The 70,914-nt window shown below is 40.8% G+C and overlaps 3 protein-coding genes across 7 annotated transcripts; all 3 read left to right on the top strand.

Annotated features, from left to right (window-relative positions):
• The first annotated feature begins 1,823 nt into the window (after positions 1 to 1,823).
• On the top strand, positions 1,824 to 17,026 carry LOC126053016 (arylsulfatase D-like). The gene is made up of 12 exons (XM_049834499.1): positions 1,824 to 2,345; positions 3,660 to 3,999; positions 4,285 to 4,334; positions 4,888 to 5,037; positions 5,989 to 6,110; positions 7,550 to 7,672; positions 10,815 to 11,238; positions 11,978 to 12,114; positions 13,106 to 13,240; positions 13,886 to 14,048; positions 14,342 to 14,463; positions 15,081 to 17,026. Exons 3-12 carry the CDS (start codon positions 4,309 to 4,311, stop codon positions 15,449 to 15,451), a joined length of 1,773 nt encoding a protein of 590 aa, XP_049690456.1. The 5' UTR covers positions 1,824 to 2,345; positions 3,660 to 3,999; positions 4,285 to 4,308; the 3' UTR covers positions 15,452 to 17,026.
• A 10,965-nt stretch (positions 17,027 to 27,991) lies between these two features.
• Positions 27,992 to 44,282, top strand: LOC126053015 (arylsulfatase D-like). 3 transcript variants are annotated; one of them, XM_049834498.1, is made up of 10 exons: positions 27,992 to 31,299; positions 33,960 to 34,109; positions 35,361 to 35,482; positions 36,409 to 36,531; positions 38,027 to 38,450; positions 39,357 to 39,493; positions 39,707 to 39,841; positions 41,694 to 41,856; positions 42,528 to 42,649; positions 43,090 to 43,343. In XM_049834498.1, exons 1-10 carry the CDS (start codon positions 31,253 to 31,255, stop codon positions 43,233 to 43,235), a joined length of 1,569 nt encoding a protein of 522 aa, XP_049690455.1. In that variant the 5' UTR covers positions 27,992 to 31,252; the 3' UTR covers positions 43,236 to 43,343. The 3 variants fall into 3 exon arrangements, with proteins under 3 accessions (XP_049690455.1, XP_049690453.1, XP_049690454.1); XM_049834496.1 differs by having other exon boundaries at positions 27,994 to 31,299; positions 43,106 to 44,282; XM_049834497.1 differs by having other exon boundaries at positions 29,381 to 29,394; positions 43,106 to 44,281.
• A 2,014-nt stretch (positions 44,283 to 46,296) lies between these two features.
• On the top strand, positions 46,297 to 70,040 carry LOC126053014 (arylsulfatase D-like). 3 transcript variants are annotated; one of them, XM_049834494.1, is made up of 13 exons: positions 46,297 to 46,526; positions 46,712 to 46,818; positions 46,902 to 47,191; positions 49,526 to 49,595; positions 50,502 to 50,642; positions 51,457 to 51,578; positions 52,513 to 52,635; positions 54,111 to 54,534; positions 55,558 to 55,694; positions 57,534 to 57,668; positions 60,682 to 60,844; positions 61,866 to 61,987; positions 67,980 to 70,040. In XM_049834494.1, exons 4-13 carry the CDS (start codon positions 49,543 to 49,545, stop codon positions 68,348 to 68,350), a joined length of 1,791 nt encoding a protein of 596 aa, XP_049690451.1. In that variant the 5' UTR covers positions 46,297 to 46,526; positions 46,712 to 46,818; positions 46,902 to 47,191; positions 49,526 to 49,542; the 3' UTR covers positions 68,351 to 70,040. The 3 variants fall into 3 exon arrangements, with proteins under 3 accessions (XP_049690451.1, XP_049690450.1, XP_049690452.1); XM_049834493.1 differs by having other exon boundaries at positions 46,297 to 46,818; XM_049834495.1 differs by lacking the exon at positions 46,902 to 47,191 and having other exon boundaries at positions 46,297 to 46,818.
• The last annotated feature ends 874 nt before the right edge of the window (positions 70,041 to 70,914 follow it).

The raw sequence follows: 70,914 nt of genomic DNA, 5'->3' as shown, positions 1-70,914 counted from the left end.
CCAGACCAGGAGTTCGCTTTTGAAGTAGCTCACCCACTCAACCCTACTTACTGCCCTTTGGCTAACGTTGCAGAGCAGTTCTGGAGTGCACAAACCAGGTTCCTTCTTGGTGTCGCAAACTTGGATTACATGCTCCGGGACAACAGGTGAGACTCTGCGACTGCCTGTGGGCATTCAGGCCTTGAAGACCTAGTGTAAATCAGAGTTCAAAGAAATAACACCATTTTACATCCTTGTGCAATGACTTTTAGAAAGGTAGAGTGTGAATCAAATGTTCTCTGAAACATAACAAGAATTCAAAAATAATTTAGTCGCTAGAGGGAGCCTTTTAATCATCATAACCTAGTATCAAACCACCAATAACGTGGGCCTTCAACTCTTAGATGTTGAAGTACTTTAATAGGGTCAGTGAGTGCTACTTCCTCCAGTACTCGGTTTAAAGAAAATGAGGGTAAAAGACAAGAGTCTGCAAGGCTTCTGCAAAATTCCACACTCATTCCGCATTCTGAACAAATATAGACTTCCTAAAGATTTCCCCACAGAAAAACAGGTAGAGCCAGTAGTGCAGTGGCTGGAAACAGAATTAGCTGGGCCTCGACCTTTTAAAAATGCCATCTTTAAGTGGCACCAGTGAGAGGGCATTCACCTTTCCCTCCTCCAAAGATCAAACACCAAAATAAGCACCAGTTGTCACTGTGAGAGGAAAGTCTTTAGCCCACAAGCACTACTCTACCTCCTAAATCTTCATTACACCGTAGCTGTGCCCAGACGGTAAGTCCCGGCAGCCAGATTTCGATGACTGCTACTTACAGCAGTGATCGGGTCTAGCTCTCTCTCTGTTAGAAGGCGGCTACGCACAAAATCACCAAGACGTGTTCCTGCAGCGTAACTGCAGACATGCATTCAATTTTCTGCTGTACTCTAAATTTAGTAAATAACATAGCAATTATAGTTTGTGGTTCTCCATTATAGATACTATAGAATTTGCAAGAAGTCCTGGAAAAACACCAGGAGAATAGGAGAGCTGTGGAGGAGACCCCAGCTGCAAGAGGGGCTCTCCCAGTCAGCAGGGCCTGGTTGGGACTGGTTGAAACCTGGACAGAAAACCTCAGCACCTCAGAAGGTGCTTTCTTTTTAGAAAATATACAGCAGCAGAGGGCATCAGACAACAAGAAACGCTATATACATTAATGAATCCTGAAGTGCTAAAGGCACAGTGAAGGGGAATGGGAACTGGAAAGGTATGGATTGAGAGGCCGTAACATAGGTTGGGATAAGGAAGCGGGCAGTGGGAGAAGGAAAACTAGACATGTCACTTCTCGAGTGTGTGTTGGCTGTAACCACTCCAGCATGGAAATGTTGGGGTCGGGGAGAGCAGGGGAGGGATCACCTATGGTGCTGTAACTTGCCTCAGAGATGCTCCACTAGCAAACTAACCTGAGCACTGCAATTCCTGATGAACCACCAACTCCTAACAACGTCTCCCTTCTCTTTTAAGATATGAGAATAGGAAACTCTCTGTCAGTAAAGCAAGATTGCTGTTTGAGTGTATATCTCACGCTTTCCAAAAACACTCAGTACAACAGGACTCAAAAAAGAAAAATCAAGAAGACAAGCATTAGCCAGCATGTAACCTTAATTCGTCCCTTTGAGTGATGACTAGAAAACAGGCAGCACCCAGAAGTGAAGCCAAATGACTCATTTTCCGAAAAAGCAAATACAGGCCTGTTGGCGGCATTTCCTCCCCACACCCTAAACGCGTTTCTGACAGCGTGTGCAGAGATGACCTTGGCATGGCTGCACGCACTCGGGGCTGCCATGAAGTGAAGATATTTGCTCAGTTTCTCTTTCTACAGACAAAAAAAATTGCTGCTTTGTAAGTACAGTGATTTTCTGTTTTCCTTGGTGGAAACGAGGAGACAGAACCTGTTATTTATAGTGCCTTTCATGGGAGTGTCTCAGACTTGAAGGAGGTCCTTCCCTTCCCTTGAGAAACCGGTAGCTGGACAGAAAGTACTTCAGCTACATCTGTGGTGCTCCCCAGCCCTCACGCGTTGTATGAATGTCACCGTTGTGCCCACAGCAGTGAGCTGCGCAGCTTAAGGGGCTCCAGGAGAAGTTAGACCATCCAGCCGCTTGCAAGCCCTGGTATAACACAGCTTTCCTGTGGCGAAGTGCGCATGAGCCGCGAGGGCAGATTTAAGGACGGCCTTCAGAAACAGATGTCAGACGCTGTGCTGTAGCAGCAGTCATTGTGCTGAAAAATCTGGAATGCTTTTAAGTCAACTGAAAATAAGCTCACGTTCCAGTCTATCAGCTGCCTGCTTTGAGCATAACTTGACCAGGTACCGTATTCCTCCCTTACTATGTTGGGAAACGCACAGGAAAATTTTAATGGGCATTTGGAATTTTTTTTTTTTTTTTGCTTCTGTAGATAAAAATATCTTGAGAAAGTCTCTAAAAGGAATTCCCCTTTACAACGTTATTCTCATACAAGCCTGTGTATAAAGTGAGAGCTGCTGGCAACTTGTTATCACGAGTCTGGCTTTTATTTTATCTATATCAAGTCTACAAAATAGGAATTTTTAAAAGACATTTTCACACGCTGAACAGTACCAAATTGAATGGAATTACCTGTAAGACCTTTCACTGAGTCACTTTCACTGAGACACTGATGCCACAAACGGGTACTGTTCTTGTGAAAAGTGTATCTGAGTGCATCTAAAAATATGAATATTTTCTCTTATGCAAACTGGCTTGAATTGGGATTTCAGTATCTTGTAAGTGTTTTGATAGAAAAGTAAAGGCAGATCAAAACAGTCCTATCAGTAAAGGAAAGCAGTAAAATGTGAAAGATCTGCAACATATACCTGCCTGGATTATTAAAATGGATGAAGAAAGGGGAGGAACAGGGCAAGCTGCTTTCACGGACCCTCTTGCTCCCACCAGAGCCGCTGAAGTTTCTCTGGCTGGACTCCCATCACCTTTCACTAAGGAAATGGCTTGGCAGGGATAATATCTGTCAGCGTGGTAACTGTTTTCTGTATATTCCCATTCCCTGCTATTTTACAGGCAGCTTCTGAGGAAGCTCAGCCCTCAGCTCCAGGCTGTGCTTTGAATCTGTGTATCTCTACTGTGAAGAACAGGCAGTTAGTGACAATCAATTACACAATTAAATCTGAATAGTTCCAACTCCCTTTTATTTCAGCTGATTTGGAGGCACATAGTATGCGTACATAGAAGATGGCTGAGGCGTCCTCTGGTATCTTTCCTATACCTACTTAGGATGCAGCAAAGGAACAAATCCAAATGCAGGAAATGCAGTCTGTAGATAGCGATGCTGCATCAGCATTGGTGCTTGTACAGAAGTGTTTAGTGCTGTTTGGATGCCAATTTTCTAAGCATAGAAATTTTAATTTTCACATTGAGGCTTGTAGTGTTGATGAATAAAATGTAAGAACTATGGATATTAACCAAGCTGCTAAATATTATCATTTCTGGAAAACAAAATGTGAAAGCAACATAATTTATAAAATAGGGATAGTTCAACCAGACATGGGATAAATTTGAACGGAGTCTATTTTAAAGCCTTTGAACCAAGGTCATTTGGCCCTTACTTCAAAGCCTTTAAACAGTTTCTCTGTTTGCCTCTTTCACAGGCAGTGGAAGAGAAAGTCCCAAAGGAACCTTTGCAGAGAGCTGTGCAGAGGGGGGAGAAAAGAGCATCACACCCCGAAATCTGACATATACAAAGAAGGAAGAGGCTCAGCTCAGAGTCAAACAACAAGAGGACATAAATTCAGTGTCTTCTAAAGAAAATGTCATTGTTGGAAGAGGATGACTAGCATTTCTACAACTAAAGATATCTCTTACAAGCATGAAAGGAAACTTGGCACATTATGTGAGGAAGCAGCAGGCTGCTACTGCCTCTGTGATTACAGAAAAATAAATTATATTGAGGACTGGATTTTAAAAATCTCTTCTCTTCCTTTCTGAACAGTAAGTTTTTTTCATACAGCTGAGTCGTGTAACAAAAGAGAATTTTTTTGCTATTTTAAGATAAACTTCTCTACACAAAAATTCCTCTAAGTAGTGAAGAAGTGCTAGCCATAAAAATAACATTAATGCCTGTACTCTTCTTCATTTAGGGTCTGATCTGAGGTGCACTGAAGTAAATGAAACATAATTTTGATAGGCTTTGATTAAGTTTTTTATCTATTTTTATTGCAATGACTAGTAGGAAGATGCAAACATGACAAGGCTCTCTCTCTCTTGGTTTTGCAGGATCTGAACATTCCAAATGCAGAAATGATTTGGCAGCCAACATCTCATTGGTGAGAAAAAAGTTCATGAATTATTGTTATTTCGTACTTAGATCTAAGTGAAAGAAGTTTAATAATGACGTAATACTGTATTATAAAAAAGCAGCATTGTTGATCTATAAAATATACTCACAATGTGATTTTGTTTGTTTGTTTGTTTTTCTTGTTCTTAACTTTTTCATAACACAAAGGTCCCAGTCGGGGCGAGAAGGATGTCGGAGGAAGCTGATCCCATTCTCAGTTTCCCAGACCAACTTCTAAAAAATATCCCAAGCCCCTAAAGCAAAATCACTTGTATGTCATCTGCCGCATGTAAATTCCCAAGTGAGACTGCTCATAGGAAGTTTGGAAAGAAAGAGAAAATGAGATTTTAAAGTTGTGGTCCTGGCATTTTCCTTTTCCTAACATCTGTTTGGGTCAATGATCAAAATTTAACACACCCTCTATGTCTGGGCAGAGAGTGGTCTGGTCTGCAGCCAAGCTCACGCGGGAGCATCTTCAGCCACGTGCGGTGGGAGTGGTGAATGGCCAGGTCATTGGCTTCTTTCCTTCTTCTGTGTTTCAGGACATCCCTGGTCACACCCCTGATTTTCAGTCTGCTTCTGCAGCCACCACTGACACAGCTCTCCATCATCACACAGCCAAACATTGTCCTGTTGATGGCTGATGATCTCGGCATAGGGGATGTAGGTTGCTACGGGAATGATACTATCAGGTAAGGAAACTGAGCTTAACAGTGAACAGAGCTGCTGTGTTATTTAATGTAAGACTGCAATCCTCTGCCCATCATCAGCTGTTTGAGCTGTCTTCAAGTTCATTTCATAGAGAAATGGGATTATCTCACAGTCTAGAGGGCATTCCCAGGGCCAGCTCTGCTAGCCAGAGCTGCTTTACTGTGGGAGTATTGCAACTCTTCTTGTGTATTCCTTAATTGCCCGACAATGAGAAACAGCTAAGCTCTTGCACATACCCGAAGATAGAAACGTTGTCCCATCTTTCAATATATCAGGCCTCATTACCTCATTTAACTCTATTTTGCCATTCTTTCCCCGTCTCACATCAAAATACAGTATAAACCAGTGCAACAAGCTATGTTACTAGGAAATGCTTCTCTTTTCAGACCCAAGGACATAGAATTTGCCTTCTTTTTGAAAATCACACCACAATATTCCTACCAAGCTGGCTGCCTACCAGCTTGTCACTTCTCTGAACAAAACTACATTTGGTACGATCACTCCTCTCATCCAGCAAAGTTCTCAGAATCTCACCATGATTGGCACCAGCCAGCAAGTTTCTGACAGGTACCTGATGGGGCTCTGCATGGCCCGGCCTCCACTTCAGCATAGCATCATCCCCGAGGCATGAGTTTTCTCCTCAAGAGCAGTGGGGTACATTTCTGCAAGGCCCTTCATAAGACTTGGGAAACAAGAAGGAATGATTGTCTTGAAATTTACCCAGACAGCGATTGTTAATGAAGAAAAAAAAAAAAAATCCCCCAACCCCCCCTCACTTGAGAAAATTAAAATAAAATAAAAAAATTAAATATTTCCCTGGCCATCTTCAAATAGAAGAAACTTCCCAAATTAAAGATAAGTCTATTATTCCTCATCCCCATTCCCTTGAACACTCTCTGAATAATATCTGACAGTTTTGGTTGCATTTTTAGGACCCCGAACATTGATCAGCTGGCAAAGGAAGGAGTAAAACTGACCCAACACATCGCTGCAGCTCCACTTTGCACCCCCAGCAGAGCAGCTTTCCTCACTGGCAGATACCCCATCCGATCAGGTTTGCCTTGCAAAACCAAGCAGCCTTTAAACATTGCTTTATTGCTGAAGGGAACAATGTCATACAACGGGCACAAAAGAAACGAGGGTGTGCAAATAGAAGGGGTGCCACGGACACGTCATCTCTCACTGAGGCACACAAAGACATAGCAGCTAGGCCTAGTACCTTTGAGGTGGCATCTATTTATGGGGTACAATGAAGTGAGCTGGGGAGAAGCAGAGCAGAGAAGCACCAGCTCTGCAGAGCAGCACGCTCCCCCCAGCTCACAACTTCAGTTGCCTTTCGGTGCTCTATTGCACAGGCTGCAGCCAGAATGGAGTTAGTACAAATTGTTATACTCAAAAAAAGTCATTACACAGAACATGAATAATAATAACACATTTCTAAAGCACTAGTTACATTAACTTCTGTCATAGGTGACTCCTCATCAGATACCAGAAACAGCTTAGCGCTGCAGGGAGCAGAGTAGATCTATGCAGATGTGTGTCCATTCCCTCCAGTCGAGGTGCAGAACGAGTCGCTTACAGGAAAGCTTTGTTACCTATGTGTCACGATTCATCCATCCTATGAAATAACAGTTTGACAGCTATATTATTTTTCCCAGTTCTGTTTTTGAAGAAAAAATACTATCCTGTCAAACTGCATCCCTGAGATGAAGAGGTATGAAAAACAAATAGCTCCACATGTTTCTAACAGCAACTCTCTAATGCTTGTTCTATTGCAAATGATCTTCAGTGCCTTCATTCCCGTGGCATTTTGAAGCTGACATGTTGCCCTACTTTTACCATGACAGCTCCCACTGAGATGGATAGCTTGAAAACACACATGAGCTTGTACAGACTCTCTCCCACTATAACAACAGGGCCGGAGACACTCAGCGCTCCCGTGACAGATTGTACTTCACATAACGTTGTATGATGGGGTTATGTCAGTATATAATGCTAAATTACAGGGTGTAAACCTGCAGGTGAAGAGAAGATTGCAGTGCTAGATAGCTGCTCTGTGGGTTTCAGAAGTCGGAGACCAGCCATGCCACTGTGCAGGGAAATCTTGAGTTCCCAGGCAGCCTAATGCGAGCTGGAGTTTGAGGCTGACAGAGGGCTGAGGTCTCCCTGCCCTCACCATCACACTAAGTACTCTTCATACCACCTGGATGTCACTGTGGTATATAAAAGCTCCTATACAACTGTACTGTTCCAAACGAAATAAAATAAAATGTCTCAATATGAGATAAAAAGAAGAATAGGTATTATATAATGGAGAGACTTCATTCTTTCTTAATCTTGTCCAGAGTCCTAGATTCATTTCCCCAAACAAACAGCACTAGGATAAACATTTAACACTATAATACCTATGAAACCAAGAAACAAGAAAGTATGTTTGATAAAAGTACTCTACCGGTTATACTTACTAAGATTGTTTATTACTGTATTTTTTAGGGATGGATGCTATAAACAATTACCGTGTTATTTTTTGGAATGGCGGCTCAGGAGGGCTTCCTCCAAATGAAACCACTTTTGCCAAAATACTGCAGCAGCAAGGCTACAGCACAGGACTGATAGGTACGGGGACACTCCTGAAGATGGCCTAGAACGTGTTTCACCTGCACGGCTCACTCAAACCATTTGTTTAAGTTAGCAACTGCTTATACCTCAGGTGTAATATTTTTATTTCCTGATTTAAGAATATCTTGTAAGAAGAAATCCTGACCAAAACCAATCTCTCTTAAAAGAACAGGCAACTGATAAAGAGAACAATACTGTTGACCTGCTTTCAAGCACAGCTGTGGTTGTTAAAATACATAATGGAAAATATGTTACTATTTCTTGAATACTATTCTACCAGGTATATGATAATTATTCTAATAGTATTTCATAAAATACAAAAACATGAGTGGTGTTTAAACATGGATGATGATGCTATACACAGCTCAGAGCAGATTCACAACAAAAGGGAACAGATGCTACTTAAAACAATACATCCAGTTCATAATATCACAGGATTTGGCCTTTCAAAAACAGAAACAAAGCAATTATTTTTTCTTTAATTATAGCCTGCCACTATAGTTCACCAAGATTTCAGTACAGCCCATAAAACATTGCCTCCTTCAGCATTAATATCAATTCCATTTTACTTTATATTTTATAGGACTTTTTTTTTTTTAATACAGTTGAAACGTTTGGTCATGATCCAGTTTCAAATAATTATTTATCTTAGATATGTCACGTAGTTCCACAGACTGATAAAACACAAATGTTCCTGCACTGATTTTTCAGCTATTTGCCCTACCTCACCTGAGCATCTAAATGCCAATATCCAAAATCTACGTTTGACACGTAAAAATACCGGCTGCACAAATAAACTGAATTTATGAAGAAAAGTGTCTGCAGGAATGGATTTGTATTTATGCAGCAGAATAAATCTAAACCATAAAGGACAATACTAAACAAAGCTCTCCAAGCATTTTAAGTTCTAGATTGCTGAACCTTCTTCTCCTGTTAGCTCTGTAGCAATATTATTTTAGTTATTTTAATCAGCTCATAAAAAAGCCCATACCTATTAGCCACGTGCTTCGGCTTGGTTTCAGTATGTACTCACTAACAAAACAATCAGATTTGTCTCCATTTTGCCAAAGGGAGGCTGTGCTGCATACCTCCTAGAAGCAGCTAGGAAAATGGGCTGGCATTTTCCCCTGTGGGCATCTCAGCTAAAATCACACTATAGACACCAAGAGCATCACTCAGTTTAACCGGACTGACAGAATCTGATTAATTACACTGTAGGGAATGATGGAAAGCACTGGTGATAAGTGACACAAAAAACCCCTGTAAGAACAACTTTACATTCAAGTCATGAAGCAAGAAATGTTGTACAATATCTACCCACATCACCACAGCTGATTGAGCACTAAATAGTCTCACCTGAATGGTTTGTGATTGTTTTGCTCTGAGCACAACCCGTTTAATTGCGAAGTTGAATCCTATTAATAACCTGCAGCTTGATGTGATAATGAGACTTTTCATTGGGAAGCCCTTTGCAGATTCTTTGTAGTCCAAAAACTAATGTTGTCTAACATATGCCCTCAAAGCTTAATTTATCTTAATTACACACTTAGTTTGTCTTCTGGAGATTTGAGTCTTTTGTAGCATGTCAGAAGCCTTTATCGACCTCAGCTGGAGATTTAGGTGTTGGAGTGTATCTGAAGTCCAAAGATACTTTTGCTGCACCTGTATTTATGACCAATGCATCAATGTATTGATTACAAACCCCTTTCATTCTATAGCTGGCTCTAAATATGCCAAGAGGTAAACTGAGTAGAGATTTTAGCTGAAAGCAATTCATCCACCTAGAACAGAACTTTCACTCTTTCTTTATATTTATGTCCAAAAAGCAGCATTTTTTTTTTTTTTTTCCTCTGAAGCAGTTTTTTCTGCTCCTATTGTAATACAGAGCAATTCTATTGAAACCTGCTCGGGGTTGGCTGCCAGTACATGTATTGGTAACATAGTGAACCACTTGTTTAGGGTAATACCCTTCTGTAAGTACACAGTTCCTTACTCCACAATAAGAATTAGTTGCAAATTAGTTTTCAAGTAAAATTCTAAAAGTTTATTTTGATCTATAGATCTAGTATCCAAGGGCTGCGTTACATCAGAGATCATAAAATGCAATTAAACTGCATCTCTCTGATGAGACGTAGATTTTGGTTGCTTGATTCAGATACTCACAAGCCTCAGTGTTTAAGCCAAATCAGCCAACTTTTTATGTCTCTGTGTAAGTGCCTAACCAGTCTGTTTGAATAGTCTGGAGGGGAAGCAAGTGCATAGTTTGATGTGCCATTCATCATAATAGAGGACATATGTTCGTAATGAAGAACAAATTGTATTGCAAAAGGTCAGGAGATCTTCCTTTTCATACTGAAGACTTCAGAATTTAAAAGAAGAAGGGTTTGACTTATTAAATTTGATGAAATACGAATAAATGGCAAAAATACTTATAAAACAAGCCTTTTATTCTCAGCCAGTACACAGAGATACTATTATCAGCAAAGTTATTTACATATGTACAGCTTCATGAGAAATCCTGAGCTCAAGTTCTTCTGGATCTGGTGGTTTGTCTACCAAACCCACTGTTGAGCTGCAAGTTACTTGTCTACACTATCCATAGTCTCCCTTATCTGTCTGGCACCAACGCATCGCTGAGCATTCCCATAGTCCTGACATCAAGCTGTTCAAAACTTTCCAGAAACAAGTCTGCATAGCACCTTGAAGATAAAGAGACAACAGGACAACAGAACAATGGTATTTTGCCCTGAGCTTACAAAAGGACTTTTTCCTCTTATTTCATTACTTGACAGGTCTTCAGGAAGGCCATACATTTTTGCTTGGTTCTGAAAATTTGAATTTTTCTTCATTTCTAGTTCCCTTTATAGTCCAGTTTTTTACATTTGATCAAAGCTACAGGACGTGAATATGTATACAGAGTACCAATAACTCTGTTGGAAATTTATCATTTGAGGAGGTTTGCTTTCATCAGTCATAAGATATATCCCATTATATTAGTACATACTTGGTATATATGTGTAGGATGAAGAAGTTATCACAAGTAGGAAAAAAACCAACCATTTTTTGAGAAATGTTTTGTATGAGGAAAAGTCCATTTTTAAATATTATCTCTTTACATTCTAATAATCTGTATTTTCAGGGAAGTGGCATCAAGGTGTTAACTGTGAATCCCGCAATGACCATTGTCATCACCCTTTAAACCATGGGTTTGACTATTTTTATGGGATGCCTTTTACACTAATAAGTGACTGCCAACCAAATGAAACACCAGAGATGGACAGAGCCTTTAGAAGGAAACTCTGGCTTTCCACTCAGATGATTGGCCTCGTTACGCTCACCGCTGCCCTGGGAAGACTGACCGGCTTGATTTCAGTCCGCTGGAAAATGCTGATCTGCCTTGCTGGGTTTAGTCTCCTGTTCTTCATATCCTGGTTCTCAAGTTACGGGTTTGTACGATACTGGAACTGCATTATGATGAGAAACCATGAAGTTACTGAGCAGCCAATGGTGACAGACAGGACTACATCCCTTATCTTGAGAGAGTCCATTTCATTTATTGAAAGGTAAAGTGTGTTTCCTTTGATCACAATTTTTCTGGTTCTTGCATGTCTTGCAACTTTTAAACAGCACTTTCCCATGTGAAGTTTTTATTATTTTTTATAGTATTATATAAGATTATAAGTACTATTATGTCTATTAATTATTAATAACATTAATAATGTGATCATATGATTAAACCAAAAATTAGCTGCTGCTTAAGGATGTCTGTTATTCCCAACTTCACTAAAGCTGATAATGTTTCCAAATTTCCATGCATTGAATTGAATATTTCTAGGCTATTTTGAGGAAATACATATTTCAATCGATGAGATCAACATTGTAGCTTTAAGGGAGAGCAGCTGATGGCAGAAATGTGTGTGGGGACTGGGGAAGGAGAAGTAGAGCTGTGAGGAGAGCCTTATCTATGGACTGACACATGGGCAACAGCTGGCAGGAGATGAACCTACTGCCTTCGTTTCAGTAGCACTGTGGGGGTTTGCAACAGCACAAAGTGGAGCTTCAATCTGGAACTCTTCAATGTGTGATTCAGGAAATAACGAGGGTCATTGTATAGACACCAAACATTATTTCGTCACACAGATCCTAATCACTGGGTTTTAATACCTTACAAAGTAAGATGTTTCTGAAGTGATTGTTGAAATATGTATATATGCAAATCATACCATTTTCCATTATGACTGACCTCTGTATGTATTGAGAACCTTCCTCCCTAACAACAAAGTGTTGATTTCTGTTTTTTAGAAATAAGCACAAGCCATTCCTCCTCTTTCTTTCTTTTTTGCATTCCCACACCCCTCTTCTCACCACAGAGAAGTTTCTTGGGAGGAGCCGTCATGGTTTATATGGAGACAATGTAGAGGAGATGGACTGGATGGTGGGTAAGTCACGATAGCAAATTACAGTGTCTCCAACTACCTAATACCTAGGTCTGAATATATAATAAAAATTCAGTTGTTATTGAAAGAATAAGAGTATTAAAAACAAGAAGAAAAAAGTCCTAAGCTTTTAGTGAACATCTGTCGATCTTGTATGAGCACTGTTGTCTTACAGTGTTGCCTCTTTATTTTCTGTAGTCTTGGACCAAAGGAGTCTCTGTTCACTCGGTGTTTTTTATCCAGTGTTTACTAGTTTTAACCATTCCTCTTGACTTCTGTCAAGGACCTCTCCTGCTCTTCTTACTAAATAAGTGAGAATTATTTTGTTTTCTGTGATTATTGAAGATCAGGTAATTTGAACCCCTTATGGTCATGTAGCCACATTTGCAAAAGGGATAAGAATCAGGTGCACATACAGAAAGAACTGGTTTTCAAACCTACCTGTCAAACACTTACACACCACAAATATAATTAAGTATCAGAAACAGCCGAAGAACAACTTTTAAATAGAAAAGAACTATGTTATTAATGCATGTTATATGCAGCCAGTAATTTAATGCAAATACTAACTGCGGTGTAGAAAATATAAGATAAGAGTACATGACATTTTTTTCCTCATTTCTCATGATGTCCATCACTGATCCAGAATCTAACTTTTTAGGGGCTTTGGATCATACTTTCATTCCATATTTTTACAGCACACAGCACTTCTGCACTTTAAAATACAGGCTTCTGGTCTGTGACTGTGGTTCTTGCGCTCCTTTGTTATAATACTACTAATAAAGCAGTTACAGCACATCACAAATCTGTGCTTTTACAGGCAGTGAAATCACAACTACAAATCTTGATGCTAAAAAACTCTTCTTTTAAACAATGAGCAGTACTACATAGATAAAAAATTACATGGATGAAATTTTACAAGTCAGAGGCTAAAATTTATGTAGCATAAGTGATATTTTTACTTTTTAATACAAAGATATTCCTGTGTTTACAGGCCAGGTTCTAGATGTTATTGACAAGGAAGGCTTGAAAAATACTACACTAGTTTACTTTGCCTCTGATCATGGTGGATGGCTGGAAAGACAAGAAGGCAAAAGGCAGCTGGGTGGTTGGAACGGAATATACAGAGGTAAGAGCTGGCAGGGAAGGTGACAACCCAGCAACAACTAGTAAAGTACTCAGGATACTGCTAAAGCTTAGGTAAGATTGTACACTCAAGCAGTAACAGTGATTTATCATTGGGAAGAAAATTTGTCTCATTCTAATCAGGCATTAAAAAAATTAGACAATTCTAGCATGTGCAGGTGTTCTTTATAAGCATGAATTCTTCAATTGGCATTTCCTCATGAGGCAACTGATCACAGGTAATTTTGATTAAGCATGTGTAACTTCTCATTAAATATTAGTTGCATCTTGCATCTGAACCCTTGCCTTACCTATAACAGGTATGTTACAGGTTTGTAAAAGAGAGAGGAGAACTAAGCTGGGAAAGCACTTTATGCCTGAAAATTTTATTGACGCTGAGTTCTGATGGGACAATGTGTTTGTTATACAACAGAAGGAAGTAAGTGTGTAAGGTCACTCAAGGGGTCTGATATAGTGAACACACTTTTACTGATGCTGAGGACAAGGAGCTTAGAAGTAAAAACAAAAGGGTAAGGAAGGCTCATAAAGATAGAATTATCTCATGATAACACAATAACATTTGTCTAAAATTTATCTTTATTTTAAATAAAACTTTTTTTTTTTTTTTTTTTTTTTTTTTTAATGAAAGGTGGAAAAGCTATGGGAGGCTGGGAAGGAGGAATCCGTGTCCCAGGGATATTTAGATGGCCAGGAGTGTTACCTGCAGGCATAGTTATTGATGAACCTACAAGCCTTATGGACATTTATCCTACAGTAGTTCATCTGGCTGGAGGGGCACTACCCCAGGACAGGTACAAACACAAGTGTCTTTATTGCTCCTTCTCTCCCAAAACAATGGAAAATCTAGTTTGGAAACACATTTGCAGAGTCTGACATTTTCTTTTTCACTCCTGCTCCTTTTCTAGACACATAAACGTTACCACAGCTCAGTCACCTCTTCTCTACTTTGAGATTCACCATTTACCTGCAATCTTCTACAAGCACCTTCCTCGTTCAGAGTTGCCAGCTCCAGCAAGAGATGTGCGGAAGGAACGCAGTCCTGTACAGCTTCCCCCACTCTGATGGTCTCTGTTTTTTCTGCTAGGGTAATTGATGGCCGGGATCTGATGCCTTTACTGCGAGGAACAGTTGAGCACTCGGAGCACGAGCTCCTGTTTCATTACTGTGGCATTCACTTACACGCCGTGCGGTGGCACCAGAAGGACAGTGAGTACAGAACTTCTCTGCCAAGAATTAGGCTCAATCTATGGGAGGGCATATTTGTCTGACACATTTTTTTCTGGGATTGCAGCTTTCCAAGTAGTTCCAAGTGTAAGGTGGTAAACAACTTACTAGCATTGCCTATATTGTATGGCACAAAGAGATTGTTCAGGGCTTCAAGGCACGTGGCATGCCAGGCAGGCTACTGGAGCTCAGGATGCGTCTCACCCACCTCTCTGTCTGAATGCAAGGCCTGGGGAGTCCATGCCCTCCTTGTCTCATGGAGAAGTCTTTGCCTCAGCCCTTTGTCTGTCCTGCTACCGTACCGTGGAAGCAAGCCATGGAAACCCCAGATTTGTTTTTCATGTCTTCATAAAAACTAAAGTGAGAGATAACTGATACTTGCTGAAAATTTTGGAGACATTTCAAAATGTTGGAAATCATTTTACATTATTGGTTTAATTCTGTGACACTTTTAATTTTAAATGAAATTACAATACTATATGAACTAGTAAGTGTAGAGCTGAAGTGCAACCAGAAATGAACTCTAGAAGAACATTCACTCTTCTAATGCCTTGTGGTAACCACCAGTGTCATTGCAAGCCTTCTTTCTTTCCTGCCAGGTGGAGCCATCTGGAAAGCTCATTACGTGACCCCTGTCTTCCGTCCTCTCGGAGCTGGGGCTTGTTATGATAGAGGATTTTGCCCATGTTTTGGGGAAGGCGTGACCCATCACGACCCTCCGTTGCTCTTTGATCTCTCGCGAGACCCTTCTGAAGCCAAACCTCTGTCGCCTGACACCGAGCCCCTCTTTGACACTGTAATAAGGAAGATGGGAAGAGCCATCGAAGAGCATCGCAGGACACTGACTCCAGTCCCGGAGCAGCTCTCCGTGTACAACGTGGTGTGGAAGCCGTGGCTGCAGCCGTGCTGTGGGACGTTCCCATTCTGTTGGTGTGATAAGGAAGGTGATAATAAACTTGCCGACCTCTAAAGGAAAGAACCAAAGTTGCTTCGTCCGAAGTGTTTTTAGATCAAGAGTGCTTTCTTTGAGGGTGTTGATTGATGGGTTGGTTGGTTGTTTTAATGGAGACTTTATCTGAGAATTGTTCCAGTGAATGGCACCATATTTGGTAAAGTTGGATTTAGGCTGGACACTGTCAGGGAGGGATCAAGACAGAAAGATCTGAAGAGCATGTTTTAACTTGCATCTGCTGACAACTGAATGAATATTTCAAAGGCAATGAAGCAGGCCAAGATTAGAGCTGTACAAGTAGTGATATAACTTATGTTTTGTTGTTTATGAATGTATATTTCGAAGCTTTGCTTTGTGGGTTTTTTTTCTGAATTTCTAAGTGATTCCTGGACTGAGGTCTCCCTTCATTTTGTTATCCTTACTGGCAATGCATAAGATGCCCCTATAATAAATTTTTGTAGACTACTGCTTCCAAAAGAATTCAACAATAATTTTGCCCACAGTTCCTCACCGAATCTCCTTTAAAAGTAGCTTCCTTCTTTCCTTGTAGCTAGTCCCTCCAACAGCAGTGATGATGGCAGCTGGTTAGCCTGTGGCTTCTGGATCAGGAGAAATTGCCTGGGTGAGGCATAAAGCTTGGAAACATGACAAGCTGGGTAAGAGCCGTCTGTGCTTTCTGAGAAGGATGGGAGTCCTCTGATTGGAGTCAGCCTCTTTTGATGGAGAACACAAAAGGGAAAGGATTTTTCCTTTCCAAAGCTCCCATTGCACCCAGCTGCCCAAGCAGCACTGGCAAGGGCGTAGCAGCATTGATGGTCACAGAAGTGCCAACTGATAACCAATTTAGTCATTTGGGCACAGGACTGCACAAGTTACCTTGTTGCCTGTATCTCAGCCGTAACTGGTTCCTGCTAACAAGTAGTAGGTTCGGAAAAGTCTCTTTGAAAGATGCCCAATATTAATTATAAAAACAAACAAACTCTAATTTACGGTTAAAAAAAGAAATGCAGAATTAAGGTATTTTTTGCTTCACAAGTTAAATTTTCATCTCAGCAAACAGCTAGATTTACTTAGATCTAGCTCCTTTGCTGCTGTAAATTCAGTTCTTTCCTTCTTCATGTTAAAATAGTTGTTCCTATTAAAGTAGCCTTGCAGGTAATTCTTTTATTTGTAGGGTACGGTATATATCTGTTCACATGGACATGTTTACACTGGTATATCTGAATATGTAGGCATCTGAGAACATAATTTGCCCATTCTATTTATTTCACATGTTTTTTACTATTTTTCCAACTATCATGCTAGGACCCATTTTTCTTGTTCATCTCCTTTGATAAACGTTTGATTTATTTTGGTTTCATTTCACTCCCTTGTTTCCCACAATTCAGGCACCAGGAAATCTGCAGGTAAGCAAAGTCCTACAGCTTAAAAGCAAAGTTCTATTGTATGCCATGACCTCATGCATTTCAGACTGTTATAATTCACCCTGATGCTCCATCAGTGCTATTGATGAGAAAGGCACTCAGTCTTACTTTGAAAACTTCAAGAGATGAAGTGAATCCATCACTTCACATATACTGGATTGTTGCTCAGTTTCCTCCATTGTTAAGAGTGTGTGCTTTATTTCTCATTTGAATGTATGCTATTTCATGGATTCTTTCTTGGCTAGATTTAAAGGTCTTTTCGTATTCAATGTGCAGTGTTTTCTTTACATGAAATTACTGTAATCAGACTGGCATTTTTCAATTTTCTCAGTCATTTTCCAAGATCTCGCTTCCATTCTCAAGCCAGTTTAATATCTGAGATTTTACATCCTCTCAATTTTTTCACACCTTTAAAAATATGTGGTTATAATACCTGTTCATATGATTGAACCAGTTTTTCTGGCACAGAAACACTTCATAGCACTGTAGGATATCCATTTGGAGATAGAGAGTAAAGGAAGACCTCTGAGCTAGAATTTGTCCTGGACACTGGTGTTTTCCCATGTAATCACAGTTATGAGGCCCTGCCGACATGCAAAGTGCCATGGGATCAGAAAATGTTCGGGGCTTGGTTAACATGGACATTACTCACGGCACGGTCATGGGCAATAGTAAAGGCTGCCTTGACAAAACCATATTGTCTTTTTATTTTGAGTAGTCAGCAGGTTAAGGTATCCTACTTTCTTGTGCATCTGAAGCAGAAGAACAATCTTCAATTAATTTAATTTCCTTTTTCTTTGGGAATTCTAACCTCACTGTGTTAAGTGCTGTTAGGAGCATGGTAGTCTCCTCCAGCCGCCCCAGCCCAGGACTCTCCTGCCCGGCTGCTGGAGCCCAGCCTGGTGCCCGGGGACCCAGGGTCTCTGCCCAGGCTGGGGGACATGGCTGCCACTTTCCCCCTTGCAGATTCAACCCGTGGTGAAGCTAAGCATGTATCCCAGAGACACGGGGACACACACATGCACAGGACACTGACATGGCCAGTCACTGTCTCCATACGTTGTGTTGACATGTGTGGTGTAGTCCGAGAAACGTGGCGTAGGGTTACAAGCGGTTTTGATAGACTCAGAATGGCATTTTTTAGATAAAAACAAAGTAGTGCATCAAAATAGTCTCCTTGACAGTAAGTATAATGAACATCCATTTTCACACAAATATTTGCCACTGTTAGGAGTCCTTCGGGATGTTTTCCAGTTGAAGAAGTAGTGTATAAGGCAGGTATTTCTTTAGGGTAGTCTTATTCACTTACAAAGAATGTACCATCTCCTGTACATTGTATAAATACCATGGGAACTGGTTTCTCTTTTTGCTGTTCTTAACCTCTTCTTGTCATCAATTTGTTTGAAAGTCCTTTTTTCCAAGTAATTTTTCACCTTCAGGCTAATCCCCTTTTCCGTTTACTGTATAGCTATTGTGGCAGTGAGAGTTGCGGTTTCTCACAGCTGGGCTACCAGCTTTTCCCCGTGTCAAGAGAGCATCTAGATTTATTTTGCAAACTGAAAGATCAAACAGTTAATATTTACTAACATATTGCAACCTGTTCTTTGAGCTTTCTCCCCCCCCACCCCACCCCCTTTTTTTTTTCAATTGCTTAGCATTTTCAGGTTTTTGGAAGCTCACTGAAATCAGTGAAAACTACCAATTTCAGGAGATTTGAGACTAGGATTTTTACACATTGTTAATTTACCTATTGTTGCCACACCTGACAGGAAGTTGCAAAAAAGAACAAGGCTATTCCTCTTTGCTTTACAGGATCCTGAGATATAAAACTCAGAAAATACATAGCAAATAAAATGTTGTGGGTAAGAAAAAAGTCACGTAGGAAAAAAATAATATTCTATCATATTTAGAAGTAGACCGCTATTAGTTATATTACCATACTAGTATGATAAAAGTAGTCTTTTTATGTATCTCATAAGTTGTTATATTATTTAACTAATACAAAAATGTCCCATATTTTGTAAATACTTTAAAACATTGGGTGAATATGAGATCTATAAAACACAAAAGCATTGTGACTTATAGGTGGTTTTCTGCTTCCATTTCTCAGTCTTTTTGTGCCACCAGCAGCATAAACAGATGTGAGGAGAACTGAAAGAGGACTTTCGAAGTATCAGTTGTAACTCTTCAGCCTAATTCCAAAAAACAAAACAAAAAAATCCAAAACAAACAAACAAACAAAACAACAAAAAACCACAAAGCCAAAGCATAAAAATAAAGTATTTTCACATTAAGTGTTACATGTCAAGCATCAAGATTGAGTAAAAGTAGTTCTAAGAAGCTTGAAGGGAATTAGAAAAAGGCTGGAAGAGGTAGAGTTGTACTTATCTCTTTGTGACAGCAGTTTGGAGTTAATAATCCAAGTTCTGTACACTCTCTCTATTAAGCGGAGAATGGCAGGGGAAGAGTAGGGTTGTACCAGAGCACCATTTCAGGTTCTCAGTCCCACCCCAGGTAAAATTTTGTGCAGAGGAACACTGAGTTTTCTCTTTTCCACGCAGACAGATCTTCTGCCTTCAGCAGAGAAGCCAGGAAGGACAATCTAAAGGCTTTCCCAAGGTTCTCCTGCTTCGGTGGCATTTCAGGAAGGGACCTTAAAGACTACCTAGTTCCAGCCCCCCTGCCATGGGCAGGGACACTTTCCACTAGCCCAGGTTGCTCCAAGCCCCATCCAGCCTGGCCTGGAACACTGCCAGGGATGGGGCAGCCACAGCTTCTCTGGGCAACCTGCTCCAGTGCTTCACCAGTTACCAACTCATTTTCTTGGCCAAGTAGTATGAAGTGCTTTATTACAAACTTATCAGAAATAGAATAAGAATTTCTTGTTGTCTTAGAAAGACCAACAAAGCTTAATCTCAGGTGGGGCATTTGAGCTCTTGGCTGTGATCTAACCAGGTAGGAGAAAGTAATCAGGGCAATAAATAAATAAATTATCCAGGTACTTAAAAAAAAAGTATAAGAGAGAAACATAAAAAGAGAAATGCTCTATTCAATCCTCAGACAAGTAAGTTTAACAGACTCTTCATATATGTAAAATAGATCATATGATTTCTGCTACCATCAGGAATTTATAGGTTGAGTCCTCACATACACAACACTTTGCTCCCCTGCATCAAACCATCCATCATGATATAACAGGGGAAGACAGGGCATCGTATGTCTTGTATAAACTACCACATTTTCATTAGATAGAAACACCGTCAGTGGATACTACTGCTCCCAAGCTCTACGCTGCTCAGCATTACATTCATTCTTAGTAACACTAGATTTGCTGTTAACAGCCCTGGATTACAGATCCTTGGAGCAAAGACCCTTTGAAGCTTTGCAAAGTGCATCAACAAAATTGGTGCCAGTATGAAACAGTCACATGAAAAGAAGCAGGGGGGGGGAAATTAGTTGTACTCTAGGTGAAACACTTACATTGGGACTGGTAAAAGGTTGACTAAATAGCCTTGAAGGATAGAGAAAGCCTGTAAGTGAGATTATGCCATGTGTTACGAGTGTTGCAGTAGCCCTTTAGACGGTATAACTCCCAGCTTTATGACAGTTTGGATAAACAGCTTGTGAGAAGCTTTCTTCAGCTAAATAAAAACAGTTCATCGAAAGCTCTGCAGAGGGCTGCATGTTCCTGCAATGACGGGCACGCTGCTCTGGGAGCCTCACAACTATCGAGATGGAAATTTTTTCCCCGTTGCAACAAATGTGCATTCCTCTTCCATACCTGAGAACTAGCAGAGAGACCATGTGTCCTCAACCTGGTCTGTGTTGCCTCTCCTTTTCTCATTTATTTCCCTCCAAAACTCTTCAGGAAAGAGGCCAGGCCCTGCATCTGACTGATTTTCAAGGAATCACCAAGATGTCACTGAAGCTCTTGTTCTCGTTCTCGCTCTAGGAAACTCCCCGTGTCCCTTGTGATGGGGTCCCGCTCTCTCTCTGCAGGAGACCCCATGGTGAGTCACGAAGGGAGAGAGGATTAATTGCTGTCTTGCTGGCACAGGCAGTCACAGCAGGTGAAGCCCAGATAGGCTACATGTTGAAGACAGCGGCAGTCTCTGCAGATGTGCAGCCTTCAAAATTGCAAACAAACAAAAAGACTGAAATGGGAATAAATATGGATATTATTTCCTGTAACAGATTACTCCCGTTCAGAGACATGAAGTCACCTAGCCCTACAGGTAAACGAACAAATCCGCGCAGACTCGCGCTCATTCCCTTCAGGCGGAATTACAGGCAGGACGGCTGGCTTACAGGACCATCTTTGTCAGCTGTGTATCAAACTTTGTTCATCCCATAAAAGAGCCATCAGTTTGGCAACTAGATTATTTTCTGAAGTTCTTTCTTTCCAGAAAAGCTATCCCGTCAAACTGAAATATTCAGAAAGCTCTGAAAAACAGATAACTGTACAGACCTCTACCAGAAGCTCCCCAGTGCCTGGTAGTGCAATGGTTTCAATCTGTACATTCTTGAAGGAGTGAAGCAGATACTTCCCTCCACTCCCACGCTGAGAGCTCCCGTCAACATCCCCTGAAGATGCCAGTGAAGGCCAGCTGGCCAGTGTTTTCTCCAACCAGACCTTTTATGCATTCTTTAAAATACCTGATTTACTAGTATCTCACTGCTGTTGAATGAAAGACTCATCTCGTCTAGTATTCTTGTATAAACACACATGCGTAAGTCGTTTTGAAAAGATACTTTCAGGTTAGATAGAATTAAATTTATGTAAGTGTATCAAATTACACCATTGTAGATTTAGCCCTTCAGGAAGAGAAATACCACTGGAAGAATCTTCAGGAGTTATAGGACACTAGATCATACAAAAGCAGGATTCTGAAACATCCTAACTGTCAAATACTAATCAGTTTGTTCATATTTCTTTTTTCCACCTGATTGATACACTACTATTTCAGCGCAAATCATTTGCTAAGACTGGTTTTTACGATTAGTCACAATACACTTTTCTTCTAGTTGCATTTATACTGGTCATAGCCTAAGATAATGCAGATAGTGTTCAAGACTGGATTTCAAGAGCATCTTACAAAACCCTCAAAATCTAAATTTGGATCCTGAAAATGTTTTCACACATAGTAGCAAGCAACATTTGAGCATGCATATGAAGCTGTTGAAAATCTAATGATCCTTCTTCATTTAAAAATAATCATAAAATATTTGTGTTATATTGAAAAGGAGATCTTTGAAGCCTAAAGAAGAAATGAACCATTATTTTTTCTTTTTTTTTTTTTTTTTTTTAAGTTTTATTGAATCTTCTTTTTTGCTTTAAGATAATAGGAATATTTTTAAGCTAGTTTTGAACTCTCCTGAACACACATTAGTCAAGTGCTTCAGCTTGACTTCAGCATGTAATCACCAACAAGATCACATAGTTTTCAGTATTTCAAGCTAAGTGTTCTTCTGTGGAGACCATGATGCAATATTCTGAGAATCTGGCTGGCCCCATGGATTAACATTTTTATCCCTGAATATACAAGTTGGCATCTGTGATGTCTGTGCTTGAACATTATCTCAAGCACGACTGACAGTTTCTGTCAAATAGCATCTCAGGGCAAAGCAAAATATCAGCAAGCAATGGCAGTACCTGGAAATGTCAAAAGCAGGATTATAAGAAAAAAACCTCACACAGCATCTGCCTGTACCACAACACTAGAATGGATGCCATGTTGCCTCATTATTTCCATTAAGTGTCACATCATAACATAGTATTTTATAACTGACTAAGCATTTTTATCCTTGCTAAAAATAATAATTAAAAAAAATTAGCCCTAAGAAAATTACTAGTAATATGATATAAAGAGCAAGCACTTACTGTTATGCTTTTCAGGATTTGACTTCAGTTAGCACTGTTTTCTCATTGGTGCTTCAGTTTTTTTCTCTTGTACACTTCAGTGACTTTCACAAGAATGTCTGGGGTTTTTTTTCCTTACAATGGATTTTACTAGCCTCAGCAGAAGACTGCGATACTTCCCAAACTCAAACACATGAGCTAATTACAGAGTTGAATTTCTGCCATTAGGCAGTCCATTTATTTCTTATTAATCATTGCTAAAATTAATGAACTATTTATAAACTGGTTACTTATGTTCATTCACTCCAGGAACTCTCATAATCTCTTTCTAGACAATAGGGGTAAGACGAGAATGGTATTTTATCCTTTGCTTACTATATATTTTCTCTTCTACTTAAAACTGGCAGAATTTAAAAAAGGCCAGAGATATTCTGTTTTGCCTTGGAAATGTGGGCTCTTCAAGTTCAAGATTTTGGTTTATGCCTCTTTCTTGTGTGCGATCCATGTTATAGGGTTATGCAGAGATCCTCCAATTTCTGTAGAACCTTACCAAGGAGAGGAACAGCAGTATTAAGAGCCAGCAGATTCTAAGCGAGGAAGCTGGATTTTAAATATTGTTTCTTAACATTTAAAAACATACATATTTTCAGGAAACCACCATCAAGGTGCTTTACTGTGAAATCCACAATGACCAATGTCATCATCCTTTAAATGATGGGTTTGGGGTTTTTTTATGGAATGTCTTTTAGGTTACTAAATAGCTGTCAGATAACTTAGCCTCCAGGACTGATGAGAGTCTTCAGTGTATAATCAGATGATTGGCCTCAATACATTCATTTCTGCCTTCGGATGACTTACTGGCTTAATTTCAGCCAGCTGGAACACTGTCATCTCCCTTGCTGGGTTTGATCTCTTGTTCTTTGCCACCTACTTCTTATTATTGATTTCTAAAACACAGGAACAGGGTTACGATGAGAGCCCATGAAATTACAGCACAAGCAGTCATACTGGAAGGGATTTAGTTTCTCAACTTGAGGGAGGCAGTATCACCTACTGAAAGCTAAAGTATATTTCCCTGCAAATATCCTTTTGTTTCTGGGGCATCTTGCTTCTCTGTTTGAATATCTGAGAGATAGGTGATCAGTAAGTTAATCGTTTTAAGCCAAGATTTCAAAAGTAAGACTGAGTCTATATTAATGATAATATTATGTCTTAATTCCAGAAGCTAAGGTAGCCCTGAATTTTCCATGAACATTAGGTCTTTTCAAGCACTGAAAATTTTTTAAAACTTTCACGTTTTGGAACAAAATTCTCCAGACTACACTTAAATAAATATTTCTTTTTGCTCAGGAGACCAAAACTTTTTAAAGGATTGCAGCCAAAGACAGGAGCAGGCTGGTCTTCCAGAACAGCACATCCTATTGCAAGTATTTCATGCTCACTTCAGTCACAGGCCCAACAAATTTGTCACATCTGATTGCACTTTACTTGAGCTAGTAAGAACTACAGGAAGGCTTTTTCTATTCTCTGCCCAGCAGGAAGGGCTCATCATAACTTCCAGTCTTCCCGCTTCTGGCAATACTGCTTAGGGCAGGTGCTAAAATAAGAAATCTTGCTAATTTCTGTAAGGGATCAAAAGCCAGGGAATCTTACCTGCTGTGCAAATCACACGAGTCTCTGAAGTTTTAAACTTTCCTCCTTTGTCTTCCAGTCACATGTCAAGAAATGCTATCACAGTATCTGTAATCATAGCTGGAAAACCAACACAGATCTGCTGAAGAGCAGAGACTGATTTGTTATTCTAATGATTGTATGATTAATAATTTAAACTCTCTCCTTGAAGAAGACTATAAGTCAAATGAAATAATAGGTATGTAAACTAAGTTGTTCTTTCATTTAATATTATTTTTTTATTTGGAAACAGTGCAGCCATTCTTTCCCTTTTAACCCCTTTTATATGTCCACGACCCTCTCTTTATCACTGACAAATTTCTCGAGAGGAACAGCAGAGGTTTATATGGAGACAGTACAGACAAGATGGACTGAACGTTGATTAAACTAACATGTCAAATAGGCGTGTCGTTAACTACCTACTACTTAGGTCAAAATAAATAGGAAAAATGCAGTCGTTTATAAAAGAACAAGGAAGAGAAAAAGCAAAGTATTTAATGAATCTTCTGCAACTTCATTCTGTCTGCTCTTGTCTGTCTGTTCCTCCTGCTCCACTACTCCCTTCTGATTTTGACTATAATTAATAAATTTTCTTTAAAGTACCTAATATCTTAAATAAGTGTCTTTAAGTGCAATGACTGTTGAGTTGTTACGATACACAAGCGTACGAAGACGAGTACGCTCAGCAGGCTCTGATTTAAACAGTGCTAGATGGGACTCTTCAAATATTGATACTACTGATAAAGAAATGTCATTTTAACCTTACTACTACTTGTGAGTCTTCAATATTCACAAGAGCACTGACTGTTGATGAACATTTTCAACTATAATTTTTTTTTTTAATGAATTTTAATGTTTAACACCTAGGGGTACAGCCCATTCTCTGTCTCTGCACTGTGTGACAGGGTCTTGGTCTGGAACTGGCTGTCTATATACAGCAGCAAAGGCATTGCTAACAAGGAGCTCCCTTCACAAAGTGCTCTTTCTTGGCACTTGCAGGCTTTTTCTGTGATTGAAAACACAGCTCCTGCAAACACTGATGTTTAGGCTCTGTGCAGCTGGCCCATCCATTACATTTGGATGTCTGGGGGCCTGAATTTAAAGCTGGTCCCTTTGGTTATTCCTGTATGTCGGGGAGCCACATGTCATTTAGAGTGGTTATGTCACTCAGCTTGCCAAATAGATTGGCTTGAAGGACTAACAATAAAACAGCCTTATTGTAAACCCCAAGCTAAATGTATTAAAGTCACAAAAATGCCAAAATAACCTATAAAGATGTGACAAATAACAGTGGAGAAAAAAGCCAAATAGAAAAATGTATCTAAGGTTAATAACCGCACTTTCCAGTTCTGTGGGGAAACAAAAAGAACAGATATGTATGATGTAAGTGAACTAAAACTGGTTAAATCAACAAAAGTACATACTAAAATATTAACACAAAATTAACATGTCAAAATAGCAGGTATTTTTAAAAATTCATATTCAATCTATATGAAAGAATTTGAGAAATCAAGAAAAAATATTCATTATCAAGAAATATTGAAGTTGCCCTATTTCACCGTATTTCAGTCTTTTTCTGGAGGCCAAACTGAAGATGCTGTTGACAAGGAAGGTTTTAAAAACATCACATTACCTTACTCTGCTTCTGAGTATGGCAGGCGGTCAGGGAGACGAGATGGAAGAGCCTTTCTGGCTGGATAGAATGAGATTTCCTCAGGTGTGAGAGTCAGGAGCGGTGTGATCAGACCTGCACTGGAGTAAAAGGGCCAAAACTAAATCCCTACTTTCTTCACCTTGTCTTTGCAGAGTGGATCCTTTCCTTCAGTCTTGGTTTGTAACCCAGGAACTTTCTGCTGCTTCCTGACTTGTACCACTTCCACCTAGTTCTTTCCAAGTCCCTCAAAAAAAAAAAAAAAAGAAAAAAATGTTCTCTTTCTTTTTAGTATTTCTGAAGCTTTACTTTAATATCTGCTCCTTGATGCATGCAAGCATCCTTCTCTCCTCAGGAGTATCCTTGTCCTAATTTGAGCTGAAGGCTCCTTCCCTGCACTCTCATTTCTTTGCCCCACTCCATGAGCTTCTCCCAGCTTCAATTATTTCTACCAATTACCTCTTTGGGCAGAAGTTCTTGGCTCTTGAGGGAAATGGTGCAATTGCTACTGCTATATCCAGATAAACATTTAAGTCCCTAATGTTGTCCTTGAAACTCGTGCACTGCACCCACTGATGACGCTATGAATCTCACTGTATCCATATATTGTATTTATCAAGGTCTAATTAATAAGTTCTGATTGTGTTCTCCACCTTGCCATGGTATTTTGTATTAATATTTATTCTGGCCTCTGAGCAATAATGCATCTATACCAAGAACCCCTATCCTTTTTTCTGTCTTTCTCTGACTAAAGCCCTTATTCAGTGGATTACAGCATGACACATTTATACCCTCTTTTTAAACCACCACAAGCACACGTTGCCAGTAAAAAGAGGGGTCTGGTGCCCCCGTGCGAAGTTCCATGGCAAGCCAGACTGTGCAACCACGTAAGTATGAGCATTGGCACAGCAGAGAACTCGCAGACAGAGGAACTATAACGACATAGTGGGGAATTAGCCAGGCTGCCAGAGTTGGTATGCATACACCAAGGTGACACTATGATGATTGATTGTCTTTCTTCTCAAGGGGGCTAGCTGGCTCACCCTGCATTAGCCATGGCTATCCTGCTTCCATGGGTGGGGTGGTTCCCCACGCGGCATGACGTGACCATCAGTCTCACTGCCCGTGGTCTGTGATCTTCCGCTCGGTTAACCCTAAAGCTCCGTCTATGGGCCTGGACTGTTACAGGAGCTGTATTTCCAGCTCCTACTTTACAACAGTTCCTCCCTATTCAGCACTTGCTACCAGGAGTGGGCGGGGAACCCTGCCCTCCCCTGCGGCAGGCGGGATGAAATGCCTTTGACCAGATTTTTTTAAAGGGGACCTACATCCACTAATTACTCTGATACGAATATACAAGTCATGCTTTTGAAAACCCTTCTTTAGAAACAAAGATCAGAAAGCCTGGGACAAAGAGAAAAGCTAGAGCACAGCTCCTCCAGTGAGTGAGCGAGCATGGAGTAAGTAAAAGATCAGCATTTTTATTTAAAAAATAAAATACTAATAAATAAAAAAAAGTCACCTCCATTTTCCCTCGGGGAGGACTTTTTCCTCCCCTCCTTACCCCAAGCTGACACCTCTTTCCAGCGGAGGCTGAGTTTGCCTTCGCTGGCCAAGCCCCGGCGGCATCTAGCCCCTTCCCCAGGCGGCGTTACTGGGAAGCTGGGCTGAAACTGGGAACTTTGCCCCGCAGAGCTGTGCTTGGGCAGCGTCCTGCCTCTGCTCTTGCTCGCATCTTCCTCTGCTAACCTCCGCCTGAGAGGGCAGCCTGGCCCCTGCCTTCCAGCGGAGCTGATCCACCAGATCATAAGTAGCAAAAACAACCTGTGAGAGGGGTTAGAGTGTGTGTACGGGGGGAGGAGGGGGGGTTATAATAATTAGCGATCTCTGTTTTCCTTCCCTCTTTAGCGTTTCAAACCAAACTCCAGTTTTCGGAGGGTTAGGTGGTGAACGGCAGGTATTCTGCTCTTTTAATTATTATTATTGCTAGAGTTCCTGCGGCTTTACAGTGACGTACAGACTGCATAATTTGCCTCCAGATTGCTTCCATGTGATCTTCGCTGTTTCTCCAGCAGCTGTGCCTGCCACTCTTTTTATCTCACTTTTCTGCCCTGTTTCTGCCTCCAATTTTCCACCCTTGTGCATTGCTCTTGTCCTGGCTGTAAGGAAAGCTGCATATTCCTAGCTGAATAGTTTTAAGCCAGAAGGCACAGTTAGATCATTTAGACCAGGGAGTGCTAATCATGATGTGAAAATGCAGGAGCTAATTTAAGGCCCAGGGCCAGACCACATCCTTCTGCTGTTGCTCTGCAGGCAGGGTGCTGCTGTGCAGCAGCAAAGGCCGGAACAGGGTAGCCGTAATAAACTAAAAAATTTGGGTTGCTTGCCACCAGAGTTTTGGTTACTGACAATTCACAACACTAAGAGGTAATACAATGCTATGATCATAGTAACAGACAAAAACTATTGGCATTATCTGGGTCAGTAAGAAGTATATCCCCCCAGCGAGCACTGTTGCTGTTGATACCCTGAGAGTGCAGAATGGACAGGTAAAAAGACAGACCACCGAGCATCTAATTTTTGGCTTCTACCTTCCTTGCAAGAACATCCCTTGTTTTACGGTTGATGAGCAGCACCTGTTTCTGGCTCACCAGCTGCAAGCACTGAGCAAGTGACTATGTTCACACCAGCTGGGAGCTTTTTCTTCCTCGTTTCTCTCCTTCCTCACTTGTCACCTCTCCATTCCTGATCATCTGGATACCTGGAAGCTATGGGAGAGAGGGAGGAAAGGGACAAGGCGGATTGGTATGTTGCATATAGAATATTGCATGTGTTTCTTCCAGAGCCATAATGCAAGCTGAAATTAGTGTTTTTAATTACATTCTAATATACTCTTGAATGTGATTAACCTGTTGTGTGGTATACTTTTGTAGAAGGCAGAAAGCATTTATTTTCAGCTAACGCTTAAGCAGCAACATACCTCCACACATTACTTGAAATTTTTTGTCCTAATGCTGATAATTCACTTTTATTATATTTAAATATGTGGTGAATTGTTTGGGGTTTTGTTTTGGTTTTGCATTGGTGTGGAAATAATTTTTTTCAGTATCTGAAGTTAGACAAAGAAAACAAGAAAGCAAATTCTTTTGCTGTGTCCGATTACTGACTTTTAGCTTAACTAATAAGAGCTTATTCCAAACTTTTCTGTTGGAGCTGTACCTCTCAACATTTTTAAGAATGAGAAGTTCCTTTCAATTCTGGTGGATTCCCAGAGCAAGTGGTGGTGGTGTCAGTCTTCTGGGGGTGAGGGTGAAACATGAGATACGCCTGGCTTCAATAAATATTTTGGCCATGGGTATGTGTTTTTTGAAGTGAAGGTTTTTCTTTTTTCTTCTCTGTAAGGCTTTAGGAAGGATAAACTCTAATCTGCGAATATATTCAACAAGTGAACTATTTGGAGGATGGGGGAACTGCCTGGAGCCAAGCCTCAGTGAGGAAGAAGGGTCTAATTTTCTAGCAGTTTCAGGCTTGTAGCTTGCTTTCTGTATAGCAGAGCTGAAAAAAAAATGGAGTCTGCACAAGGCAACTGGCTAAAAAACAACTATATAAGGCTACTTGGGGTTGTTATCAATTTGAGTTAGGTCCACCTAATTCAGCCAAGCCAAATTAACCAAGCCAAAGCTTCTTTTGCTAAATCTCGGCAAGTGACTGTTGAGACAGCTGCAGGCTTTGTGGCGTTCCTGGCAGGTTGAATGAATTGTGTTATAAGTCAATTAAGCCTTCATTAATAGCTGATAAATTTGGAGAAAGAGGTGGTAGGGCAGTCATGTAGTATCAGCTACAGAAGACAGTAAGTTTTGGATAATGTCTACAGACAATTAAAATGGTTTAACTAAGGGGAATGTGTCCACACAAAGTTGGGCTGGCCAGTTCCTGCTGTTCGTGGCTCTGCAGGATTTGGCCTCATTTTGCAGAAATGTTTAGACTGAATTATTACAGAGTCCTATGACTTTTTATGTGGAGGTACTAGGCTGAATAACTGATGCTGTGTACTTCCAGTTCTAAATGAAGTAATAATGTTTTTAATTAATAATGACATTTGAGAACTCTTCAGTTGAAATTAAGTAGTAACAGCAGCAATAAATTGCGAGACTGTACATACTATCAGCTTGAAAATAACCAGCTCTATTAGACTTTGGGAAATCCACAGCTGTCTCTAGTGATTCTTTGTCTGGGGAGACTTCTGTTGAGAATAACTTAGTATCATCACATATATTCAGTCCCCTTTGTCTGTGCAAAGACTAATCAATCTATAGAATTAGTAGTTTAATATTACTTTAGGATTATATGAACCAGAATTTATATAGTGGGAAGGCTTATTAGTGTGAGAACTAAAGGCAATCTTGAAATAAAAAAGGAATGGTTTATTGAGAAGCAGCTTCTTCAAGTCAAGGGCCATGCTCTTCACGTTATTTGAACTCTTTAGGTAAGAGTCTTAAAATTAGCTTTAATTGAGCTCCTTTAGGCAGCTTAAAAAAAAGATGTCTCGTGAAGTGGCTGCTGAGGAAAACATTATGGAGTTTATATCAGATTGTTGCTCTGATCATGTTTTCTGTGATCTGTTAAATTTCAGCTGACTGCCCATTATGGGGAGTCCCATAACTTCTGTTTCTTTACAATACCTTTCTTTCTTCTGCTTAAGGTACACAATCATTATTATATTGCACTCTACTTGGAAACGTGATTGAATAATAAATCGCCTTGCTTGCAGAAAATGCATGCTTTATTTGTCTGATGCCACCTTCCAAATACCGGCTTTGTCTCAGCAAAATTGATGAGCTTTCCAAGACCTGTGTTTGCTCCCCATGAGTTTATGCACTAATTAATCTTTTACTGTCTTGTTCGTGATTGAGCTCTTGTTCTCTCAGAATAAAACATCTTTTCCCACTCTTGAATCATTTATATGTGGCTTTCTGCCCCCTCTCCAGTTCTTGAACTTCATGTTGAAAATAGTCTGCTTTTGATCACTACACAGTTTGATGTCATCAGTACTTGTGTCTTTGAGGTAAAATCATCTTACTTGTCCGTCTCTTGTAAAGAGATAAAAGGATTGATGGAGTTCTTTTTTTCCTCCAACATCACACTGGTGACTATGCTCAAGTTGTTGCATGCTATAAGCTTAACTTATTTTCAGGATAGCTGACTACCAGGAGATGATTGCACCACTACCTTGCACAGTCATTGCTGCCATTCTATTCAGGTGAACAGATTTTTGGCTCCTCTCTGCGTGTATTTGTTTGTTCTTGACAGAATTAAAATTGTGTTGTTTGAATTGACCCACCTTTATTTTCTGAAGCAACCCTGAGCTCAAATGAATCACTTTTCCTAAGGCTTCATTTGCTTTAAGTATTTGTTGTTCCCTTCCTTACCCCCATGTAGGAAATTCAACTCCATTAAAATCATGTCATCACTGTTCTCTCTTCTCCCCTCCCACCCCTTTTTTTTTTTTTAATTGTACCTTGACTGTGAGCCCCACACTGTTCTAAAGTTGTGTCTCTCCCTTTGTAGAAGCCCTTAGAGAAGTGGTCCAAGGTGCCAGACTCTTACACAGATATAACTTCCCTGTGAAATCTTGTAGGAGGAGCAGATTCCTTCTTGAACAGAAGGATGTTATAATCTCATAATGCTGTCATTCTCTAGGTACACACTGAGCACAACAGTATCACCTTAGAAAATAATTCTAAGGGAAGTTCAGGCACCAAATTTTATAGTTTAGTGGGTTTTTTCAACATCTGATTGCCTATGCTAGGGGTTTCTAACCTGTCCTCTGAAGATCATTGTCAATAAAGCTATAGGAGCTCAGCTATGGTGTAAATCCATATTAAGCCTTGTAAATAGAAGTTACATAAATAGTTTCCTGTATTTTCCTAATGTTTTGCACTTACCTGATTCATTAAGCAGATGATGTAAAATCATTTGGTCCTAAAAATCATTTGGCAGCTAGTATTACTATCTTAACTACATACTTATTTAATGTCCTCATGATTTTAAACAATGAGGTCTGTCTCTCAAGTGGAAGTCCCTGGCTACGCCTTTAACATTATCATTTCCAGAAATAGCTTTCTAGGTAATTCTGAAGAGGCACGTATATATACATGTATGTACCTATATGCATGTTTTATGTCCTACTTTCTTGCAAACCTATTGCTTTCAAGATTTATCGGTGTTTAGTAACTAAACTTCTTGCACTCTTCCTCCATGTATAGCTGAAAGATGATCACTTTGAGCTCTAAGCATGGTTATTTTACAATGTTCAGTAATGCCACATAACAGCTTAGGATAGGAACTTGCAACTATAAGCAGTAGGTTACCTGAGATGTAATTTGTCCTTGACCCTATCTTAATCCACAAGCAGGATTATGACAGGGATCAGCAAATATCCAGCACTTAACACCGTGAGAAAACAAAGTGCTAGGATAGCGCTGCAGACATCAGTAAAAGCAGATTTCATCGTCTGCCTTTTTCTTTTTTTTTCTTTTCTCCCTAACATGACAGAAAGCAGTGGAGAGCACTACTCTTGTCCCCAGCTTCAAAAGAAGAATGCCTGAGTGACTGAAGTGGGCTGTTGGGGGCTGCTTATTACCAGGGTCCTTTAGAGACCTTCTCCCTGCAGCTCTAACTGAATGTATTAGCACTCTGAAAGGATTCCTTATATCGGTATAATGCCCTGTAACTCTTGGGGGATACAGCAATGGCAAATAGAAAATTCTCCTTTCCTTAAAACGAGTAATCCAAGTATAGAGATGGAAATTGCCCACAGTGCTTCTAAAGCAAGGTTTCACCACAACTCTGTAAATCACTGTTGTAAATTAGCAGTTGGATGTATAAAAACCCCCAGCTGGAACTTTGCTCTTGGGTGATTAAATTCCCATAGCCACCGGTTACTTATTTACAAGCAGGAGTTCACAGTCATGTTTACAGAAAGTCTTGTGTGTTGTGTTTGCCTGTTAAAGGTGACAGTTACTTGTTCATTCAAAAACATGTTTTTGTATACAAGATCTTCACACCAAAACTTCAAATCCTGGAATGATTTTCAGGAGCTTTCTCAGTCTGTGCTAGAGAGCTGCTGCTGCCCCATGACCTGCAAAATTAGTGCATATTGCAATAACAATTTTGTCCGAGTGAAAAATCAATCCAGGATTAGGTTTTAAGACTATCAATCAGCAATACTTACTTGGAGGAACACATAGTTTCAAATGTTCTAGGCATATTTTTATAAAAAGTATGGTATGCATGTGTAAAAATATAAATTCTGGTTTTTTGCAGATATTTAATATAGTTGATGCTGGTATGGGGCCTGGCTGACATCTTAGAATGGTGGTAGAGGAGATGGCTTCAAGTTCAAGTGTTCTTGAGCTGAAGGGGAGAGTTTGGTTTAGGTTTTTCCACTTCCCTTCCAAATATAATTAAAACTGCTTTATTCACTGGAGACAGGATACTCAGAAAATGCCAGAGTGACTTTGGAACATAACCTGAATTTTCATAGAATTTATGAAACTTAGAAATGCTAATTTTTCTCATGTCTTTGAAGTTTTTGATGCGTTCTGAAATCTATGTTACTATTACGAGATGAAAATTCCTGGGCCAAATGAATAGATGACAGCCTTCACTTATGTCCTTGCTTCCTGGGCTGTAGAATGGCTACTGCAGCCTCTCCTGACTAGAGTGATCTAGGTGGTAGAGATGGAAGAAATGGGACTGGTAAAACTCTGTCCTCCTCCTTCCCACTGCAAGTGGGGCTGGGAAATGAAGTTTCCCACTATTTTGTGTTTTATGCTTCAGATCTGCTGCCAGAGCACTCCCATCACTCTCCAACCCTTACAAGTCAAGTATTTAAAAAGTTATTTTGTTGTGTTTCAGGAGGTACATCCTAATGGCACTGACTTCATCTTTATGCTGGAACATGTTTGGCTTGAGTGCAGCTATGGACTCTAAACCCAATATACTTCTGTTTCTGGCTGATGATCTTGGCATTGGAGATATAGGTTGTTATGGGAACAATACCATAAGGTAAAAGATCTCTTAGTACAATATATTTAACACTATAGAACACCTATCCTGGGTAATTAAGCCTAATTATAACATAAGAAATGTTCTTAATCTCTTAATCCAAGGCGCTTGTAAATTGTGTGTTTAAGTACTTGTATATGCGCGCATAGGATTGGGGCCTAAGTAAATGGTGTGCAGTGAAAGAAAAAAAAAATTATTTTGTTTAAGTTCTATCTGGGAATTCCTCCCATCCCCTCCTCCATGTGCTAACTCTCCAGCCATTTGTTTTAGTATTACAGTTACTGTTTTCTCTCCTTTTCATGCACGAACTTCTTCATTCCTTTTCATGCATAGTTAAGCCTTACTCTATTCACCTGGTACTTTTCAAGAATCTCTCATCTGCTTGCTTGCCATCTCCTCCAAAACCCTCTGATCCAGACTCATGTGGACTGACCCACATAATTTCTTACATGAGTATGTGCCTTCAAAACTAGTGATTACATCCTTTCAAAACTAAAAAGGCAAAGCAGAACTGAATGGGCATTGGGAGCGCATCTTACAAGCCTCAACTCATGTCCTCCAAGTGGAGCACAGGCATTTTGTTGGCATCTTCTGGGTGCATCTCCCTCAAATGATGTTGGTGGCGTTGCACAGAGAAATGGGAATGTGCTTGTGGAACTCTCTTGTCGTCCTCTGCTGTTGGTGAAGACAGGAGGAGGCCTCTTTTGCTCTTTGTCGTGGTGTAGCCCATTATTTTGGGAGAGCTAGGCTCCCATACAAATGTAACTACGTAAAGATATCACTATAATATGAAATAAATAGCAGGTATTTAAAAACATGGAACAGAAAGTCTTGGTTCCAAGAGCTTCAGACACCCTGTGAGATTCTCTGGCTCAAGGAATTTTGAAATTCAGGGTCTAAATATGCTAGCAAAAGTGATCTGTTGGAAGTATTGGAATAGAAAAATATCAGCCTTAGATAATTCTTTCCATGTCTGTTTTATTTTCAAACTAAACAATACCAAAAATGCCTAGGTTTCTTTCCAGTGTTGCTAAGTGCACTCTATGGCTGTGTCCTAAGAATGGATTCTCCAGTGGCTACAGCCCACTTGACCTGCTGTATCAAACTTGTTACTACATCAGTCCTGGAGTCTGTAAAGGAGAGATTTTGGTTTCTTTGAGGAAGTGTTCAAAAGGTCTAGTTCTTCTTGGCAATTTATTAAAATAAGTTTCAGATTACCTTGCTTCTATTAAACTTGAAAATGTTTTTTAGGACCCCAAACATCGACCGCCTGGCAAGAGAAGGAGTGAAACTTACTCAGCACATTGCCGCGGCATCGCTTTGCACTCCAAGCAGAGCAGCTTTCCTCACTGGCAGATACCCCATTAGATCAGGTTGGGCCTGTCTTGAATTACAAATTTCTGTGTGTGGTGATGAGGTGCTACAAGAGCCAGTAAATATTGGAACAGGAGAATTCAGCTGTTTCCTCAACCTGAGATAGAAAATACACTGCTAGAGGCTCAAACTTCCTATAAGTAACTTCTGAATGGGAACTACTGCCTCACCACCTGACAGAGCTTTAGCCTGACTCTGTTGGATGTGGGAGATCTATATGATGAAAATAGGTAGGTATGGAGAAATGCCAACAGCAGTGATATGTCACTTCCATAGAGCAATGCACCCTGGGGCAAACTGATGGAATTCCTCTTGATGGTGATGGTTAGAGGTCAGAGGTGGAAATGGGGCTCTTGAGAGAAATGGGCAAGTCCGTTGCCAGCATAGTGCAGAAAGTCACAAAACTGGTGAAAATGGAGTGTTGGATCCATTTCCCACCTGCCTAAGGTGCCCTTTGGAGTACTTTATAGATATCCATCTCTCACCAGGCATTATATAGGAAAATTAGATGCCTACTTTGAGAGCTAAGCGTAAAATCGGTGTGTAAGCTGGGTGAACTGTATCTCACCTAACGTAATACAACATCCCTCTGATGTAGGGAAATGCAACTGTTATCTCATTTTAGATGAAAAGCAGAAACAATACATTATCACAGTTACTCAGAAAGGCAGAAACTGTCACCCCTGATTTATTATCAGTTTGATGGTAAAGCTGGTGCCAAGCATTTGTTTTGAAACGCAACTCTTGACTACCTGAAGTACTTAGACACACTCATGTGACTGCGCACAAGATATGCTTGGTTTTACTTTTTGGGAGGAACTCCGGCTTCAGGTTGAGCTCCTGACGTGGAGGTTGGCAGGAGCAGCCCAGCCTCTGCGGGCAGAGAGAAAAGGCCCCAAGGGATGACCGGAGCTGTTTGTGTCAGGGATGGCGTCCAGCAACAGGTACCGGGCACTGCAGTGGAACGCCGGGTCAGGAGGGCTCCCTGCTAACGAAACGACGTTTGCCAGGCTGCTGCAGCAACAAGGCTATACCACTGGACTGATAGGTAAGGGGATATATTTTAGCACGACTTTGAAGAATGAACTAGTTGTATGAAGAGAATTTAGGGATTGTGTTTGCCCAAAATGGTCTGTTAGTCATAGATACAAATCCTCTCCAAAAGACTGAAAGTGGTGGGCGGAGCCCTCATATCTGCAAGATGACTAAAAATACTGCAGTCTAAAGAGTTTTATGACCATGGTAATGCCCCAAACCAGGAAGAATTAAAAACTGTCTTATGATTAAATGGGTGAGAATTTACTTTACTTTGCCTAAGATTTTTTCAAAGGTTGGTCCACTGAGAGAGTTTTGTTAATGTAAAGATTGATCCAAACAAAACAATGTCTTTAAGTATTTCATCTGCCTTTTGGAGGCAAGAGGCAAAGAAACAAAAGAGGATAGGGTAGAAAGAAACAAAGTCTATACCCACAGAGGAGATGAAGAAGCACTAGTGTCTCACAGATGAGGTTGTGAGGTCCCAAAGAGGCGTGATACTGTGGCTGTTTCCTCAGATGAAGCCAAAATGCAAAGGTGTCAGGGAAACGCTGTCCCTTCCTCTCTGACTTTGATCAGACCTCAACAGTTTCAGATTCGCCATTCTTTTGGCAAATATCTCTAAAATCAACTGGCAAAGTGTCTCTTTTCCCTTCCATTTGCTTTTATTACTGTCAAGTGACAGGCACTGCTGCAATGGACCCCTTCACATAAACGGGTAGGTAGGGTAAGCATTGTGTCCCTTAAAGCCAGGGGGTTGGGGCCAGCAGTGCCAAATGCGTTGTCACCTCCAAGTGCTGGAAATAGATGTGGCTGCATTGAATCATAAGCTAATAAAGTGTAGTCTTCCTGGCTGAGTCTGTAACTATTTGGCAATCGCATAACCCAGCAAACCCGAGGGTCCTTTGATCCAGCACACTTTCTAAGCAGACAACAGCTTTTGTCTACTTGCTCTATTTTGGGCAGGGATAGAGTGAAAGGTTGGTTTACAGCATTTTCTCCTTTTCCTATGGAGTAGGGATGTGCCTGAAGAATCATCTTCCTGACTCTGGTGATCAAGATATCTGTTAACATTGGCCAAAAGTTTACTGGACCTTTCAGTAAATTTGTAACATTATGTTAAAATGAAGCTGCAAGTAAACAACTGAAAGTTAGGAAGGGAATGTATTAAAGCAGCCAGTGAGTTAGAGTACCTTAATTCCCTGATCCTCATTGAAACGTAATGAAATCCCATCCTTATGTGACCCTTAGCTGAGTGGACGAGCATCTTGCAAATTTCTCTGTTTATCCCATGATCATTTGGGGATCACCCATTACAGTATGACATTCACCTGATCAGGTACTGGTTTCACCCAGCATCCTTGTGCATGAGGACAATGTGTTGATACACTGTTGAAAAATAGAGTGACTTGTCTAATTCCCAAACAGATGCTCATGATGCTACCTTGGGCTCCTTTTGAATTGTCCATCTTAATACTCTAATTTCTTTCATGTTTTAAAACCTTCAGGAAAGTGGCATCAAGGTGTAAACTGTGAATCCTTCAATGATCACTGTCACCATCCTCTCAATCATGGGTTTGACTACTTTTATGGTATGCCTTTCACACTTCTGAACAACTGTCAAGAAAACAAACCTCCAGAGCTGGATGTAGCCCTTCAAGCTAAGCTTTGGCTTTACAGTCAGATAATTATCCTTGCTGTGCTCACTCTCACTGCTGGAAAACTGATTGGTTTGATTTCCATCCGCTGGAAGATAATTGCCTGTTTTACTTTTGTGGGTGGCATTTTCTTCATTTCTTGGTACTCCAGTTACGGCTTTGTGCGGTATTGGAACTGTATCCTGATGAGGAACCACGACGTCGCTGAGCAGCCGATGAGGTTGGAGAGGACTGCCTCCCTCATGCTGAAGGAGGCAGTGTCATTTATCAAAAGGTAAATGATTGTCTGTAGCTTTCTTTAAAGGGGCCGGGATGTTCTGGGCACTCAGAGTATTTTTGTCCAGTAACTATACCTGTGTCTTTAACTTCTTTGAAACTCATATCCGAGTTCTCTATTTGGAAACTCAATGCACTTAAATTTTAATTGTAACTGTCTTACATTGGAAGCAGTAAATGAAATGGATTTTAACCAAATTATATATGACCATCTCACTACGCCCTGTAATCTGTAATTACTAAATTTGCTCCAAGATTAACCAGCTAATTTTTACACTTCACTCTACAAGCCTCATTTGTGCTCTTTTTCATAAACCCTACAAAACACCTACATAAAATGTGTGATGCACAAAATTATTTCATGTGAAAATCTCAAAACACTTTAAATCTATTTTTATGGATTGAGAAGGAAGCCAGGTAAAATCATTCATTTTCTAGATTCAAGTTCTGCCTGCTCAGCCTTCTGTAATACTGCTATGCATCAGGTGTCTTTCTGTACAACAGGGAAAGTAACTATTCTTTTCTTAAAGTTTGTGAAAACAAATACACTGAAAATTGTAAGTGGCCATCTTAGAAAAGCCACATGAATATTAAAGTAAATATAAGACTGTATCCAACTGCATTTAATTAAAAAGGCATAAGAGTTAGGTATCCAATTCATTTAAGCACTGTGCAAATGCTATGCCTGTTTACACACTGGAATTTGAAAATAATCTGGCTGAAAAGGATCTTTCTTTCCTACATTATATGTAAAAAGAAAACCATCAACTGTGATCAATGAGGGTGTACTAGATGTGGGTACAGTAGATCCAATGTGTGTGTCTGTGCATGGATAAATATGAAACCTTTAAAAATATGTCAAGTACACAACAGAAATTATTTTTATTTTTTGTTTGTTTTTAAGAAACAGGCACGGACCATTCCTCCTCTTTGTTTCCTTTTTACACGTTCACACCCCGCTCTTTACATCAGCAAAATTTCTTGGGAAGAGCCATCATGGTTTATATGGAGACAATGTAGAAGAAATGGACTGGATGGTGGGTAAGTATCCTTCAGGAAGGATTTGTTTCAGACACATACACCTGTGTATTTTAAAGCAGGAAAACTAATAAAGCCAAAATACCTACAGAAATCTAAGCTATTAAAAACTTCTTATAGGGCATTGCAAAAGATTATCATTGGAACACTACAAATGTGGCTTGATCTTTCAAACTGGCTAATAGGAAACTTGCTGTCTCTTTTCTTAAATTTAAGGCAAAATTCTGGATTCTCTTGAAAAACAAGGGTTGAAAAATCACACGTTCACGTACTTTGCCTCTGATCATGGAGGACACTTGGAGGCTCGGGATGGATCTGCCCAGCTAGGTGGCTGGAATGGTATTTATAAAGGTAGGAAACCCCCTATGACTCTACATGAATGTTAGAATCGGAAACATAATGAATTTGCCTGGCTGAAGCTATCGAGGCTGGAATGAGTTGCATTTGTAGCTTGAAATATAGGTGACATACAGAGGTGCTTTAACCTTAAAGTCATCTTTTCTTTCAGTAAAGTGCAAGCTTTATTACAAATCTCCTTGACAAAGGTATTGTCTAGCTTTATACCTGTAAATTATTTGGCGTTTTCAAGTAAAAGGTGCTGGAAAAAAAATGTGATAGTTCCCTATACTGAAATCTCTCTGAGGCTTTTTTTCCCTTTCTCCACAATAGGACTGTTTCATGATTTGCTTGTTTCTTTTTCTCATTATGTTCCGAAATCATTGCTGTCCTATTCAATGCAGAGCAGAGTAAGAGCATGTTGTGTCATGACTTGTGGCAGCAATTTATTCCCCGTATGCTTTTATATTCCACCCAAAATCAGTGATTGGCATAAAATCCAAATGGCCTTGGTGGTCTAAGAGGATCTCACTCTTTACCTTCTGCTTGTCCCTTTCTGCTGTGAATCACTCCTCAACCTGCTGAGCAGTGCAGTGACTTATTTGAAGCCCAAAGGCTACGCATTCATTGCATCTTCTCCCAGCTACCCCAAGAGTCCTGTGTCATCAGACCACGTCACCCTGTGACCTGTCAGGAACATGTGACAACATGTGTTATCACCAATGAACCACCCACCTCTTGCACAAAGTTTTTATGTTTTTATTTTCCTAAAACGGGTTTTGTCCATTTCGAAACCTTCTTGAGCTGCTCCACAGGACACAACAGGGGTCAAAGACACGGAATTTAGGCTCCCGCGAGGCAGATGCTCTGCTGCTGAGCAATGAAAGTGCTGGCCCTTGTGAAAGGGAAGGGCTTTCAGTTAGTCTGTTCATCTTCCATCTCACTCCCTGCTTTTGCTTGAAAAAGTGCTTCTCTTTGTGAATGATAAGACCCATTCTCAAGCCTGATGGTATCTAACAAAGGCCAATGTTTTTTTCCATATTGAATATATGAATTAAAACAGGTTTCTGCCCTGGGAGTTAGGTAAATATTGTCTTCCCACACCCAGCATCAGGATGCTTTATTAGGTTACCTTATGTTAGTAGCAAGCTGAGAAAAGATGTTTACCTGCTATTTGAAGTAAAGTGTATATGGTACAATTTCATAGGTTTAGATTTTTTGCTTGTGAGTTAAGACATGTTGCATTAAGCATTGGGAAAGTCAGGTCCAAATCTCAATTTCAAAAGAAGAGATGCATAAGGCATATGGAAATGTAAGTGTTAAGGATACATATTTTGAAAGGAATCCATGGCTATAAAGAGAAGAATGGTGGGGGGTTTTAGATGTTTATTAAAATAGGATTCTGATTAGTTAGTCTTGTGTAGGTTTGAGGAAAGCATCAAGTATTTCTTCAGTCTCGTAAGTTCTTCCAATTTCCAGTTCCTCCTCTTTCTTTCTTTTTCTGGGAAGCATTTCAAGAGCACACATGAATGCAGGCAACCCATGAAATGGAGGATAACAGAAGGTTGAAGCTGTTTTATTGTTGCTGAACATAGGTTTTCAAAGGTAGATTTAATATTCCTACCCTCACCTGTGGTCAAAGTTAAAACAGAGATTGCCTCTCCTCATATTTCTAGGTTTGGATGAGTTTTATATGTCACCCTTTGAGGCCTTCTAAAGTATGTGAAGTCCAATGCAAATGAAGAGTCAAAGCTGTTGTATAAGCAGTGTATTACTGCACCTTTTTCTGTACATTCAAATATAACAAGCCAATCAAGAGGTTCGTGTTTGCCTCTGAAATGCCTTATGTTGATTCCTTTTGCTGCAGGTGGAAAAGGCATGGGAAGCTGGGAAGGAGGGATCCGTGTGCCAGGAGTATTTAGGTGGCCAGGAGTGTTACCTGCAGGCACAGTTATTGATGAACCTACGAGCCTTATGGATATTTATCCCACACTTGTTCATCTGGCTGGAGGAACGTTGCCACAGGACAGGTATGGAGGTGTTTTCAACGGGAGAGCTTGATAGGAGAGCTAACTACTAAAAACTTACTGTTTCTTATCATCCTTGGAGATCTGACAAATATTGCTTAGCCTCAAGCCTGGTCTGAGATTTTCAACTAGGGAACAAACTCTCCCAGATATGCCTAGGAGGGTGTGCTTATGGCAAAGCAGTTGTTCCTGCCAAAGACCAGGTGTTAGTTTCAAACCCAGGTTCAGCCTCGTCCAGGAAAGAACTGGTGGCCAAGGTTATTTTGGTACTAACTGCCTGACTTATGGACACTTACAAATACTTCCTAAAGTCATTAAAGCCATCCTTGCTCAACGGATTTCTTTCAGCTCCTTTGAAAGTTGTAAATGTAAACAATTATGAGATTGGTATTGATTTCCTGAATAAATTACTTTTTTCTGCTAGACCAAGCTCTAAATATTGTTTACGTATTGCTAAATGGAATGAGTTGACCCAGCTATTAAAAAAAAATAATAAAAAATTATCTAGGGATTTAAATATTGGCTTGGCAGTCTGCTAGCTGCTCTAAATCTATGACCAAATTATTCTGTGTGCTGTCTCAAGCACTGGTGCAGCCAATGCAAAGGCAGTGATAAGTATGCAGTTCACTGTCAGGTTTGCCTCCTCCTGAATACACTTCTCCCCGTTACATTAGGGTGATCGATGGACGAAACTTGGTGCCTTTACTGCAAGGAAGAGCTCAAAAGTCAGAGCACAAGTTCCTGTTCCACTATTGTGGGTCCTACTTGCATGCAGTACGGTGGCACCAAAAGGACAGTAAGTATAAATGTTCATTCTGTGGTAACTGCAAAACATGAGTTTTCTCCTCTTGATAGCCATCTTGCTAATTGAGAAATTTATTTTGTGATGGGTGTTTTATCAGTACTGAGCTCAGATTCTTGAAATTGTTGTTCCTGACATACCAGTTACTATGGCTAGCTGGATGTGTCTTACAGCAAAAAATATTTATAAATAACAAACCTACGAGAAGTGGGATGGAAATACAGGCTGCCTACTACTAGACTGGAAACTTAATGTGGTTTTCTTCATATTTCTAGCGTTTTCCATCTTCAAAGTCAGTACTCCACACAGAATCTGATTTGTGGTGATGGGGGTGCCAGGGTGTGTGAGAAGACATCTACTTAGTAAATAGCTGTACTCCTATCGCTTGAAGACACTTTCTGTTTCCTCTATTGTCTTGTATTTTGTGCCACAAGATTTCTTTCCTGCCAGGTGGAGCCATCTGGAAAGCTCATTACGTGACCCCTGTCTTTCCACCTGGTGCTGGGGCTTGTTATGGAAAAGGAATTTGCCCATGTTTTGGGGAAGGCGTGACCCATCACGACCCTCCGTTGCTCTTTGATCTCTCGCGAGACCCTTCTGAAGCCAAACCTCTGTCGCCTGACACCGAGCCCCTCTTTGACACTGTAATAAGGAAGATGGGAAGAGCCATCGAAGAGCATCGCAGGACACTGACTCCAGTCCCAGAGCAGCTCTCCGTGTACAACGTGGTGTGGAAGCCGTGGCTGCAGCCGTGCTGTGGGACGTTCCCATTCTGTTGGTGTGATAAGGAAGGTGACACCACACAAAGTCTGTGAGATGGATGTCTACTAACATGTTCTGTGGCACTGAGCCCTCTGCTGACAAAGCTTTTGGAAAATAACTGTCCCCTTTCTCTGGGAAGCAAGGTGGATGAAAATAAAGAAAAGGAATGTTGATCAGAGATTTTCCCCTTCATTCTTCACCACTAGCCAAAGGTCTAAGGAAACCCTGTCTGGTGTGGTAAAGGGCTTGAATGGAGACTGGTTTTGCAGATTTGCATGTAAGAGATGGTTGTAGAGGTATATGCTGAAACTCTGCCTAATTTACACCTGCTCAAGGAAGACAATTGAAGAACTCTGCAGAGACCCCAGGGTATGGTGCTGAGCAGGCAGCTGTAAGAAATACTAGACTTAGGCAGAACTGTAGATGTTCTGAGCTGTGCCCCCGTAGTCCACAGATGATGGTCGTGCTCTATCCAAATATAGTAGTTTGTGTCATTATTGCTTCCTGTACTTCTCTGTTATCTCTGTGGTAATCATATTGAGATGTTGAGCAACACTTGAGACAGACTGAATCTGATTTAGTGAGGGATCGTCCTTAAGTTGCGAATAGTTTTTTTTAAACAGATCTGCAGCTTTAGCTGGGTAACAATAATATATGTCACGAACAGTACGAAGTACGGAATGTTGAAGTCCAGTATAACACTGCAACAGTTGCAAAAAAGAGAAGAGCATTTTGCTATTCAGAAACAGGTCCTGGTGCATACTAATATGGCATACAGCAATTTTATTGACTATAAGATGCCAATAAACAATGTTTTGGATTAATAGCTTGCACTGTTTCAATGCCAGTTCCAGGAAAACAATGTTCATTTGAGACTCATATTGGAATTAATGTTCAAAAATATTTGGTAGCAGTATGCATAGATTTACAAACTATAACTTGTAAGAAGCGGTTTTGCCAATGCTAGTTAAAAAAAAAAAAAAAGAAAAACAACAAAAAAACCCAAAACCACAACACACACACACACACCCCGCCCCCCCAAAAAAACTAAACAAACCAAAAATCCTGCAGTGGTGTGACCCTAGCCGGGCTTTCTAAGGAGATGTGACTTCACACTGAAGTTTGCAGTGCAATTGCAGAGATTTTAGGGCTTTGAATTATATTAATGACTGGGTTTTTTGCAGGAGTGGATGAAATCAGAGTTTATTACAAGCATGCTGCTACAACTCTAAAGAACTTGGGGGCTGAAGTGAGTAAATGGAAACAGATTATTTTACTTTGTTTTTTGTCCCCAGCCCAAGGAGTACCCCTGCAAATGTTTTACTTGCTCAGCCAGTTTAGTTGATTCATGATTTTCTTCTTATCTCTTAGTCTTTTTTTTTGTGTGTGACATAGAAACAATTTTACAAATTTCTGTTTGTGTCATTTCAATGTTTATGGTTTTCACTACTATAAGTTCACTCTGAAAACTTGTCAAAGGTAGAAGGGACTATACATATACCAGTGTTTGCTTTTAGTACTCAGATGTGCAAAAAAAACCAGATGAAAGTGGCAGTATAAACCACACTGACTCAAAAAGCAAGGTTTTGCTGGCAGAGAATTTGCCTTATGCAGCAGTGAGTAAACAGCAGCTTCCTGTGCTCAGGCACAGTGGAAAAAACAGTTAGCATAAGAGGAGGAAATACTACAGGGCTCAAAAGGCAGAGATAAAAATCACCTCCTTTCTGCTTCATTGTTACAAAGCTCTTTCTCTTAAAAAAAAAAAAAAAAAAAAAAAAGTTTAAAACTTAGTTCAGTTGAAGATAATAAGTAATCACAGCTGTTACCTCTGCATTGGGTCACTAACACAGTGGTGAGAAACAGGATGCAAGGTCTGTGCTAGCTGAATGCCAGAGTTTTGTAATCAGGAAAAAATTTAAAGGTGTGGGGGTTTTGGGGGGTTTGGGGTTGGTTGGTCTTTTTGTTTGGTTGCCTTTTTAGGGCATGCCAGCTGCAGCATGGGCACATCTTCAGTAGTGATCGTGTGGTGAGAAAGATGTAAACGGTCTAGAAAGGCTGACAACATTTAAAGATCCATCTTTCCCAAGGCATAACATAATCTTTGAGAAATATAATTTTTTCAAGAAAAATCTTTGCATCAGAAGCATCACAAGCTGTTAAGTAATCATACAAAATAAGTACTATAGTCAAATATGTATGAGTAGAAGTAACCCAATTTGAAAACTTATAACTGGGTATAGTCATAAGTTCAAGGAGGTCAACAGATAAAAAAAACCCTGCTTCCAACCATGATTATCCCTGCTGTGTATTATACAAATCTGATAGTCTAAGCTGCTTCATCTTGCCACCTCACTGACTCCTACTGACTTCTCTAGAACACAGTGTTAAATTCACCATTCACTGTATTCAAATAACTTGGAGAACTAAAATGTCAACAAACAAATAGATGATAGCTCCTCTAAGTAATTGCTTAAGACCTTTCTAAGACCCTTTTGTAGGGTAAAGTGTATTATAACAGAGTTAAGTTCTGAAAGAAGGAGGGGAATGATAAATTTTCAGTCATTGGGGTTGGGCAAAGAAAGTGCAATTAATATGTTTAGGACCGGTAGGTCTACCTTTCCTGTAAATGCAGCAAAGAAGAAAAGACAACATGACCGAAGAAAATGGGGAGGACAAGCTAGTCCTGTTATCCTGCCTGGAAGGCTGGAAAAGTAGGGTGGGAGAAACAAAACTCCAGGGCTCCGAGTACTTGTTATTTTCTTTTGAGGCACTGAAATAGAGCAGTGACAGGCTTTATACAAACCTGCACAGGATTAACTGGATAGGGAATCTAGCAAAGGCAGTAGCCATGTCATGCCAGTATTTCAAGAATAAGGACTTTGTTCTCTGCCTGGAATTCATGTAAAACCTGCACGGCAGTTCCAGTTTGCTGGCGGTTGCTGGCGGGGATCCCAGGCGGTTTCTGTGCTGGAGACTGGGGGAAGGGAGAGTCGGAGGAAAAGGAGCAAGTCCCAGCCTGCTTCCTCCCACGCGTCTTAGGGGATCAGGACCGCTCAGCGCACCGAGGAGCAGGAGGGATTTCAGAGCAAGAAGAGTAATTGAGACGAGGGTTTGTTTTCCACATCGTTAAAAGGGGTTGGCCTTTTTTATTAGTCTTGATCACTTATTGTGGTGTACTAGCTTACAGAGGGAATTACTATCTGATGTTTTCCTGGATTTCTGTAAGTAACTCTGCTGATTTCTAGAGGCTGATGTTAGATTTATGGATTAAGTCTTTTTTTTTTCATTTAACAGCTAAGGAAACTGGACAAGCCCTAGGGCCCAGTACTGTGTTCATGACAGTCCTAGCAATGTCAGTAAGAGCTCTGCTTTCAGAATGAATCAGCCCCTAACACAAAAAGGTGAATATGCATATTTGTTTTGTGGTTTTGTTTTGGTTTTGTTTTTTTTTTAAAACAAGTTTGGGGGTGTTTTTGCCCTTCAGTAAGGTTAGTGTTCCTAAAATGGCTTGCAGTAAATCAGGAAGCACTAATTTTAATCATGCTGCTGCCAGTGATATGAACACCCAAATATCTTTTAATACCACCACTGCAACTCCCTGGTTCAAAATTCACAGCTTTCCTAAGGGGCTGTACAAAGTCTCTGTCTACATACCAACATGCCTGCTGGGACCAGCTGGCTGTGCTGCATGAACCTGGGGGCGGGGAGAAAGCAGAAGGCTGCAGAGCTGTCGTACCAGCTTGGAAAGCTTATCAAGGCCCAAAGGAAATCAAGGTATTTCTTGGATGTCCAGGTCTGTCTAGTTCCTTTGCTCCACTACAGCTCACAAGGGCTGTGATGATCCTTAGCTATTCAGCGTAGGCTGCAGATATTTTCATTGCAATAATTTTGGCTTAATCGTGCACCCCAAGCCCTTTAAACACAACGCTGCCTACCAGTTGCTGGGAAGGCAGAGCTCTGCCTCCATTGTTAAAGCAATGTATAGACGTTCCCATTACAGGTAAAGACCAGAGCCGTTGCTAGTTCTTCCTTGTCGCCGGTTAATGCCTTCATGCACTTGCCTGATCACCACCTCAGCTCTGTCCTACGGGGCCATAGTTCATCAGGGCTTTGGGAGAACTGCTGTCAGGCTGTGATTCTGAGGCACCGCTACCATACGAATAAAAGATTTGAGATTCTTGTAGTCCTTTGCTTCATATAAAAGCAGGCTGTATTACAAAGCACGATATTAGGCTTCTGCATGTGCATTCGCAGTGAGGTCTTGCTTCAAACAGTCAGTGCTTCGGGTCAGAGGGATCTTGCTGCTTCCCCATTAATCCCCGACTCAGCCAGTGCGCAGGGAGGAAGAGGTCTCAGTACTGCCTTTCAGGATCTTATCAATAGAGAGGGGAGGCGTTATCAACCCTACAGAAAATTCCACAACTAACAGAGATCAAGCTTTTATTTTCTTTTTTTTTTTTTTTTTATTTTTATTTCCCATATAGTCTCAGCCATACCCAAACAAGCACCTAGATGTTACTTGGAAAAATCATCAACAGCCACCAGGTTCTGACTCTCTTTATACTATTTTCCTGGTCAGAATAACAGCATCTACATTTTTTTTAACCTTGGGCCCATCCTTTGAAATGCATAGGGCAGGATTATACTCTGCTCTGGCCAGTTTCATATTCCACAGGCATTCAAGGTAACTGTAACACTTATGTACCAAAAAAAGGCAGAAAAAAATTCTCTCAGAAAATGCTATATTTTCGCACTGGAGAACATGCTGATTTTAGAGAAAAAAACACCCACAAGTCTTTCATCAGTCAAGATGGAACCTTTCAGTTCTCTGTGTTTAGAAGTGACTTTATATTTACAAACGTGCTTTTAGTTGTTATAGAAAGTAAATATTCTTATTGGCTTTAATCTGTTCCTTAATAGAGCTGAAAACATCTTTGTTCTTTTGCTGGTTTGAAACAGACAGAAGTGTGGAAAAGTAGGGATTTTGCATGGATGGGATATTTCAGATTTTTTTCTCTTTTCACAGTGAAGGAATGAATGTCATCTCTAATTTACTTCAGGGTACACCACAAAGATGAGCGTGTATGCTAGTCCCCGATGGAGCCGGTTTGCCATGTACTTCTGCATGACTGTTTACCTGATTCCAGTGCAACATTTTCTGCAGATCCCTTAGTCTATGGCCATTCACAAGGAAAAGGAGTGCATTTCCCAAGCCTTTCTTTGTCCAAAGTGACTAGGTGTGCTCTCTATTTCAGCAAGTATAGGAAATTGCTTCCACTCATAAAATTTGCCTTGCCAGAAAAAAAATATATTAAAATTAGAAACTGAAAGGTTATTTCTAGGTTTTTAAAGTCCAGGTTGACAACTAGAGTTGGCAGGTAGAAAAACTGGCTTGTTAAATTTATAAATGGCATTAAGCTTTGGAGTCATTTAAGGAAATAATCATAATGATATTTATATTTCTGGACAGTTTTTAGTAACAGTCAGATAGAAACACCTCCTCGAATGTACTAGGTGGCATCCAAACCTAAGAACATTACAGTGCCTTCAGGATGGCTTTTCTTTGAAGTGTTTTTTTATAGTTTTGAAGCTCACAGTAAAGGTTAATTTCTTTTCCTGGACCTTAAAGATAATTTGAGATTAAGTAAAAGTGAGATACTAGTTTTACTTCTCATTACCTCAGTTGTAAAATAGTGAAACCCTTCCTCTCAATGAACACCGTCGGTTCTGTGCATGTATTGAGTAATTTGTGCCTTTAAGGCTTGTTTAAAGCCATGGGCATTTAGCCTTTTTTTTTTTCCAAACTTACTGGCAGCTGGGAACAGGGCAGATCTTGCAAAACTGGGTGCTGTGCCACCGGACCTTACCTGTCCTCCGCAGTGCTCTTTCTGCCTTGCAGTGTCAGTTCAGAGGGGCTCTGCACGCACGTCTTTGGGAAGGTAGGGACTGTCGAATCAAGCCCTCGTAGTTCAGCCCACCTCTGTTGTAGCCAGCGGCGGGCAGTGGCAATATGATTGCAGTAATGCAGGGCAGTTAATGACCAACCTCACAGACAAGATCACCAGAGACATTGGGCTCTGATTTTTTTTTTAATTTTTTTTTCACCAGAATTTATGTGACCAACTATGTACCTGTTTCACACAAGGGGAAACAATGAAATTTACCAGGGAAAACAATGGTAAGAAAAGACATTTGCTGAGGGTCTTTCCTGGCTTTTAAGTGTTGTGCTTAAGAAAATGTAAACAGATCTCTCTCTTCCCCCCCCCCCCCCCCCCCCCCCATTGAGAATCTAAGAGCAGCTAATACAGGTTTACATCTATTGGTATTTCAAGGCCTTTTACCCCACTTTTATAGGACATGGAGGTTTAGGAGTATATGTAATGTTTAGTACATTTACTATACATTTATCGTATTGCAGTATCTATTAATGAACTAGCAGTCAGTAGATATGTTCTAGCATACGTATTTTACTTCAGGTGAACATCTGTAAGCTGCCTCTTGCAAACACCTTCAGCAACTAAGACGTGCTGAGATATTCTTAGGGTCTTCTAGGGTGATAACCAAGTTTAAGCCCATTGCTGCAACCTTCATTTTGCAGATGGTCCCATGGCTGAAGCAGCACTTTCCAGATGCTGTGTGTAGCACTGGGTACGATGGATGCAACAGTCAATCCATGGCCATCGTGACTAGCACACCTCCACACCAGCCACCACCACGCTCCTGTCCCGCTCGTTCCAGGAGCCTTAACAGAAGTGTCCTACACCCCCGTACTAAGGGGTGCCTCAGGAGACTTGCAAGCATCCAACCACTCATTCTACGGCAAACGTCTGCTGAGATCAGTGCAAACCTCAATAAAGGAACACACACACAAAATTCCTGTGTGAATAAAAAAAAATAAAAAAATCACTGGTTTTAGAAAACTCAAGAAGTTTTGTAAATATTCTGGAGCTCCATCTGCTGGCAGTATTTGGTAGCTGTTTGCATCTATAAGGAGTCCTCATAAATCTTTAAGAATGATAGTTTAAAGTCTATTGTAAAGCTTACAAATGTTTTTGTAATATTACCTCTTTACTTTTAATTTCAGGAGCTGCCTAAATATTTGGCTAATTTTATGCTTGTTTCCAAGAACCTGTGTACCAAATCCTTCAAAACCCAATTTTTTATTGATACTGGCTGATGATCTTGGTATTGGAGATGTGGGTTGCTATGGCAATGATACAATAAGGTAAGAATGTATTCTACGAAATAAATTATCCCTTCCTGGTGAACTTCAGTGGAAAAAAACACTGATGACACTTAATATTAGAAAATTCATTATTAATGGATTAGTTTATCTAGATACACTTTTCAAACCATGTATAAAATAAATGTTCTACGGTAATTCAGACTGGAATAATAATTATACAGGCATGCTTGAGCAACTTTCTTGGACTTCTAATGCAGTCAGAACTTTGGAAATGTGTCTGTGCGCTGTATTTGTCAGGCATGCGTATAATTTATAAATGTCCACAACTCCAGGGTTGAAATATGAAGGACTGAGATTAGGATTTAATATCAGCTAACAATTCTAGTAGGCTTCTTATGAAATGACATCTCAGTCTATGTGATATATTTATCCCTAGTGCAGTTATCAATCTGTATATAGATTGATTGATAGAATGATTGTGTATATATATGCTGTGTTTACTCAACTTATTATAGTCTTGGAAATTGTGCTGTACTGTATCTATTAATGGAACCTTTTTCACTATGCTGCATGAGCTTTTGATGTGGGATAGACCTGAAATACCTTTCCTTTATTATTCTTGGTCTTTTTTCTTTTTAGTTATTAATAAAAACACGGGTATCCATGGAAAATTCATTCCTAAGGAGTTAAGGTATCTCAAAAAATATGTAACACAGAGCTTTCCTAGTTGAGTTGTAGATAAACAAAGATTTTTGTAAATTTGATTGTGATGTCCTAGATGAAACTAGGAGGACTGGGATACCACAAACTTCTGTGTAATACATTTTATCAGAGATGGGATTTTTTTCTTTAGGACCCCTAACATTGATGGCCTGGCAAAGGATGGAGTGAGGCTTACTCAGCACATTGCTGCAGCTGCTGTCTGTACTCCAAGCAGAGCAGCTTTCCTCACTGGCAGATACCCCATCAGATCAGGTTGGGCCTCTCTCTAATGGTTCACTGCTGTTTGTCTAGCCATTATTGCTATTAAAAATCCTCTTAAATAAATCATTTTAAAGATTAGTTGATCTAAGGATTTGGGATATCAGTGAGATGGGCAAAAATAAAGGTGACTAGATTTAGTAATTGATTTCTATGGGAAAATCCCCACATAAAGCACATTTAATGGGCTAAATGACGGCACAGAAATGGATGAAAATCCAAACAACACAAAGCAGCCAGAGGTAGAAACATGAAGAAAATTGCATAAACACTTTATATTTAGTGGTATTAAGATCACATTAAGTGTAATATTTTGAATATCCTGGCAAACTTTTTTAAAGTGAAATATGTCAGACTGTGGAATAGTTCTCAACAATAATGTTGTTTAAAACATTTAAATCACACAGATTTACTTCAGCTGTGTAAATTAATGACAGAAAACTTCAGCCACCGCATACAGCAGTAATAACCAGTGTAGCTCCTCTGATGTGTTTCTGACTTGCTAAAGGAGAAATGTAATCATGAACTGTACATTTCACAAGTGTGTACCCCTGACTCTGTAAGCTTTTGTTCTACAAAAAAAAATTATAAAAAAAAAATCTTTCTCCTCCCCGTCCTTTTTTTTAACATTATATCAAGAGAGCTTTGGTTGTAAGAGGTTGCCTGATGTCCAAACTTTGGCATCTCAGTTCCATTTGTAGACACGGCAGCATAGCTGAGGCATTGGCATTGGACTAGCAGATGGCATGGGTCTTGGAGGAGACATCCTTCTGGGGGTCAATCAGAATATCCCAGGGCATACTAAATGGCTTATAAAAAGGCACTAGGCTTAGGCAACTGAGTCCTATTCATTAGGAAGAACAAGTTGAGAAGACTGAAAATCTGAAATCGGGCTTGGTTTATTTTAAAGACTGTTATTCCTCTCTAGGCATGGCATCCGGCACTCAACGGCAGGTTCTTTTCTGGAATGGGTGTTCTGGTGGGCTCCCACCAAATGAAACTACTTTTGCCAGAATACTGCAGCAGCAAGGTTATTCTACAGCACTTGTAGGTATGAGACATAGCAACTTGCTGCCTTTTCATTGCTTGTTATTCAAATGAGGCTGCTTCTGTAGGATCAGTTAAACTGGAGTTTCTTGTATGCATAACTTTCAAAATCAGCAGGGTTTTTTAGAATGTCATCCACAAGCCCCAATGTCAGCACAGTGTATCTGATAAATCCAAAATGAGGATCTATAGAATACATAGGTGTACACTGCAAACAGAAGTAAATGCAAAGGAAAGAATCTTGTTTGCCCAGTAGAGATTGTTTTAGGAAGAACCACCAGAGATATTCACTGATCCATTAGAACAGGAAAATGTTGTCTGCCAGCTGGTACCCAGACACCACAGTGGTCTTGATTACATCTGGTGGCTAGATTTTCTGTTATTTATGCAGCCTGCTTATTATCACAGTTAAGACCCTAAAAGTGCCTTCCTTTTCTGCAAAAGCAACTCTGCAAAAAAGCTGAGATAGTTCCACTGACTTCAGTGGGTTTTGAATCAGAGTACACGTTCAAGAAAATCCTACTAACTCTGCTAATTTTGCCTGAACAGCGATTAAAGGATGTGTCTTTCAAGCACCCCCCATTTTTAAACTCTTTTGATGTAGTCAAAGGTTTCGTGTGCTTAATTGTCATTACTGTGATTTTCACACCTCTGCTCAGCTCTGGCACACTGAAGTGTCATTTAGTTCCTAAATTGAAGTGATGTACCGACTGCACACAAGCCTGTGTAAGGGGATGAACCTTCCCCAGCATACTGCAGTCTAGTATAGCTTATACTGTAAACTACATTCATATAGATGAGCACAGAACTGGTTAGCAGTTCTCAGAAGTTAACTTGTCTAGCTAATAGCCCCTAAGCCCATGGCTATAGACTGTCTGTCCTTCAATGTCAGGATAATTACACTGCTCTGTAATATGACTTCATTAAGGTTATCAGTATATGACATACTCTGATACATCCAATTGTACTGGATAATTGCAATGGCCTATTTTTGCTACTCATTTTAGGATTAATATAGACACACAGAGCCAGTATGTACACCTTCTTCCCAAAATTTGTTCTTGGACTGTGAAGGTCAGATAGAACTTGTGTGTAAATTAGTTCATAGTTTTGCATTTGGCTGTTTCTTTTGGCACAAGGGTTTTTCCAGTTTGTCCCCATCAGGCTACCTATTAATGAATGGCTACCTTATATGAAGAATAATAAGCACCAACTATTGCAACCCTATTTGTTCTTATTCAGCAAGGCATCTGAGTTGGACCATTGCCCTACATGGAATTTTAACAGATAGGTGAGGAAAACCAGCTGTTTAAGGCAGATAAAGTGCCAATGCATGATTGCTCCCTGAGAGTCTGTCCCCATTCCACACCAGCTCCTCCCTCGGCTGCACCTTAACTGAGGAGTGCAGCCAACCTGTTAGAAATACAGGCACCAAAAATTAACAATGTTGGATTTAAGATCTGTGTTTTATGTTTCCAGGGAAGTGGCATATGGGTGTGAACTGCAAATCCCGCCATGATCACTGCCACCATCCTTTAAACCATGGTTTTGATTATTTTTACGGCATGCCTTTTACCCTTTTGAATGAGTGTCAAAGCACAGATGACCCTGAACTGGCCAAGTCTTTGCAAGATACTTATTGGCTTTACACACAGGTGATCATCCTTGCTGTGCTTACTCTTTTGATTGGAAAACTTACCAATTTATTCTCAGTAAAATGGAAAATAATCATATGTCTGGCCATCTGTGGTCTCCTGTATTTCATCTCCTGGTTCTCCAGCTATGGCTTCACCAAGTACTGGAACTGTATCCTGATGAGAAACCATGGTATCACTGAACAACCAATGAATCTAGAAAAAACTACTTCTAATATGCTGAAGGAGGCAGTTTCATTCATTGAAAGGTAACCAACAAAAAATTTATTGCATTTCAAGGATTTTAAAAAATAATGTGATTACTGTGTCAGAGACCACTGGGTGAGGCAGCTGGCATGCTGAACTGCCTGTCCTGATGCTGGCCAGCAACTTGTTCTTTTCTGGCAACCCCCTACCTGTCAGCATCCAACTGCTGTCCTTTGTCTTCTACAAAACTTGTCAGCTCGTCAGGAAAAGGATGATGATTTTTTTGTGTGTGTTTATGTTATGTTAACCTGATGCAAAGGGGTCCTGGCCAAGGACTGGGCCTTCTGCCAGTAGGAACAGAAAAATTGTCTTAGCCTGATGAATGGACTGTCATAAGAAGTGTCATATGGAGTTAATATTTTGCAAACAGGGTGATAGTGAGTTTTGTTTTGTTCTCCAAGGGTGTCCTTCATTTAAAATAGTATCAGTAGCCTCAATTGAACAAGCCACTAAGTCTTTAAAAGTATTCATGTGTTAAGTCTGGGCATATCCCTGAAAAAGATTATACTATTCCTGTCAGGGTTTTTTTAAGGGAAATTGGGGGTAAGATAAATCTCTTCTGTAAAACTTCGAGCATAGATATCTCAGGTTCCTAGGACATCCTGCCTGGCCTGTGGGTGCAGTGTCATATTTGCTTCTTCCATGAGGATGTCTCAGATGCTCAGTGACATCCATGTTGATTTTAAGCAAGTGAGTCCTATTCTCCTTGCCTCTTAGAGTGTGTCAATATTTTGGCTGTGAACTTTCTTAGTTATTTATTTGATTTTCTATACATGTCTAGTTTGGATCCAGAAAAAAAAGGGCCCATTACTATTTTGGTCTTAATACAGAAACAAAATCTTTGAGGGGTGTTTTAATCCCCTCTGTCTCCCAAAACCTCAAAAATGCAAAGATGTCAAAAGCAAACATTTTTGGTTTAGACCACAATAATAACTTTTATTGAGATAGTCACTACAACACCACTGTTCTATTTCAGGTTGAGTGACAGTTTATAGAGAAATGACTATTGTTTTCTTTTATTTCAGAAACAAGCATAGGCCATTTCTTCTCTTTGTTTCCCTTTTACATGTTCACACCCCTCTCATTACTACAGAGAAGTTTCAGGGAAGAAGTAGACATGGCCTGTATGGAGATAATGTAGAGGAAATGGACTGGATGGTGGGTAAGTGGTAGTCTTGAAGAAAATCCATCATTTATTTGAATGTGGAAAAGAAATTAAAGGGGTGGTCACAGAACTCCCTTTTTGCATATGTAAAAAATGAACTTGCCTTGGATATGCAGTTAGCTCCAGAGATTGCCATACCATTACTGCACCTCTTTTTTATTATTTTTGTTTTGTTTTGTTTTTCTTTCTTAAGATGAAAGCTCAAACCCTTCTTGTAAGGATTTGTTCTTTTTTAATCACTACACTTCTGTGCTGCAGTGTTAAATGCAGACAATCAAATGTGTGCTTGATCATGTTGTCAATCAAAATGTATGACATTTCTCCAGCTCTGTCTAGTCTCAGAAGATATAAGTGGTGCTGCTGCTGAATATTGCACTATATGGAGGTTGTTTTAGGTACTTGCTCATTTTTGTCAAATAACAATCCTTGGAGCAGAAACCAGAACTACTTCTTAGCCCAAAGGCTAAGTTTAAAAGTTATGGAGTTTCACTTAATAAATTGTGTGAAGTCACCACATCATGAAGACTCGCTTAGGTCTAAATCTAGGCTCCAAGCACCAATTAGGTCTTTAAACCTAAGCCTTACTTAGTTGCTCCTTTCTGCTTCAATAGGACGGAGGAAGATAGCTACTGTTTGTATTTAGTCAAAAGTGAAGACTCTACTGACAAAGTATTCACCTGCTGCCCAGGCCAATATTCAATCCCTGAACCTTTTCTTCCTCCAGAAACCATGTTTACAAAATTGTATTCTGAGAGGAGCCTGATTGCTTCTGATGGGCAGGCTGAGAACTCCTGCAAGATCCAGTTGAACCAGAGGACTCTGCCATGCTCCTCTTCCAAACTTTTGGTACCAGTCACCTTCAGGCACAGGCTACATGAGCACAGCTGGATAGCAGAAGTCCAATAGTGTAAGGAACATGCCATGTATAGGCCAAACAGGATGGCAGCTAGTAAGGACAGAAGCCTCCAGGGTTGGACATCTAAGTAAGAGATTTGGGATCTAATTCAGAACCAATAAGCCTAGACTCAATCTAAACTCTTTTGGGGGGAAGGTGTCTATTTTTGGTTAAGGTCAATAAGTAGTTTGACCAAGGAGACACAGGAAGTCTGTAAAGGAGAAGAGCAAAAGAGCCGATCACTGCCTCATACTTTTTCCTTGTGTACTTCAGCTTTTGCTGCTGCTTCTGTAGCTATTGAAGCTGGTTTTGGTGAATATATTTGATGCATCAGGTAATGAGGACAAGCAATCAAAGATAAATCACATTCTGTATAAATATTTGATGCTATTAGTACTGAAAACATTCCTTATGAAGTTAGGTTTGAATTACAGTCTGTGAAGCTTTTACCGCTGTCATCAGGAGATTTTGGTTGATAGTATGCAGCCTGATTTCAGAGTCCTTGTTCAGTTCCTGGTGAGACACAGCAGTTTTCTATGATTAGGAATCTAGACAGCATGATTATTTAAGCTTTTCAAGATGTCTGAGGCTACACAATGGAGGCAATCCTTGACTCAGAAAATTTACAGCATAAAGCTGACGGTATTCTGAGTAGCTTGAATAAAAGAATCATTCTTTTAAATTATTTTCCAGTTGGTTTTATTTTTTATTTTCCCTTTTTATAGACACTACAAACAAATTTTGGACACATTCAGAAGCTTTATGTTGGGCTTTTATTATTTCTGTAATGCAGGAGTACTCTTTGCATTGCTTGTGGTAGCTCATAACAGAACTCATTCGGGTAAATGGAAAGATTCAGTCTTCACTGAATTCTGAGTCAAGACCTAAAAAAATCTGACAGCATCTCCGGACATAATTATGATTTTTTGCTTTGTTTATAGGCAGGCTTCTGAATGTTATTGACAAAGAAGGCTTGAAGAATAACACATTCATTTATTTTGCATCTGATCATGGAGGATTCTTAGAGGCTCACAGAGGAAATGCTCAGTTGGGTGGATGGAATGGGATCTATAAAGGTAAAATTTTGGTAGTGTTTACATGCATAAGACTTCCTCTTAAAAAGAAAATGATAGAGTAAAATACATCCAGATAGACTATATTTACTAAGATATATGCTGGGATGATAATCTTGGATTGTAGGGCTGGAGCAAATTCAGGGCATCAGCTATTCATCTTTCAGCCCCCAGACAGGATCACTTTCACCAAAGCTACCCCTGACAGCTTTATTGTCTAACCTATCCTTAAAGACCTTCAATGATTCCACAGATAATCCAGTTTTGATTGTCTGTCCTACTGGAGAATTTTTCCTGGTACTTACCTTTGATTTCCTTGCTGCAGTTTAAGCAACAGATCTTGTCCTGTTCACCAATCTACAGAGAAGAGATTCTTCCTTTCCTCCTTGCAACAGCCTGTTGTTGCAAGGTCATTATGTATTTCAATGCTATTATGTTCCCCCTCGTTCTTCCTTTCTTTAGACTCCAGTATGTTTGTACCTCCTTCTAGTTCCATGTTGTCTTTAAATATCATAAGCATACTATCTACTCCATAACTCAAAGCACTGCTTGGAAATGTTGTAGTATCATGGAATATCTGAAGTGGGAAGGGACCCATAAGGATCATTGAGTCCAACTCCCTGCTCCTCACAGGACTACCTAAAACTAAACCATATGACTAAAAGCATCATCCAGATGTTCCTTGAACTCTGACGGCTTGGTGCTGTGACCGCTTCCCTGGGGAACATGTTCCAGTGACCGACCACCCTCTCAGTGAAGAACCTTTTCCTAATGTCCAATCTGAACTTCCCCTGACGCAGATCCAGAACACACTGCTTGGAGTCTCACTTGAAACAGCCTTCTGTTTTTCCACGGCAGACCATTATCTATGTCAACACTGGCAGATATCATGATGACTATTTTCTTGATATAGTTTTCCAGTTTGTCATCTATCATATAGAATGAGTCTAGAAACATCTATGACTGGCTTGCAACACAGTGTCAAAAGGTCTATGGAAATGACGATCTATCATATCTCTTGCATGTGCTCCCTCCAGACTGCCAAGCCTCGAAAAGCCACTGTGGCAGCTTGGCACTTACTGTATAATGAAGCCTGACAACTGCTCCTGTCACTTATTTCCCTATGGAAGAAGATTCAGGTGCCTTGACCTCGCTCAGCATCAAAATGCACATTGTAGTAGTAAGTTACTTGATGAGCCACACAAGCTATGTTTGATACAGTTTGGATCTCATGCAGGAATAATACTAAATGCTAAATTAGCTTTCAGTTATGAAGTTTTCATACCAGTAACAGATGCAAAAAGGCCAACAGGCTCACTTGAATAGCTTAGAACCTAACTCAAGAAATTCAATTCTACTAGCCTAACACAAGTATATTAGTAACAGGAGAGTCCGGAGAGGAAACCTGGATGTCACTAGGCAGAGATTTCAGTATGAGAGGACAATGATGAAATCATGCCTACTTAGAGAGGACACAAGAGGAGATAGAATTTCAATTTAGATATTAATAACAGAAAGGCATTCCCATTTATGTCCACATACAGCAGAACAGGGGGCATCCCAGTGAACCTAACTAGCAATGACTCAAAAAAGATTTAAAAATTCAGTTTAATTCCTAAGTATCTGTAGAACTCGCTGCTGCTGCTAACAGGATATTATAAACAAGAAGATAAGATAAGCCACGCATATGAATAATAAGAACAGTCACTAGTGCATAATAAAGCATGAGATACCGTTATCTTACATAGCACAAAGATTATTGCACAAGCAGCTGGACTTGCCCTGTTTATAATCCATCACATCACCCTGGCAGCCTTTAAAACTAAGCTCTGGGAACCTTGCCTCTCAGCTGTAACTATGAGCACATCTCCTCCACAGCAAAGTCCAGCATTACTTAGCAAAGCCAATGGCTAGTATAAACCACTGTTCAACTGCTCATTTACTAGCTGAGCTAATAAACTAGCTTCAAGTTTTGTTTGCCAATTTGCCTACAATGCTTTCCAGCAATGACTCCTTGATAGGAGGAATAACAGAGCAAAGGTCATGTAGGTACCTGAGCTTCAACATTCTGCAAATTTTTTTTCCAACTGGACCCTCAACTTGGAGTTCTGGCTTTAAAACACGTTATTTCATTAATATCCTTGACATCTATAATTCATATCTGTAATTAGTTAATGGTTCTCACTTTGAAATACTATTCAAAACAATTAATATTTTGACTTGCAAGGGAGCCAATACATGGAGCACAGAATTTAGAAGATGACTAGAGGAATGCAAGAGAAACCAAGTTAAGAAAGACTCTTCAGATTACCTCAAGACAACTTCAACAGAAATGTAGGTGGAAAGTCTTCATCACTGTGGCATATTCAGAGCACTCCCCTATTTACTGCATGGGTTCTGCACTCTTCCGTTGGGGACCACCTCAGTGCTTCCCTGGGACTGTAAACTCCTGGAGGGTGATCAAACATTATCCTAATTCCCCTCACTGCACTCCAGGACTGCAAATCATTTCATAATGTTCCTGCTGCCTCTGATTGTGAACTGTCTGACAACCAAGCTGGCCCAGTGTTAATCCCCCTTCCTCAGGCACCAAGTGGGGCTGCAACGTCTATTCCACTGACACCAAGTCAGATTTTGATTTTTATTAATAATAGACCTTTTTCTTGGGCTTGTTATTAGGGAGTGTGGAGATTATTCTCAGATATGACATTCAATTAACATTATGGGTCAGAATGTCAGAGGGTGGAATTGTTTCTCTTCTGCCAAAAATGCTGCTTAGTAGTGGGTTGCTATATGTGCCACCCAAGAAAGCAGTATAAAATAAAGAGGTTAATAATACTTATTTTTAAAAGTAGAATTTGCACTGGAGTCATTCTACTGTTCTCCAGGTTTTAGTGTGTTGTCATTAAAGTTGTTTGAATATTCTAAAAGCTTTAAAACCTTTTATTATATATGCATGATAAACATCTAACATCTTTCATTCTTTTATCTTTTTTGGTACTCTCCCCTCCAACAGGTGGAAAAGGAATGGGAGGCTGGGAAGGAGGGATTCGTGTCCCAGGAATAGTTAGATGGCCAGGAATGTTGCCTGCAGGGACAGTTATCAATGAACTGACAAGCCTTATGGACGTTTTCCCAACAGTGGTTCACCTGGCTGGAGGGGCAGTGCCTCAGGACAGGTACAAAGGTGGCTTCATAAACCATATTTGCTCCCCTTTCTTAATTTAGACAGAAGCTGACTATATATGTCATGCATCCTAACAGCCACAGGTTAAATTCTGTTTTTCTTAACCAGGCAATTCTCTAACTTTCTTTCTGTGTAGCTTTCCCCATCTTGTCTGCTTATATGGAAAAGGCAAAGGAAAACAGTATGTTTTATCAAGGGTTGTTTAGCTAATTCAGTTTTCTAATCGCTAAAAGGCATCCTGGTTGATGTGGGACACTGGGATGACTGTAAAAAAAAAAACCCAAACCAAACCAAAAACCACAAACAAAAACCCCTCTTTTAATCTTACTCTTTATGAAAAATGCACAGATCACAAAGCGGGTTGGTCCTGTTGGAATGCTTGGACAGGCAAGACTAGGAAGCCAGGTTCTTCATGAGTAGGGAAGGTGGAGCAAACGGCACATGGCCTGCATTTGGCTGCCAGTACCTGAGAAGTCGCTTCCTCAATAGTAAACGATTTGTAGCATCTACATTAGACTCCTCTAAAGAACACAAGAAAGTGTGGGTGGCTAAGCCATTTGGGCAAAAAGCATAAAAGTACTGGAGGTGTGTAACTAAACTGTTAGTCAATGCAGTAAGTGGTGGGTTTTTTGTTTTGTTTTTACAAAGCCTCAAGCTCACAGAGCTATCGGTGACTTTGGTGACATCCATTTTGGGGAGCAAAATTAAAAGCTGTGAACCATGCCTTCACTATGGTTATCACTCCCAGGAAAATTATAATAATGGTAATTTATCTCCCCAGGCAGAATGTGTGAACTAGCTGTAATTGCAAAAACTGCTAGTAACTGCTAATCACTGGTCTCCACCCATCCACACAATGAAAAATCTCAGGGCTCAATAGCTCAACAGTAGCTTGGTTTAGAAATGACACTTGAAATCTTTAATGCTGCATACGTGGAGAGCGAGTACTGCTCGCACTCCAGCTGCAGACTGGAATTCTTAAGCAGTCTGGTGACTCCGGTCCTCTCCATCAGGGTAATCGATGGGCGCACCTTGCTGCCTTTGCTGCAGAGGAGAGTTCAGCACTCCGGGCACGAGTTCATGTTTCACTACTGCGGTGTGTTTCTGCATGCAGTGCGGTGGCACCAAAAGGACAGTGAGTATAACCATCCCCCCTCCTGCCAATCAGATGATGTAACGACCTCTAGCTTCCAACAGGGTATCACGTAAAAACATTCCTACGTGTATCTGGAGTAAGTTCATTGCCTCAGACTCTCAGTTCTTCTGCAAGGTGCGGAAAGCCTTCGTTGTCAGCGGTCCTGCCTTGCTTGAGATGAAGGGGTTTGCTTCCTGGGTAGCATAGCTTCAAGAAATTTCCCTGTCGCTGCGGCATTTCTATCGCTTTTGCTGCAAAAGCATTCAGGATCAGCTTTAGTGCAAGATTGAAGAAAAGGAATTGCACACACAAGGTCTTTATCTTAAGCAGTAGTTTGTTTGTCTTCAATAGCCCTCTCATTTGTTTCCATTTTTTAGCTGTGGCATTAAACAAGCTGACTGCAGCTGTAATGCTTTCCTGAGCTTTCAACAGGGACCCAATCTTTGCTGATGTCACCCTCCATTACAGTGTAAAAGAGAAACAGCCCAGTGACTGGTAGTTGTGTCCTTATTCCTGCTTGGAATGGAGGATGGTATTTGTGTAACCAAACACAGGTGCCTGAGTCTGAGGTTGGTTTACAGTCACCAAAGAGATGCAGATGTTTACAGGGTGTGACTCACCTCCTTCTGATTAGCACATCTGGGCCAGATCAGTCATGCCTGTTTCTCTCCACTGACTAAAAAGGGAGCTGAGGCAGACCATATCAGATATAAAAATCACCCTTATATTAACTTGAAGTTAGTTGAGATGACTTGCACCTTCTGTGACTGGATGACATGACAGTAAGTTGATGAATTCATGGGGATACTGTACTCGGGTTTTTTCATTCTGCACATGTGGAAAAATGCAGGAGCTGATGGAGTAGGCCATGCCTACTCATCTTCCCATCCTTCAGAAACTTGAATGACCCCCTCTAATTTTTGTTTTGCTTTCCCTATCTGTGAAGTGAGAGAATTACAGAGTTCTTGAGACCTCAGTTAGATAACAGTTACAAATGCTAGGGCATTCCACCATCAGCAGCTGTTCACACTCAGCTGGTACACTGACAAGGTGCTGGCTCTTCAAAGAGCACTTTGAGTGCTGACCATGGGGTGAGAGAATGTTAGACAGCCCAGCAGGAAATCCTTCTTACGCCACAGTGTTAACTGGGTGATCTTTCTTGTGCCTGTTTTTATTTCCTTTCTGATACAATGACAGTATCAGGTACAGATCGTATCAAGCCAAGAATCTACTTGTTCAGTGAACACTTGAAGACTACAAAACTTACCTGTGCTTGCAAATATTTCAAATTTGACTTCTCTGTTCCCCTAGATACACAGACAGAGGAAAGAATCAGGATAACAGCTGAGAGCTTTGCTGTCTGTCTTGTTGGCAATGAATAAATACATACCACAGTTGCAACACCAAACTCTTACTCATGCTGCCAGTTTAACCTTGAGATCAGGGCCCTTGTTGTCACGCCACGTTCAACAGAAGCAGGGCTCCTGCGCAGGAAGTCACTGCACTCAGCTGACAGGAATCATGGAGGAAAGGGACTAAGGACTAAATGTGAGATGATGCCAGGTGCTGTGGTGGAATTTTTAGGTTCTTGATCCCCATAGGTAAATCTGGGTACTTCATTCCAGGAAAAACATGTAAGCTATACAAGCCATACAGTACTTGAGGAGCTAATGCCTTCAGGGTGAGATCCAGACCACCCTGTGCAGTGCTCAAGGAGCTATATTGTAGAAAATGCTAAGTACAAGGGTGTTTCATAAATCCAGCTCTTCTGTGGAGTGGAGCACCTTCAAGTCCTCTAGGAAAGGTTTGGGTTTGTTTTGTGTTTTTTTTTTTTTCTCTTGGGACTCCTCATTCTCTATATCCTCTGGAGCAAACATGCTGGTAACATTTTTTCCAAGAAATGGTGCTTGGTCCCGGCACAAGCAGGCAGGCCTGGTCTTGGCAGCTCGGGGCCTTGCTGCTTCGCCCTGGCTGAGGAGGTGGACGCCCCGATACCACCGAAGCTATGAAACGAGGTGATCCCAGGGCGGAAGCCACACTTGAAGCACATGCTCCAGGCCCATGTTTTGGCTGTCTCAACTACTTCTTTAATTCCTTTCTCCATTTGGGCACAATCAAACTGCATCGTCTCCGAGTGACGTGTAAACCACCACTCTGCACCTTTGCTCTTCCTGAGCCGGTTGGCCCTCACGATTAGTTGAGCCCACCCCACAGCTTAACCCTTTCGGCACTCGGTTTTAGTTAGTTTTGGGTGATCATCTCCCTCTGTCGCTGCCGCAGCGCCTCTTCTTTTACTACGCCCATTAACATGATCAAAACACGGAGGCGAACACTGGAGGGCGGCCCGGCGCGGCCCTGCCCTGGTGAGGCACCGGGCGGGGCTGCGCTCCCCTCAGCCGCCGGAGGAGCCGCCGCCAGGGGGCAGCGCGGCACCGCCAAGCGCCACAACGGCCGCGGGGCGGCGGGCGGGAAATGAACGCCTCAGAGGAGGCGGAGGTTACGCTCTCCAAAAAAAAAATGAAGTAAAATAAAGTCTCCCTGGCTCTTCGGGGCAGGTAGCTGCTCTGCTTTTCATTTTCACGTCTCGAGGGGCCCTGTATGAAAAGCCCACTCACAGGTTTGGGGACGCAGAAGGAGCACGGCCAGGCCCCTCAGCGCCAGGAGACCTCGCCAGGCCCAGCCATGTGGAGGGGCTTCATTTCCAAAGTGGTGTCACCACAGGTGCCCACCTGAACCACATCCCGAGCTCCCGCCCAGAGGCTGGAGCTAAAAGCACCAGCAGAGACAGACAGGGCCCTAAGCCCAGGGAGCACAGCACACGGAGCCCGCAATAGCCTCCACTTGGCAGAACGGTGAGAGTCACTGCTTTGAACCTCTCTCCCCCTGTACCCAATACTCAGCAGACTAGGGAGTTAGAGACTGGCCATGAGCTGCCACTAAAGATGTGAGACCACAGTTCACTGGACACAGGCTGGTGCTAAGCTGGTCCCACCCCAGAACCACCAGTAGCTCCAGGTGCTTGATCACATCTAACCCTGAGCCCATTCGCATCTCCGCATTACCTAAAGCAGAACAGCTGTCAGAAACTTAAACCTCTTATGCCTCTAAATCCACCACTATTCTTAGAGATCTATCTTAATTTCTTTTTAATATGTATATTTTCTGTACAAAGAGAGCTCTGTCTGATTGCAGAGACTCCTGGAAAAATTCCTACTAGAGGGATCACACTGCATGTCCCTAGTGAAAGGCTAAATGCATACTCCATCAAGGGATGAGGTTGAAGGACCACTTTTTGGGTTAAAGGACTCCCTCTCAGTTCTTGTTCTCCTAGGTTACAATTTTAGTTCAGATCAGCAGGGTGCTTTTGAATCAAACCCCTCTTGAGCATACCCACTCATTGTGCTTTGGGTTGCATTGCAGAATGGGCTTGGAGATCTTAACTTCAGTTTGAATGAAACTAAACTGTAAAATAGGCTCCAGGATCATACCTAATATGTTATAATTACTAAAAGATGTCATGGTAGATAGGACCAGACAGGTGTTAGCCCCCAGTAAAACAGCCCCAGACAAACACAGCATGGTGTGTAAGCCATCAATAGCTGTTCTGCTCTACAGATCAGTTTCTAATAGGCCGCACTACCTGTAACATAGACACAGGTACAATATGCAGATGCAAGATGCATTTTGTGTTCCTGTGAAGCCACAGGAACGGCTAGATCTCCTATGCATGCCTTTCTACAATTTTCCCATCGAAACACAACTGCTCATGGCAAGGGAGTTGAAAACAATGGGATGTTCTGCATATAAAAGACTGGCTAATCAAGTATTACCATATGGTTCAGTTTTCAGCCAAGCCAGAAATTCTGATTCTTTGCTCCAACTGCCATTACTTCTGACTGGGCTGACAGACTTTTTAGTCTGTTTTAGCTCATTTACAAGTATATCACGTTCATATTACATATTTATTGTCTGTTTACTTCTATCTATGGGACAGGCTAGATATGAAGCCATTGTGTCTTGATGTCACCCAGGCAGGACCCATCAATTAAGCCCTTCACAGCAGCCAGAAGAATCCTTTGTCTATATGTTAAAGAGTCCTTTCCTCTACCACAGCACAATAAGGCTTATTAGTGACAGTCCATTTCTTTCTGCTCGTTAAACTGATTGATTGTTACCAGATGGGTTTGAGAGATGGTTGGACTGAAGAAGCAGGTTTCCTTTCCCTTGGACATATTACATTAACATGTTGCCCTAAAATTCACAGAGATCCTTCAAATTCTGTCAGAGCTACTTCAGTAGCAAATTGCATATCCCTCTTTGCCTCTTGGCGATGACTGAAACCCCTGCTGCTTCCATCACCACTGATTTCTACCACCTTTTTTTTTTTTTTTTTTGATCCCTCTGTAACCCAGCTGTCTACTCAGCTCACCAACACAGGTTAATTATGATCAGACTCACTGTATCCTTCCAAATGAACTAATAAGGAGCTGGCTCTCTCCCACTCTGCAACTCCAGTAATTAGTTGCAGCTGTGAAAAGTGAGTGTGAAAATTTTGCAGAAGCAGAACAATTCTCCTCAGATACTCTACACTCACTTCTCTGAACTGCCTTACAGTGTGTAAGTAAGTTATGAGGGATTCAGCTCAACTATTAATGGAAAAGAATGACTAGTTGTTAGTTTGGTTTTTCTGAACACAGATCACAAATTCCTACATATAGCTAGATAAGTCTACCTGTCCATCTCTTATTTATCTATTAAATGGTCATTTTAGCAGTATCACAATAGCACTCTGTCGCGTCCCAATATCTCAGGACGATGACTCAGGTTTGCCGATTCCCAGGTCAGGATTAAGGTGAAATGACACCAGGGATCCTTTAACTCACAAAACTCACCTTTTATTCACTCAGAACAAGAATTGGCATGCCTACCACAAAAACTGGTATGCTCACAACAAAAATTGGCATGAAACCATGTCAGGAAACTGCGTAACATGTGCTAGCCGTGCATCACCAAACATATACTACAGGCCTTGCTTATCTGGGGATCAGTTCAGGGAAGACAATAAGGAGAGCCCTCCCGTTGAGTCCCGAGGTTCAGAGCAGACCCCCTTGCTTTCTAGACTCCTTCTCCGAGAGGATCCCAGGGGCAGCTGGATCCGCTCTTAGTCCCAGACTTGGTCAACGGTTTACGTCTAAAGGGAAGAGGTGTAGGGATTATGGAAAAGGGAAAAGGAGAGAGAAGAGTAAGATTTCACTGGTCCTGGGTCCAGCGTTGGTTCAGTCAGCCGTGGGGTCCGGTTCTGGTGGACTTGCGCACCCAGGGGTTCAGTTTGTGTCCTTTTATCATCCTTGCCCCTCCTTCAGGCAACTCATTAGGCTAATTAGGTAGCCTTTGGGCCATGGGCTTGGGGGTCGTTTGGGAAGTGGCTTCCCCTTCCCTGCATGGTGATCTTTCATCATACATGGTGAGCTGCCCTGCTCAGCACCTCAGACCCAGGAGCTGTGCACCCTCCGGCCTGCCCTCCCCCTCCTGTGGCCGATGGGTGCTGATCGGCTCCTTTTCACAGGGGGCTCCTTGCTGGGCAGAGTTTCTTGTTATGGAGAGTCAGTGGTTAAGCAGAACTTGCCCCACCACAATGTTTGAGACATTAACTCCTTCAGTCTCTCACACCCCCCAAGTGGCATGTAGAGTTTTACAGGGACACAAGAAAGTGGCAGAGACTCTCTCTGCGCTCAAAATATTAGACCTAATCATTCACATAGTGTACATGGCCCTGCCTGTACCCAGAGCCCAGGTGTCCCTGTGAGCCATGGAAACCACCGTGAATCCCTGCCAGCTCCCAAAAAAGCCTTTCCCCCATATGTGACAACCATGACATAAACTTGCCCTACAAATGGCAAAGTAGATCACTTAAAACATAAACCAACATTTCAGGGACCTCCCCCGACTCCAAATGCCATTAAGCTGTTCCAATGTGCTTCTTCTGTGACAGGTGGCACCGTATGGAAAGCTCATTATGCTACGCCAGTATTCCAACCAGAAGCCTCTGGGGCCTGTTTTGGAAGAGGAATTTGCCCGTGTTTTGGGGATGGTGTAACCCATCATGACCCTCCGCTGCTGTTTGATCTCTCACAAGATCCTTCTGAGGCAAATCCTCTATCAGCTGACACTGAGCCCCTGTTTGACACTGTAACAAGGAGAATAGGAAAAGCTGTGGAAGAGCATCTCAAGACACTGACTCCAGTCCCACAACAGCTGTCTCCTTACAATAATATATGGAAGCCATGGCTACAGCCATGCTGTGGCACATTCCCGTTCTGTTGGTGTGATGAAGAAAACAACAAAGTACATGGCATGCTTTAATACCAAAATCAAAGTACAGCTAGCTTTAAAACAGCTGATAGTTTTCACATTCATGTGACTACAGTCATACATAGATATAGGTCAAATTACACTGGAATAACTGAAAGGGCCATAATTGATGCTTTTTATTCAAACTTTTTTCTTACCTGCAGAAATTTAATAAGCCTCTAGTTTAAAAAAAAAAATATTAAAACTGCTCCAAATATATTCCACCTATGGGTCACCTCTATAATCTATCCCTCAAGTGCATAATTCTGGATCAAATACCCAAATAAATGAAACAAAATTTTTCCTTACTGATATTCAAGGAAATTATGAATGATAAGAAAGCAAACTTTAATTGCAGCAGTTTGTACGGATAATATGCTCGTTAAGGCAATAAGACTGAGCCCAAGAGGGGATCTCCATTCAGGCCTTATCTTTTTTATGAAAAAACCTGTCCTGTATTTAAAAACACAACTGCACATTTAATTTGGAAACATACCAAAACACATTGGCCTCTAGGAAATAAACACCTATTAATTTACAGCAATTTTTTCCCTCATCTGTACATTCATTTATCTTTCATGTAAGAATTCCCAGGAGAAACTGAACTGATGAGTATGTTTTAAAAATTAGGTAGCTAAAGTTATCATCTCAAGTTCAGCAGCGAAGTATCTAGCTATTCTGAAATGCTAAACCACAGCAATTCCTACTGACATACATTTTCCACATTAAGTCACCTCACTTGTGAGGGCATTGAAAATCATCACCCAGCTGCCTTGACAAGATAAGTCCCAAATTTCATGATCTGTGAGACCAGTTCCTAAGTGGCATGTCCCCACTTGAGTGTTAATGCTCCTGATTTCAAGAGTCCTATTATGCCCTACAAAAAACATGCGCTTTTTTTTTTTTGAGACAGCACTTTGTTTTTAGTAGGAAGTATTAAAAAATTCACTGAACACCCTAATCACTTCAGCGTACAGGTCATCTTCCCCAAGCCAAGGAAGTGTCAGCACTCTGTACAGTCATTAGGGAAGGGGAGGGAATTAAAATATCTAATCCTCTCTTGCTGCCCTCAGGTTAAAAAAATTCATCTCTCAATATATAATCCTAACCATGCTCTTGTGGGGTTTTGTGTCCAATCCGATTTTTAAGCAGAGGTTCCTGCATTTTCTGCCTCAAAAGTAGATTGTGTGCCAGAGACTCAGATTCAAACTTCTAAGCCTTCCTGAACACCATGTATTCACTCCTACCACACAGCTAAAGGTCACCAAGATTTTAAAAGTAACAAGAGACAGTAAGAGCAGCACAGCAGGTGCTTCAGGTGACTTGCTTCCTTAAAGCTAGCCACCTTGCAGAACCAACCACAGCAGCGCAGCTCTGTTCCAAGGTTGTCCGTGTGTCATTTTTTGCCTTTCAGAAACAGGAGGAGATAAGGCAGCCCACAGCAGTTGATAACCCCAGAGCAGTGCGCTGCTCTCTCAGCTCCTGAGCTGCAACAACAGGTCCCAGCCCTTTCACCAGCCTCAGGACAAAACAGCATGTTGTACCTGGACTATGCAGGTTTCTGCAGTGTTTTCAGGCAAGCTCCTGATTTACACCCCCGATGTGGTATGTCAATGTTGTGATAAGTCACTTATTTTGCTCTAACCAGCACAGGTTGTGACCATGATGCAGCACCAAAAGCAAGTCTCCAAAAAGCTGACCGGGCATTTCTTCAGGTTATTTCCTCTTTTACCTTTCCTCTAAAAAGTCCCCAAGCAAGTTATGTAGAAATTATTCTGCATAAATCAAAGTGCTAATCTGACAATGAGCTGATAGGACACATCAACGTCACACTTGACAGAAGTATCTAAAAATATATTTGTTCTTACTGGTTGATAGCATTTAAATCCACATCAGCATTGCTAAGAACTTGTCAGAAGTTTTGACATTTTTCTGTGGCTGACAAGCACTGAAACCAGAGCAGCTGCATTTTGCTGGATTCATGCAGAAAGAATAGAGCATAAAGGACCATGCATTTTAAAGCCAGTTTGGGCGATTCAGAGATGGAGGAGAAATCTTATTGTTCAGTGGGGAACAAAGCCGAAAGCTCTTCTCTAGAGTCAAATCAGTCAGTTCAGTAACATCTACATTGCCAGTTAAGCATGAGGATAAGCTTTTTCTCAGTTCACCTCACTGCCCTCTCCACCTGCCCACCACCTTCATACACAAGAACATGCCCAGTCACACACTAGGCCACGATCAGAGCATTTACCAGGGGATGGGAAGGTGTTCGAGCACCCACAAAGCAGGTAAGCATAGGTCCAAGCTCCTGCTGACAGACTAGGAAGCCCAGTACATCAGCAAAACCCCTGAACTCCATCTCCAAGCACACTGTGAACGCTTTAGACCCAAGTTTAAAGCCAGGCTAAGAGCTAGCAACATGAGCAGAGTGCATTTGCATCGGCTTATACTGTGTCCATCATGCAAGCCTGCCCTTTACCTCACAGAAAAAAATATCACACCATATAAAAGTAAACGTTAAACATTTGTGCAACACCTCACTCCCCTGAAAGGTAAATTTGCTAAACTGCCATACA

This window comes from Accipiter gentilis, chromosome 31 (genome assembly GCF_929443795.1).
Source record: "Accipiter gentilis chromosome 31, bAccGen1.1, whole genome shotgun sequence".
Lineage (NCBI taxonomy): Eukaryota > Metazoa > Chordata > Aves > Accipitriformes > Accipitridae > Astur > Astur gentilis.
The sequence above is the reverse complement of the archived record's forward strand: the minus strand, read 5'-3'. Positions and strand labels throughout refer to the sequence as shown.

What these genes read in the sequence shown, in the direction of transcription:
- LOC126053014 (XM_049834494.1), top strand. Translation starts at nt 49,543, where the DNA reads ATGTACCTGTTTCACACAAGGGGAAACAATGAAATTTACCAGGGAAAA. An exon ending in GGAAATGGACTGGATGGTGG is followed by an intron (nt 55,695 to 57,533) that starts GTAAGTGGTAGT and finishes CTTTGTTTATAG; the next exon opens with GCAGGCTTCTGAATGTTATT. An exon ending in GGGGCAGTGCCTCAGGACAG is followed by an intron (nt 60,845 to 61,865) that starts GTACAAAGGTGG and finishes CCTCTCCATCAG; the next exon opens with GGTAATCGATGGGCGCACCT.
- LOC126053016 (XM_049834499.1), top strand. Translation starts at nt 4,309, where the DNA reads ATGATTTGGCAGCCAACATCTCATTG. An exon ending in TCCATTTCATTTATTGAAAG is followed by an intron (nt 11,239 to 11,977) that starts GTAAAGTGTGTT and finishes TCTGTTTTTTAG; the next exon opens with AAATAAGCACAAGCCATTCC. An exon ending in GCGGTGGCACCAGAAGGACA is followed by an intron (nt 14,464 to 15,080) that starts GTGAGTACAGAA and finishes CTTTCCTGCCAG; the next exon opens with GTGGAGCCATCTGGAAAGCT.
- LOC126053015 (XM_049834496.1), top strand. Translation starts at nt 31,253, where the DNA reads ATGATTGCACCACTACCTTGCACAGTCATTGCTGCCATTCTATTCAG. An exon ending in ATTGCTGCCATTCTATTCAG is followed by an intron (nt 31,300 to 33,959) that starts GTGAACAGATTT and finishes GTTGTGTTTCAG; the next exon opens with GAGGTACATCCTAATGGCAC. An exon ending in GCAGTGTCATTTATCAAAAG is followed by an intron (nt 38,451 to 39,356) that starts GTAAATGATTGT and finishes TTTGTTTTTAAG; the next exon opens with AAACAGGCACGGACCATTCC.